Below are 72089 nucleotides of genomic sequence, written 5' to 3'. Positions count from 1 at the left end.
ATAGTAAAGGACTTTAATACTCAACTTTCGTTAGTGGATAGATCATCCAGATGAAAAATCAACAAGGAAACTTCAGCCTTAAAATGACATGTTAGACCAGATGGACTTAAGAAAGAAATACAGAATAGTCCATCCAAAAGCAGTAGAAAACACATTCTTCTCAAGTGCACATGAAACATCTAGGACAGATCATGTGTTAGGCTACAAAACAAATCTTAATAATTTTAAGAAGATTGAAATCTTATCAAGCATCTTTTTCTACCACAATTTATGAAACTAAAAATAAATTACAAGAATAAAACTCAAAAATTTACAAATATGTGGTGATTTAAAAACATACTAATATGGGGCTGGCCCCATGGCCAAGTGGTTAAGTTCACATGCTCCGCTTCGGCGGCCCAGGGTATCCAGTTTGAATCCTGGGTGCAGACATGGCACCGCTCATCAAGCCATGCTGAGGTGGCATCCCACATGCCACAACTAGAAGGACCCACAACTAAAAATACACAACTTTGTACCGGGGGGCTTTGGGGAGAAAAAGAAAAAAATAAAATCTTAAAAAAAAAAAAACATGCTACTGAAAAACCAATAAGTCAATGAATAAATCAAAAAAGAAATAAAAAATACTTCAAGACAAGTAAAAATAGAAATACAACATACCCAAACTTATGGGATGCAACAAAAATAGTTATAAGAAGGAAGTTTATGGCAATAAATGCCTACCTCAAGAAACCAAAAAAGATCTAAAATCAACAACTTAACTGTACATCTCAAAAAACTAGAAATAGAAGGACAAAGCCCACAGTTAGTTGAAGGGAGGAATAACAAAGATCAGAGTGAAAATAAATAAAATAGAGATTTAAAAGGCAATAGAAAAGAACAATAAAACTAAAAGTTGGTTCTTTGAAAAGATAAACAAAATTGACAAACCTTTAGCTAGATTTAAGAAAAAAAGAGAGAGGGATAAAATAAAATCAGAAGTAAAAGAAGAGACATTACAGTTGATACCACAGAAATACAAAGGATCATAAGAGACTAGTATGAACAATTACACAACAACCAATTGGACAATCTAGATGAAATGGATAAATTCCTAGAAAGATACAATCTTCCACGACTGAATTATGAATAAATAGGAAATTTGAATTGGCCATTTACTAGTAAGGAGACTGAATTAGCAACCAAAAACTTCCCAACAAACAAAAGTCCAGGACCAGATGGTTTCACTGGTGAAACCTATCAAATATCCCAAGTAGAATTAATATCAATCCTTCTCAAACTCTTCCAAAAAATAGAAAAGGAAGGAATACTTCCAAAGTTGTTGTATGAGGCCAGCATTACCCTGATACCAAAACCAGACAAGTATACCACAAGAAAAGAAAATTACAGGCCAGTATCCTTGCTGAACATAGATCCAAACATCCTCAACAAAATATTAACAAACCAAATTCAATAATACATTAAAAGGATCATATACAATGATCGAGTGGAATTTATCCCATGAATGAAAGTATGGTTCAATATCCACAAGTTAATCAATGTGATATACCATATTAACAACATGAAGGATGATCATATGGTGATCCCAATAGACACAGAAAAATCTTCTGACAAAATTCAACATCCATTTATAATAAAAACTCTCAAGAAAATGGGTATGGACGGAGTGTACCCCAACATGATAAAGGCCTTAGATGACAAGCACACAGCTAACATCCCACTCAATGGTGAATAGCTGAAAGCTTTTCTGCCATGATTGGACACAACACAAGGATACCCACTCTCACCACTTTTATTCAACATAGGTTGGAAGTCCTAGCCAGGGCAATCAGGTAAGAAAAAGAAATAAAAGTCATCATCCAAATTGGAAAGAAAGAAGTAAATCTCTCACTATTTTCAGATGACATAATATTACATATAGAAAACCTTAAAGACTCCACCAAAAATTGTTACAAGTGACAAACAAATTCATTACATTTTCAGGATATAAAATCAATATACAAAAATGTTACATTTCTATACACTAATAACAAAAGATCAGAAAGACAAATTAATAAAAATATCCCATTTACAAATGGAGCAAAAAGAATAAAATATCTTGCTGATATTTTTTATATCAGCATTTTTTATTTTTATTGATATTTTATTATAAAATTATAAATAAATTTAACCAAGGAGGTAAAAAACCCATACACCGAAAACTGTAACACATTGATGAAAGAAACTGAAGAAGAAATAAATAAATGGAAAGATATTCTGTGCTCATGGATTGGAAGAATTAATATTGGTAAAATGTCACACTTCTTAAAGCAATCTACAGATTCAATGCATTTCCTATTAAAATTCAATGGGATTTTTCACAGAAATAGAACAATCTAAAATATGTATGGAACCATAAAAGACCCTAACAGCCAAAGTAATCTTGAGAAAGAAGAATAAAGCTGAAGGTATCATGCTTCCTGATTTCAAATTGTATTACAAAGCTATAGTAATCAAAATAGTATGATGTTGATATAAAAACAGACACATAGATAAATGGAACAGAATAAAGAGCCCAGAAATAAACCTATGCATATATGGTCAATTAATTCATAACACAGGAGCCAAAAATATACAATACGGAAACGACAGTCTCTTCAATTAATGTGTTGGGAAAACTCGACAGTCATATGCAAAAGGATGAAACTAGACTGCTATTTTACACCATGCACAAAAATTCACTCAAAATGGATTAAAGACTTGACTATAAAATCTGTAAACATAAAACTCCTAGAAGAAACAGAGATGGTCACCTCCCTGACATTGTTCTTGGAAAGACTTTTTGGATCTGACTCCAAAAGCAAAGGCAACAAAAACAAAAACAAACAAGTGTGACTATATCAAACTAAAAAGCTTCTGCATGGCGAGGAAAATCATCAACAAAATGAAAGGCAACCTACTGAATTAGAGAAAATATTTGCCTGCCATATATCTGATACGGGGTTAATATCCAAAATATATAAAGAACTCATACAACTCAATAGCAAAAAAACAAAACAAAAAAACCAAAAACCAATCTGGAAAAAAAAATGGGTAAGATCTCATCAAGATGGTGGCATAAGCAGACTTTGAACTCATCTCCTCCCATGAACACAATCAGGTTACAACAATTTTTGGAAGAATTACCCCAGATTGACATTGAAAACAGGATAAGAAGAACCCCCACAACAAGGGACAGTCCTGATGAAGGCAGAAGAGGCAGAAATTCCTGCTGGAGAGGAAAAAAAGCCACCATTGGGAGCACCTGAGCTTCTCAGCTGGCCAGCCAGGAGCCACCCTAAGGTACGCAGCCCTCCCTGGAGGAGTGAGTTCCAGAGTCGGGGCCCATACTGCTGTAAGCATCCTTCAGACTCAGTCCAACTGAGACAGGGGTCTTATTGTCTGGCTTTGCTGGCTATTAACTGCAACAAGGATACCTCCAGAAAAGCTATCAGCCGAAAGCCGAAAAGACCCAGGTCTTAAAGGGCCCACACACAAACTCACTCATTGCAGCAACCTAAAATCACCAGAGAGAAGGCTGACAGTCCTTTGGTGAAACGAGATTCACCTGGTGGGCTCTGGGGGCATCTTGGAGAGAGGAGGGACCTCTCTGGAGACTGAGACATTGGTGGGGAGCATCATTCTGAGCTGATCAGGCATGCTGACAGGACCCTGGGGAGTGCCATTGAGGTTCATCCCTTGGCCTCTTAGCCCAGGGGTCTGCCATGCCCACTAGAGCACAGATTTAATCCAGTTCAGCCAAGGCAGGCAACCTGCCCTAGGGACTGGCCCCACCTAACAGCAAGCCCTCAGGCTACTTTTCAGCCTGCATTGACTGGGTGCCTTGATCCTCTACAGGCAGGCAAGGGTGTCTGCCTCTGTGGGGCAGGGCCTGTGTGAGGACTAGGTGAACTGTGGGGGGCATTGGTGGGGGGTTGGGGGCCCCTGCAGTGCAGTGTTGGGGTACACTTCAGGGGGTTGAGAAGTGTGCATGGACCAGGACTGTGTTGACAGTGTATGTGGTCCCATGGCAGGTGGGGTGGGAGGTGAGGCTTATCAGCAGCAGAAGACCTGTGCTACACAAAAAGACATAAAAATGATCAGCCCCACCTTCCAAAGCCTGAAACAATTGAGTGCCCTTGTGCCAAGGACCAGCCCCACTCAGCAGCACTCCTAAGAGAACTGACAACAGCCTTGTAGTCCTGAGGCCTATCACAACTATAAGCCCCTGAGCCTAGCAACCAGCTACACTGGGTACCAACCCAGTTAAGAGGAAAACTGCAATAGGAGTGTGCTGATAGACTTTGTAGCCAACAGTGCTAAGGCTCCTCAAACTGGATTTATAAACAGCTGGCCAGGGAAGGAAAGATCAGGCTCCCTGGGTACCGGCAGTGGGAGCAATCCTGCCACAGCAGCAGGATACAAGTCGCCCACAAAGGGGTCACTCCTGGATCTTCTGGACAGGTGACCAGAGGGAAGCACACTGCTGGGCCTCATAAGGCATCTCATACATAAGGACAAAATCAGGAGACAGAACCTACTCACCTAATACATAGAAATAAACACAGAGAAAGAGGCATAATGAGGAGACAAAGGAATACTTTCCAAGCAAGGGAACAGTACAAAACCCCAGAAAAAGGACTAAATGAAACAGAAACAAGCAACCTACTCAACAAAGAGTTCAAACAAAATATCATGAGGATGCTCACAGATGTGGGGAGAAGACCAGATGAACACAGTGGGCACATCAGCAAAGAAATGGATGATATAAAAAAAACAATCAGAAATGAAGAACATAATACTGGAAATGAGAAATTCATTAGAGGGACTCAATAGCAGAGTAGAGGATGCAGAAGAACGGATCAGCAAGCTAGACGAAAGACTAGAGGAAATCACCCAAGCAGAACAGAAAAGAGAAAAAAGAATTAGACAAAATGAGAAGAGTCTAAGGGAACTCTGGGACAATATCAGGCATGCTAACATGCGGATTACAGGTGTCCCAAAAGGAGAAGAGAGAGAGACAAAGGGGGAGAAAATTTGTTTGAAGAAATAATAGATGAAAATTTTCCTAACCTGAGGAAGGAAACAGACATCCAAGTTCAGGAAGCACAGAGAGCTCCAAACAAGATAAGCCCAAAGAGGCCCCCACAAAGACATATTATAATTAAAATGTTCAAAATTAAAGACAAAGAGAGAATCTTAAAAGCAGCAAGAGAGGGGCTGGCCCCGTGGCCGAGTGGTTAAGTTCGCGCACTCTGCTGCAGGCGGCCCAGTGTTTCGTTGGTTCGAATCCTGGGCGCGGACATGGCACTGCTCATTAAACCACGCTGAGGCAGCGTCCCACATGCCACAACTGGAAGGACCCACAACAAAGAATATACAACTATGTACTGGGGGGCTTTGGGGAGAAAAAGGAAAAAATAAAATCTTTAAAAAAAAAAAAAAGCAGCAAGAGAAAGGTCACAAGTGACATACAAAGGGAAGCCCATCAGGCTATCAGCGGACTTCTCAGCTGAGACCCTACAGGGAAGAAGAGAATGGCACGACGTATTTAAAGGGCTAAAAGGAAAAAACCTACAGCCAAGAATACTCTATCCATCAAGGATGTCATTCAGAATGGAAGGAGAGATAAAGAGCTTCCCAGACAAGCAAAAATTAAAGGAGTTCGTCACCATGAAACCAGTTATGCAAGAAATGCTGAAGTGACTTATGTAAGTGGGAAAGGAATGACCACAAACAGAAATTTAAAAAAATTATCAAAAAAACAAAATGACAACAACAAACAAACAGGCAATAAAATCGCTTGTAAAGGTAAAAATAAGGTAAGGTAGCAGATCAACTACCTGTAAAGATAATACAAAGGTTAAAAGACAAATATATTAAAATCACCTATTTCAATGATAAGAGGGTAATGGATAGACACACACTAAATAAGAGACTATATATGATTTGAAAAACATAAAACATGGGAGGAGGGAAGTGAAAAAGTAGAGCTTTTAGAAAGAGGTCAAGCTAAAGAGTCTATCAACTCAATATAGACTGTTATATACACAGAATATTAAACAGGATCCTCATGGTAATTACAAATCAGAAACCAATAACAAGCAAGAAAAAAAGTAAGACAAAAGAAATCAAACATATTACTAAAGATAGCCATCAAACCACAAGGGAAGAGAGCAAGAGAAAAGGAAAACAACAGAGAAGAACTACTAAAACACCCAGAAAAAAGTGACAAAATGGCAATGAATACATATTTATCAATAGCTACTTTAAATATCAATGGACTAAATGCTCCAATCAAATACCATAGGGTAGCCAATTGGATAAAATAACAAGACCCATGTATATGCTGCATACAAGAGACACTCTTCAGACCTAAAGACACTCAGCAACTGAAAGTGAAAGGATGGAAAAAGATATTCCATGCAAATGGCAAAGAAGAGAAAGCGGGGGTAGCAATACTTATATCAGACAAAATAGACTTTAAAACAAAAACTATAATAAGAGACAAAGACGGGCACTATATAATGATAAAGGGAACAATCCAACAAGAAAATATAATAGTTGTAAATATCTATGCTCCCAACATAGGAGCACCTAAATATATAAAGCAATTATTAACAGACATAAAAGGAGAAATAGACAGTAACACAATAATAGTAGGGGACTTTAACACTCCACTTACACCAATGGATAGATCACCCAAACAGAAGATCAATAAGGAAACACTGGCCTTAAAGGACACATTAGACCAGATGGACTTAGTAGATATATACAGAACATTCCATCCAAAACCCACAAAATACAAATTCTTTTCAAATGCCCATGGAACATTCTCCAGGATTGATCACACATTAGGCCACAAAACAAGTCTCAATAAATTTAAGAAGATCGAAATAATACTAGGCATCTTTTCTGACCACAAAGGTATGAAACTAGAAATCAACTACAGGAAGAAAACCAGAAAAGCCACAAAAATGTGGAGATTAAACTAAATGCTACTGAACAACGATTGGGTCAATGAATAAATCAAAGGAGAAATCAAAAAATTCCTGGAGACAAATGAAAATGAAAACACGACATGCCAAAATCTGTGGGATACAGCAAAAGCGGTTCTAAGAGGGAAGTTTATAGCAATTCAGACCTATCTCAACAAAGAAGAAAAATCCCAAATAGACAATCTAAAAGCGCATCTAAAGGTACTGGAAAAAAGAACAACAAACAAAGCCCAAAATCAGCAGAAGGAAGGAAATAATAAAAAATCAGAGCAGAAATAAATGAAATAGAGACTAAAAAAACAATAGAAAAAATTAATGAAACCAAGAGCTGATTCTTTGAAAAGACAAACAAAATCGACAAACCCTTAGGTAGACACACCAAGAAAAAAAGAGAGAAGGCTCAAATAAATAAAATCAGAAAGGAAATAGCAGCGATTACAACGGACACCTCAGAAATACAAAAGATAATAAGAGAATATTATGAAAATCTATACGCCAACAAATTGGATAATCTAGAAGAAACGGATAAATTCTTAGAAATATACGACCTTCCAAAACTGGACCCAGAAGAAGTACAGAATTTGAATAGACCAATCACCAGTACAGAAATTGAAACAGCAATCAAAAACTTCCCAAAAAATAAAAGTCCGGGACCAGATGACTTCCCTGGTGAATTCTACCAAACACCAAAGAAGACTTAATACCTATTCTTCTCAAACTCTTCCAAAAAATTGAAGAGGAGAGGAGGCTCCCTAACTCATTCTGCAAAGCCAACATTATCCTGATACCAAAAGCAGACAAGGACAACACAAAAACAGAAAATTACAGGCCAATATCACTGATGAACATTGATTCAAAAATCCTCAACAAAATACTAGCAAATCGAATACATCAATGCATTAAAAAGATCATACATCATGATCAAGTGGGTTTCATTCCAGGGATGCAGAGATGATTCAACATCTGCAAATCTATCAACGTGATACACCACATTAACAAAATGAAGAATAAAAATCACATGATCATCTCAATAGACGCAGAGAAAGCATTTGACAAGATAAAGCATCCATTTATGATAAAAACTCAAAATAAAATGGGTATAGAAGGAAAATACCTCAACATAATAAAGGCCATATATGACAAACCCACAGCAAATATCATGCTCAATGGAGAAAAACTGAAAGCTATACCTCTAAGAACAGAAACCAGACAAGGATGCCCATTGTCACCACTCTTATTTAACATATTATTGGAAGTCCTAGCCAAAGCAATCAAGCAAGAAAAAGAAATAAAAAGGATACATATTGGAAAAGAAGAAGTGAAACTGTCACTCTTTGCAGATGACATGATTTTATATCTAGAAAACCCTAAAGAATCCACTAAAAAACTTTTAGAAACAATAAAGGAATATAGTCAAGTCACAGGATACAAAATCAATGTACAAAAATCGGTTGCATTTCTATGCACTAACAATGAAGTAGCAGAAAGAGAAATTAAGAATACAATCCCATTTACAACTGCAGCAAAAAGAATAAAATACCTAGGAACAAACTTAACCAAAGAGGTGAAAAATCTGTACACCAAAAACTATAAAACATTGTTGAAAGAAATCAAAGAAGACACAAAGAAATGGAAAGATATTCTGTGCTCTTGGATTGGAAGAATTAACACTGTTAAAATGTCCATACTTCCTAAAGCAATCTATAGATTCAACACAATCCCTATCGAAAAGTTCCAACAACATTTTTCACAGAAATAGAACAAAGAATCCTAAAATTTATATGGAACAACAAAAGACCCCAGATAACCAAAGGATTCCTGAGGAAAAAGAACAAAGCTGGAAGCATCACACTCCCTGACTTCAAAATATACTACGAAGTCATAGTAACCAAAACAGTATGGTACTGGCACAGAAACAGACACACGGATCAGTGGAACAGAATCAAGAGCCCAGAAGTAAACCCACACATTTATGGACAGCTAGTATTCGACAAGGGAGCCAAGAGCATACGATGGAGAAAGGAGAGTCTCGTCAATAAACGGTGTTGAGAAAACTGGACAGCCACGTGCCAAAGAATGAAAGTAGACCATTACCTTACACCATGCACAAAAATCAACTCAAAATGGATTAAAGACTTGAATGTAAGACCCGAATCCATGAAACTTCTAGAAGAAAACATAGGCAGTACACTCTTTGACATCGGTCTTAGCAGCATATTTTCAAGTACCATGTCTGACGGGCTAGGGAATCAAAAGAAAAAATGAACAAATGGGACTACATCAAACTAAAAAGCTTCTGCACAGCAAAGGAAACCATCAAAAAAATGAGAAGACAACCTAACAATTGGGAGAAGATATTTGCAAACCATATATCAGAAAGGGGTTAATATCCAAAATATACAAAGAACTCATACAGCTCAACAACAAAAAAACCAACAATCCAATTGAAAAATGGGCAAAGGATCTGACAGAGATTTCTCCAAAGAAGATATACGGATGGCCAACAGGCATATGAAAAGATGCTCAGCATCATTAGCTATGAGGGAATCGCAAATCAAAACTACAATGAGGTGTCACCTCACTCTGGTCAGAATGGCTATAATTAACAAGACAGGAAACAAATGTTGGAGAGGATGTGGAGAGAAGAGAACACTTGTTCACTGCTGGTGGGAGTGCAAAATGGTGCAGCCACTATGGAAAGCATTATGGAGTATCCTCAGAAAATTAAGAATTGATCTACCACATGATCCAGCTATCCCACTGCTGGGTATTTATCCAGAGAACTTGAAAATGCAAATGCATAAAGATACTTGCACCCCTATGTTCATTGCAGCGTTATACACAATAGCCAAGACTTGGAAGCAACCTAGGTGCCCATCAAGGGACGAATGGATAAAGAAGATATGGTATTTATACATGATGGAATAATATTCAGCCATAAGAAATGATGAAATCCACCCATTTGTGACAACATGGAGGGACCTTGAGGGTATTGTGCTGAGTGAAATAAGTCAGAGGGAGAAAATAAAATTCCATATGATCTCACTCATAAGTAGAAGACAAAAACAATGACAAACAAACACATAGCATTGGAGATTGGATTGGTGATTACCATAGGGGAAGCAGGGAGGAGGGAGGGCAAAAGAAGTGATTAAGCTCACATGTGAGGAGATGGACTATAATTAGTATTTGAGTGGTGAACATTATGTAGTCTACACAGAATTTGAAATATATTATGATGTACATCAGAAATAAATAAATAAATAAATAAAGCAAATGGTCCATTAAAAAAAAATGGGCAGAGGATCGGAATAGACGTTTTTCCTAGGAAGACATACAGTTGGCCAATAGGTACATGAAAAGATTCACAACATCATTAATCATCAGGGAAATGAAAATCAAAATCACAATGAGACATTACCTCATTGCCTATTAGAATAGCTATTATCAAAAGACAAGAAATAATAAGTGTTGGCAAGGATGTAGAGAAATGGCAAACCTTGTGTACTGTTGGTGAGAATACAAATTGGTGCAGCAACAATGGAAAACATCGAAAAATTAAAAATAGAACTATCATATGGTCCAGGAATTATACTTCTGAGTATTTATTCAAAGAAAACAAAAACACTAACTCGAAAAGATACATGCACCCCATGTTCATTGTAGCTTTATTTACAATAGCCAAGATATGAAAACAATGTAAGCACTCATTGACAGATGAATGGATAAAGAAATGTGGTGAATATACACATAATGGAATACTATTCAGCCATAAAAAATAATAAAATATTTCCATTTGCAACAACATGGATGGACACTGATGGTATTATTCTTAGTAAAGTAAGTCAGACAAAGACAAATATTGTGTGATATCACTTATGTGTGGAATATAAAACAAAACTAAACTAAATAAAAACCAACTCATAGATACAGAAAACAGAATGTTGGTTGCCAGAGGCAGGGCATGAGAAGTGGGTGAAATGGATGAAAGAGGTCAAAAGATACACATTTCCAGTTATAAAATAAATAAGTCATGGGGACATAATGTACAGCATGGTGACTATAGTTAATAATACTGTATTGCATATTTAAAAGTTGCTAAGAGAGTACATCTTAAAAGTCCTCATCACAAGAAAAAAATATTTGTAAGTATGTATGTGATGGATGTTAATTAGACTTATTGTGTTGATGTTTTTGCAATGTATATAAATATTGAACCGTTATGTTGTGCATCTAAAACTATTATAATGCTGTATGTTAATTATATCTCAATAGAAAAATAAAATAAAAAATAATTTTAAAAAAATACTAGTTTTCAAATAATGTCACCAAACAAGCTTTGGTGTGGATGTGGAGAGATTAGGACCCTAATGTATTGCTGGTGGGATGGTAAAACGGTGCAGCCATTTTGGAAAACAATTTAACGTTTCTTAAATTCAAAGATATTTACCAAATGACCTAGTAATTATACTTCCAAATAGCTATCTAACAAAAATTAAGACATTTACCCATACAAAGACTTTGATTCAAATGTTCATAGCAGGATTATTCATAACAGTAAAAAATTGGACACAACCCAAATGTCCATCAATTATTGAATGGGTAACCAAAATGCGGTATATCCTTACAATGGAATACTACTTAGCGATAAAAAGGAATGAAGTGTTAATACATGGTACAGCATCGATGAATCTTGAAAACCTTATGCTAAGTGAAAGAATAAAGTCAAAAAACGACAAATACTATATGATTCCACTTATAGGAAATGTCTAGAATAGGCAAATCCATAGATACAGAAAGCGGGTTAGTGTACGAGGGTGGTGGGGATGCAGAGCAACTGCTAATGTGCATGAGGTTTCTTTCTGAGGTGATGAAAATGCTCTAAAATTAGACCACGATGATGGTTGCACCATTCTGTAAATATACTACAAACCGTTGAATTATGCACTTTAACTGGATGAACTGTGTGACATATAATTTATAATTCAATAAATCTTTTAAAAATATGCTGTGTAAGTGTAGATGAAATCTTTCCTGAACGAAAATTGAGGTTCACCTACCAGGCTATCAATTCAGTCGGCAAGCTTCCCCTCTCCTTCCCCATCAGACCTGAATGCAAATGTAAACAATGAGAGACTTGTCCATGTCTCCTTCACCCTAGCATTCTCTGCACCCTGAAAATTAACGAGACTGAGATATGATATGCAGTCTATAGGTTCTGATTCCACTGCTGTGACATATAGTGGATCTCAGATCAACTTACGTATTCATGTATGGGTCTATCAGTCAGAAGGCAATCCTTGATTTTACTAGAGGAGGTGGTAGCCACTTTCTGAGGACTCAGGGGTATGTAAAGTCTTCACACTCCTTCCTGTTCTCTCCCCAAATTCCTTCGTTTCTTTTGGTTAGGCATTGATTCTACTAGTTCCTGTCAAATGTGTACTAACAAAGTGTTTTGAGGATTGGATTTTGATTAACTTGGAGGGAAGATTCCGGTGGCTTGCCACAGGACCATGTTCGTTATCAACATCGCTAAAGACACAGACTCCTTATTCAATTTGTTGATTACTCAAGGATAGGAGGCACAGAAAATATATTAGATAATAGAGTTAAGTTTAAAAAGTATCTCAATAAGCTGGAACAAAGTGCTGAAACAAAAAAATAAAATTGAATAAGAGTAGATAGAAAAGTTCAATGAATCCATTTCACACGAACAGAATGAAGGAGAACTAGCATCACATTCACTAATTTAAAAGAAGCCTGTGAGTTTTACACACCAATAATTTCCATATGAATTGGATATATAGTTTATTTATAACAAGAATATTATGGTCATGGCAGCAGTAACAGAAGAACAGAAGAATTCAGATGACATTGGGAGTACTACACCCACTTCTGAATGTAATATTTTAAGGGGTGTATTATGGAGTAGTCATACAACAATCTTCAATAAATAATTGAGCTGTCATTTCAGAGAATGCTTGGTACTGGGAATACAAGAAAACAAGGTCTTTGTCCTTCTAAAGCTTAGAAGCTATCAGGGAAGGCAGGTCTGAGTCGTCACTACCAGCATGGTGAGTCTTACAGAGGGAGAGGGCAGAGCTCATGAGACCAGGTAGGGTGGACCAAGCCTAGACATCCTTTCAGAGGCAGGTAACCTGGGTGGTGAAGGGTCTGGAAACAATAAAGCACAGAGAGGTGTAGGGATGGATAATCTAGATAAGAGAGAATTGATGGGGTGTGGTTGAAATGTAGTTATGGGGATGAAGAATCAGCCTTATATTTGTTGTTCCAGAGGAAAGAATTAGGACAAATAGGGAGAAATTACAAGCAGGCAGACTATCTGTGTGAATATTTGGGAGAATATATGACAACAGAATAGGTGGCTTCATTAAGTAGGCAGCTTGCCAACACAAAAAGTATTTAATCTGATGACCTTTGTGTTGGACTAGATCAGAAGTTGGAAATCAATTTTTGTAAAGGGCTAGAGAGTAAACATTTTAGGCTTTGTGGTCCACACAGTCTCGTTGCCACTACTCAACTCTGCCATTGTATCAAGAAGAAAGCCACAGATAACAAATAAACAAATGAACAGGGATGCATTCCAATAATACTGCATTTAGGTGCCTTGAAATTTGAATTTCATATAATTTTCACAGGTCATGAAATGTAATAATATTCTTTTGATTTTTTTCCCCAACAATTCTTAGCTTACGGTTTATAAAAATATAGACAGTGGGCCAGATTTAGCCCATAGGATGTAGTTTGCCAATCTGTGGACAAGATGATGTTGGAGTTTGCTTGCAGTTCTGTGGCTTCGTGTTGGGGTAAAATCTGAGGGACATGATGTGTCCTTTTGAAATCATCACCTGTTTGCCAATAATTAAAACTATAGGTGGTGTTAATTGAGATTGAAGCATAGAGAATGTTTCACAGCAACAAGCGCTGAACTGGGATTTGAGCCCAGGCAGCCTAGCCCCAGAACCATTTTTCTGATATTCTTTTAGTTAATCCATGGAACAAACCTAGAAGGTGGGCACTCTGGTTGTGCTAGGCTGGAAGTGAGGAAACTGGTGCAGAGACGTTAAGTGATCTGCCCACACTCATGAGAGGGCAAGTGCTGGGAGGAGAGTCCAATCTGACCTGGAGGCCACACTTCACCACACCCTCTGCCTGCTGTCAAGTCAGTGTAGCAGATAGGGTGAACATTGTGCAGCACATTGACTGGCAAGTCTGGGAAATGGTTGTGGGCAGAGTATCCTGTCAAATGAAGGACCATATTAATATTCACCAGTCTCACCCAAGGGTGTTGAGCAAATTAATGCCAATAAAATGCTTGAAGTCTTCAGAGGGGAACAAAAAAGTCAAGAACAAATACAATGGGGTAGTTGATTTGTATTTATTGTTGCATTTATTAAATTGTCACTTTTCTGGTCTTTGTGAGGCTTTCCGAATAAACAACAGTTTAATAGTTCAATAGTATAATAATAGTTCAATATATAAACAATAGCTTAATAGTTAATAGTAAACAATAGTTCTCAGAACTATTCATATCATCCTGAAAAACCAAGTCTAAATTCCAGGAGATGACGGTCACTGAGACTGAGAAGGTTTAGAAAGGCAAAGAATTACAACCTTTGAAATCTCTTTCCTTGCTCTATCAACTTATAATTCTGTTGTAGGAATTAGAGGACCAATTTAACCATCTCTGTTGCTTTATTTCTAAGTATTTGGAGCACAAACTCCCTGCATTTAGGAGTTCTTTTGCATTAAGGTAGGCTTCGGTCCCTTAGCAGGTACCATGTTGTAGAAAGGAGAGGACCGGACAGATGAAACAGGAGAGCTGGTTGGACTGAGACCCCAGCCCAGAATTTAAGTAGTACACTGATTTTTGGTCCACTCTTCCAGGAGGCCTTCCCTGATTTCCAGGCTTAGTTGGATGTCTCTCCTCTGCACCTCCAAAGCACCAAACCCACCCTTATTATACTACATACGCCCTTTTGAAATTGTTGATTTTCTCATCTGGTAAACTGGACATTCCTTGAGGACAAGACTTTTTTTCACAGTCTTGTATGCCACTACTACAAAGCTGGGCAGACTGTGGGCTCCCAATAAACACTAAATAACAATAAATAATAAACTGTCCTTGGTTTGCTCATCAAGAAAACAAGAGAACAGATCAGACGTCTCTTCTGGCCTTGAGATTTGGAGAAAGATCACTCTTGTAGTTCCCAAGTAGACTCTCATACAGGTGGTTATTCTCTGGCTTGGGGGGAAAAAAAGGAGAAAGTCCCAAAGGAGAAAGAAATTTACATGACTAGATCCCTCTCTTCTTATAAAATGGGCATTCTTTTCTCAACTCAGCATCTAGAGGAATCCATTTTCAAACAACAAAGCTCTTATCTCATTCCTGCTCATGACCCTCCAGTTGATTCCCCATCTTGCCCAGAGTAAAAGCCACAATATTCCTCATGACCTAGAGACACTGTACCAGCTGGCTTTTTCTCCACTCACCTCTCTGATCTCTATCTCTGGCTCATTCCAGTCCCGCCACACAAGTCCTCTTACCACTCCTCTAATTTACCATGTCACTTCCATCCTCAAGGTCTGTACTCTTGTAGTTCCCTGCTCCTGGAAATTTTCCCCTAGATATCCTGATGGATTGCTCTCTCACCTTCCTTCACATCTGCTCAAAGTCAAGTTCACAGGCAAACCTATTCTAACCACCTTATGGATAATTCACAGTCTCTCTTTCAGCATTCCCTGTCCCCTCTGCTGATTTATTTTTCTCCATAGTGCTTGCTACCTTTCATTATACCATAGAAGTACTTTTATTTTATAGGCTCTTGGAGTTGAAGCATTTGTCTGTCTTGATCACTGCTGTGCCCCAGCACCTAGCAGATTGCCAGGCATGCAGCGTGGGGCTCAACGAATGTTTGTTGGATAAATGAACACAACTAAGGCAGCACAATGAGATGGGAATGAGGCTCAGCTGCTGAGCCTCAAGTCTCGCGGCTGCTCCTGGTTGGTCTTTGGGCTGTTGCTCTCATTTCATGTTCATGGCCTCTTCCAGAGCCCACATTTGCTCTGCTCTTCCAGGGCTCTTTCCCTTTTCAACCTCTGTCAACTGGTTATTCCTTTCCATAACAGTGGGAGCTCCATCCGAAGGAAAATTAAGCAGGAAGTAAAATAAAAGAAAGGGAAAATACCTTAGTGTCCTAATAGAAGGCAAATCTATTACCAATGGGGGAGGTGTGTGGATGACCATTGACTTTACGCCCTGATGTGAAAAAAGGAGGCGAACATCAATTTTTCAATCCCAAACTCACCAAATCTATAGGTGAGCCAATGACAGGTAGTAAAGCAACTTTACAAATAAAACTTGAATAAGTAAGTTCAGCACCATCTCTTAGGCATAACTAGTGTTCATGGAGGCTGTCCAAACCTTGAAGTCCTTATGTCCAATGATATAACTCATCATAATAAGAAGAAAGAGGCAACAGGGTGAATAAAAAGATCCAGGCTTTGAATATAGGTGCTTGTATTTCTTCAGATGATGAAACAAAATCATAATATCTACCTTATGAATTTACTTTGGAATGAAATGTAATATTGTAAGAGTAGGATATTGTATATATGATTATCCAGTCCATAATGGATGTTCTATGGATGTCAGAAATATCCCCACCAGCGTTATAATAATCATTATTGTTATTATTATTATTTGGAATAATTGATCTACCTAGGAGGCAGTAAAGACAGAAGAGTATCATCAGGCTGAGAGACATAGGGAAGGGAGTGTTCTATAGATTAAAAGATGAATGTGAGCCAAAGACCCCAGGGTTTCCCAACCTCAACACAATTGATGTTTGAGGCTGCGCAATTCTTAGCTGTGGGGGCTGTCCTGTGCACTGTAGGATGTTTAGCAGCATCTGCGGCTCTACCTGCTAGATGCCAACAGCACCACTACTTGTGATGCCCAAAGGTGTCTCCAGACATTGCCAAATGTCCCTTGGGGGGCAAAGTTGCCCAGTGGTGAGAACTGCTGATACCTGACCAGGATATATAAGACGGAATATGGGAAAGAACAGATTTCACTTAAACTCAGCATCCATAAAGGGCAGTATATTGTTTTAGTTTAGAGCAGTGTCAGGAAACCATAGTCCTTGGGCAAAATCAGCCTATCACTTGTTTTTGTGAATAAATTTTTGTGGAAACATTAGCCATTATCATCATTTATGTATTGTCTATGGCTGTTTTCACACTACAGTGGCAGAATTGAGTAGTTTTGGCAGAGACTGTGTGGTCCGTAAAAACAAAAATAGCTATTATCTAACCATCTCAAGGAACAGTCTGCCAACTGTTGGTTTACAGCATAGAATCTGGAACCAGACTGCCTGTTTTTAAATTCTAGTTCTGCTGCTTGTCACCAACATAATTTGTGACAAGGTCTTGAAACTCCTGGTACCTCAGCTTCCTCATCTCTCAAAGGGGCTAATGACAATGGTGCCAAACTCATAGAGTCGTTGTGAGGGTTGAATGCGTAAAGACACATGATGTGCTCACAACAGCCCCTGAAATGTCGTAAGCACAATATATGTTTCTCATTAAAATATTCTTCCAGAAGAGGCAAAGAAAACATGATAATCTTATCTTTCAAGGGACTGATTTATATATCTATAAAATCTGCCCAGAAAAGAATACAATTTCTTATGTCCAATAAACTCATTAGTTTCTCTCCTTAAATCTTCTCTCATTAATATATGACGTGCTAATTTCAAAGACAGAAGCAGAGAGTAAAGAATAACATGCCTTTGAAAATATGAGTTTCAGTATCCAGTGGAAAACCCAAGAGGAAAAATAAAAACTATAGCAAAATTGACATGTGCTTTATGTATTTTTCTAGCCCTTGCAGATCAAGAAATGTTGCGTTTCCTTTTTTTTGCTGTCTCTTTCCTTGTCTTACTTTTAAACTCCTTTAAAGGAAGAACTTTCGGGTAATAACATACACTTACATGGGCCTGGATGTGCATGTATATCCCTATCACAAGTCCCGCACGCTGACTAGACTTGGAGCCTCACTGTACAGGAGCAAAGGAAGTTCTTACCTGCCCTCTAGCTGTTTCTGTTTCTCCAATTACTATCTATTCCCCAAGAATCAGCATAAGCACTGTTTATTTCCTGTGACCCTTGTTATATTCTGCAGAGTACCTCTTCAAATTCCAGTAGTGACCAGAGGACTTCACCTCTCAACAAGGCACTTCCTCCCACGCTCACTGTAGCTGTTACTCAGCTGATGCTCACGTAGCTGCCTGGTTTCCCAACCAAATTTTAAATGACTTGTGGCAAGGACCTTAACTGATGTGTATCTCCTGTTGCACAATATTCAGTGAGAGAGTTCCTAGTAGACACAAACACACTAAGTAAAAATGATATTGGGTGACATAATGCATATATTTGATAAGGGACTCAAATCTAGCATATATTATAACCTAAACAAACCAATGAAAAAGTAATCCAATAGATAAATGGGTAAAAGATTTGAACACTGGCTCCACAAAGAGTTTATCCAAATGGCTAACAAACATACTCAGCCACATTAGTTATCAGGTAAATGCAAATTAAAACCTGATGTTGATATTATCACACACTCAGCAGAATGGTTAAAATAAAGAAAATAGCACAAGTACAGCAACTCTCACAAATGACTGATAGGACCACAACTTGTTACAGTAGGTTTGGAAAACCATTTGGCAGTTACCTACAAAAGCTCTGTATAAACACACCCTATGACTCAGCAATTCCACTTTTCTGTTTATTCTCCACAGAAATGCACACATACGTTAATTAAAAGGCAGATACTAGAATATTCATGGTAACTCCATTTAATAGCCAAAAGCTGGAAATCAAATAAATGTTAACCGACAGTAGAATGAATAAAGTCGCATCTATATTCTTCTAGTAAAATATGGCACGGCAATGACAGTGTGCAATACGTTCATCAATGTGGATAAATTTCACAGATATAATTTTGAAAATGGGTACAATGGACAGACAGAAAAGGGTGCTTAGTGTGCCTACCATTCACATGCAGTATGAGATCTTCTGAAACAAGCCTGTGCTGTCGGAAGTTAAGCAAGCAGCGATTCCTGGAGAAGGGGCTGTGAGGCGTCTTCTAGGGGAAGACTGCTGATGTTCTGTGTTTTTATCTAAGTGTTGATTCCACGGGTGTGTTGAATTTGTGAAAAATCATCCAAAAGTGCAATTACAACGTCTCATTTTCTATATGTAGACTATTCTCTAATGTAAAGTTAAAATTATTTTGATTGATTTAAATAGGAGTAAATTAGCAATATTCTTCTTTACTTCCAGGTAGTGTTTTCTGTTTTGTACATAGTATTTAGGTAACAAAATTCACCATTTCCTGGAGAGAGCAACCTATAATGTAAGTACAGTTGTTCTGTTCACACTGTCACAAAAACCCTTCCAAACTCCAGCACCAGTTCACCACCTCCGGCCTTTTGCTGAGCATACTGGAGTGTGCCATTCTTTACACAGAGTTCAGCACTTGAGAACTGGAAAGAACTTTATTTTACAGGCAATAAAACTGACTCTAAAACTGAGTCATTGGTAAGTTGCTGATCTGAGATCATGCAGTCAATTTACAGTTGAGGCAGGAATGTGGTTCCAGAACTCCTGCCTCCCAGCTGCACTCCTGCCTCCTCTCTTTGGTAGGAATTAGCAAAGCTCCCATGGGATAGGTCCACAGTTTATCCCTCCTGGGGCAGCTGATCATCCTTGGAGCACAAAAAAACATGTCATGACCTCCCTACCTTGCTCCAACTTTGAAAGAAAGATGCTCACATCACCCTCTTTCCTCAGACATCTAAACTCTCTTATTTCTCCAGAGCCTTAAAGAGAATGCTTCTTAATCTCTGATAGATTAGTTAATAAACATTAATATCCTCAATATATATTCATTCTAGAGACATAAGCATTTTAATAGAAAAATCTCAGTATTTTTCAAGATATGTTCTCTCAAGATGTGTTATTAGTTATTACAGAAAAAAAATTTCCGTAGTTGGATATATTTGGGAAATGATGAATAAAGCAACGCTAAACATGTTCCTTAATTGCAGGCCTGTTTTGTGCCAGTTTCAGCTTATCAGTGATGATGCTCTTGGCTAGGAATGCCTGAGGCACTCACCTGAGCCTGGACTAGTGGCAAGCCCCCACAGACACTTCCTTGAGAGGGGCCCGGATGGTTCTCATTAAAATTGCAGGCCACACCTCAGCAACAACATCAGGGAACTTTGATAAAACAAGGTTTATTACTCCAAGATCCTGGAGGAGACATGGAACACCAGGGGCCACACAGTGAGGCTGCAGATAGAGAGAGCTCATAGACCTGGCATTCTGCCTTCACTGTGGTCTGAGGGAGCGTGCCAAGGGTTCTGAGGGTTCACTTTTTATTGCTGGATTTAAAACACAACAGCTGGAATTAAAGTGTAGGAAAGGAAACATAGGGTCACTCAAGCAGTCAGTTATCTAGGTAGCCCAGGACTTTCTGCAAGGGGCTCTTCATGGGTAGGGCCCGGCTCTTCATTGAGTTGTGTAGCTGGCAATACGTTTGTTTGAGATGGATGTCTTTGAAGTAGATGCTTCGGGAATCAAAAGCTTACTGTCAGGCTTTTATGTTACAATCAAAAAAGCTAGTTGTCAAGCACCTAGACTACAAGGACATTTAAATCATTTGATATGCTGAAAAAGTTTGTGCATCCTAAGAGGAAGATAAAGTTTGCTGCATCTCCATAATGTATTTAACAACAGAGTCATTTTTACCACTTCTTGTATGTCTATATGTGTACGTGAATCTCACCAAATACATCCCAAAAACATGTTATGAAATGTTCCTTTAACCCAAATAATTTTAAAAAGAGAATTTTATGTAATGGATAAATAATTGGGCATATTTTCAGGGGCAAATGTGTTTTTGAGAATTGCTTCTCAAATTATATGCAGAAGATTTCTATTCTACTTAAGATGAGTCTGCTTTAAAGAGGGTTATAAAGTTAAAAGTAAACACATTAAGAGCTCATAAACTTTACAATGTGCATATCAAGTATCCCGTAGAATACCAGCTCCTCAGCTCATCTGCTGAGCAAGCCATCCTAACATCGCCTACATGCTGAACATCCTTCTGTATCATTGACGAGCTGGAAACTTTATTTGGGATGATGCTTGCATTTTAGGACTATGGCTCACAGTTTTTAATTTCATGGATCAGTAAACATTCAAGAAAAATTAAAGCAAACAACATAGGGTTTTCAAAGTTTTTATTTAGCCAAGTAAGGATATTCCAACTATAATATCAATTATATGCTGTATCTGTCATTTTATAAAAGAAAAGACATTTTGACCACAAAAGAAGATATAGAATTGAAATACAAAAATAATAAATGTTTATTGCAACAAGTCAAATAATACAAAGAGGTATATATAGAAAAGCATTCCCTTCACCAGCCGCTCTCCGTATTTTACCAGTTAACCACCTTTGTCTATGCACCTAAGAATAGACAGACATATACACATGTATATAGGATCTGCCTATTTATTTTCCAACAAAATGGATCATGCTATTCTCATGTTTCCAACGTTTCCTACTCCCAAGCCTCATTTAAAGTACTCTGGAGACTTTTCTACGTCCTACCAAATATTGCTGTTTTGCAATTACATTTAGACTCTGACATTTTATTTTCTAAACAATTTATACATTTTTTATACTTTTCCTCTCTTCCTGGGAAGTGTATGGGAGTGACTGTCCCCAGTGAATGTATCTAGTGTTCAATAATATTTTCTTTTTAATGCTGTCAATCTGATGGGGAAATTTAGCAATACTACTACAAATATGATATTAGGTCACTTTTATCATATAAGCTTACTTTACGCAATACACTTCGAAGCACTTTATATGTGTTCTTTGACCCAGTTCTCACAATAATTGCACAAGGTAGATAACATCATGTTCCTACGTTGGAGAGAGGAAAGCCATGGGTGAAGGGACTTGCACCAGGTTGTACAGATCCTATGTGTTGGTGCATGACACAGACAATTCTTAAACATACTTGTTGCTTTCATTTGCATTTCCCTACTATTGAGACCAAATAATATTCAATGTTTCTGGTTAATATTTATGTCCTTCTGTGAATAGGCAATTTAGTTTTGTTTGTCTTCTTTACAATGTCAAATAGTAGCAGTTATTCCTATAGTAGGATTATTAAATTTTTAACACTTTTACTGCAAACATGGTGACTTGTTAAATTAATGAATTAATTATTTATTTACTTATTTATTCATTTTTAAGATTTTATTTTTCCTTTTTCTCCCCAAAGCCCCCCAGTATATAATTGTGTATTTTTAGATGTGGGTCCTTCTAGTTGTGGCATGTGGGATGCCACCTCATCATGGCTTGATGAGTGGTGCCACATCTGTGCCCAGGATTCCAACCGGCGAAACCCTGGGCCGCCAAAGCCAGCACGGGAACTTAACCACTCGGCCATGGGGCTGGCCCCTTAAATGAATTATTTAATTGTCCTTTTTTTCTTATTTTGCTATGGATGAGTATACAATTTGTGATGGACTTCAGTGGTCCAAAAACCGAGTTTGGGAACCACAACTGTAAGTTACATGGAGGAGAGCAAAGAAGAATATGATCAAGACACTGAAAAGTTGTGATGAGCTCACTTGCCAAAAGGACTATAAATGAGGAGAAGGGCAGTGAAATATTTAGCAGAAGTGAAGAAGACAGAAGAATTTAGAAGAATGTCACTCCTTCACTTCCATTTAACCTGGAAAGAACTTGTTTTCAATGAAAATTTTACAAACATACATCAATCATAACCCAAATATATGTATACATATGCACCTTTATGTGTGCACAATAACTGGAAAATAGGTCAGTATGCTAACAGTATGGATAGTGCAAGTATGGCTGATTTTAAGTATGTTTTTTATATGTAACAGTATAAGCTAGGCTTATAATAAGGCTCAAAAGTCAGGCAGAAAAAATTACTATTAATAGAAAGAAGGAAAATAGTGAAAAACTAGTTTAAAAAAAGAAAATGTGCTTTGTAAATTGACATTTGGGAAAAAGTATAAATTAGATAGCAACAAAAGAAATATTACTTAAAATAATAAGTGGGATATGGACTTTTTGATAATACTGTCACCTCAAGTAACCCATAATCAATCTATAAATCAAAATTGGGGTGAGTTTATTATGAGCCAGCTCTGAGGACTATAGCCTGGGGGGGGGTGTTCCTTATCCAAAGAAGGAAGCACACCAAAGAAGTGGGGTCTACAGAGTGGCTATATGCTATCTTGGAACAAAGATCATACATCACATATGACAGGAATATCTCTTTTACTACTTTTATCATGAGATGCTCAGCTGGCACAGCAGGTCAGTGGTCACAAGGTGAGAAAAGCAGGTCAGTGGTCACAAGATGAACATAGCAGGTTGGTAATTAATCCTTAGTTTCTAGGAAGAGATGCTTATCCTTAAGGAAATGCTGATCTGCGTGGGAGGTACATCTCTGTCTTTAAGGGCATCATTCTTGTCTTTGGGACATGGTAAATGTTTAAAGCAGATGTACAATACATGCTCAACAAGTTAGGTACTTTTGGGAAAACAAGGTCAGGCCAAATTAGTTTTAAACCAAATGGCTTCCTCACATCTCCCAATATATCCTATTGCTTTTCATTTATTTATCAATACTTAATGCTATAAACTCTTGGAACCATAATGCCACTTCTAAAAATTTGTTCTAAGGAAATTACTCCAAAACAAAGGAAAAATACTATATGGATAAAAATACTTAAGGTAATAACATGCATAATGGCAGGAAATAAGAAACAACTCAAATATATAACAACATGTTTCCTAGATGGAATTCTGGGAAGACTACGTAGCTAATGCAAAGATGCTGTTTACGTATTGTTCTGAATGTGCTCAACACGCCGGCAACAAGAGCAAAATGTGCGTGTATGAAAATGATTGGAAGATATTTAAATATAATGATATCCATAAATGACAGTAGTTATATCAGAATAATGGGCTTTAAGATGTTTTCTCCTCTAAAATTTTGTTTGAAAATAATTTTTTAAATGTTAAAATATTAGAGAGAATAGCCATAATGTATCTATGCAACCCTAGACATTATTTTAAAAATTCATCCAGGGTGATTATTCATATATAGTCTGATCAATTAATTCTTTGCAGTATTCAAAAGGTACCCAGAGAGTCTATAAAATATGAACACCTCAAACATTTAAACTATGTTGTTATTTTTAAAAATTGAAATACAGAACTTTTGTGCAATGATTATCACATGGCAGATCCACAAGAAGACTGTTTAATTGAACTCTTTGAAATTTACTGGGTAAAATTTACTACCTGGTGGTATATTTACCATTAAGGCCATTAGTAAATACCATTTTCTGAGTTAACTATTAATTGAGATTAGTATCTCATGATTTCTTTTATCCTCAGAATGGAGTTTTAAATAGAAACTATGAGCAACTTATCCTACTCAAATCCACGTGCCATTGAGTCCTCCACCCACAAGGGATCTCACACAAGTCATTGGTCTTTCTGAAGCCTCCACTTGATGTGGCTTCTCTCTTCTGGCAGTTTTCTGTGCCATAAGAATATTCTTTTGAGTATCTATTATACCATTCTGCTTTGGCCCACAGTGGAGAGGCCAGACATTTCAAAATCCATTGTTTATTTGTTTTTCTGATATGTTAAAAAATTGTACATTATTTTAGATATGGATGACCAAAATGTTTAGCTCTCTTTTGACTATAAAAATAAGACTCTTAATACTAACACCATTGATTCCTGATTGCTCTTTCAGAGCACCAAATTTATCTGAATATTTCATCTATTTACTCCTTGTGAAATAAGCCTTTTACAAGAAGGATGCCTCAGAACGCACACACACACACACACACACACACAAGCATACATATAAAACCGCATATAAATATGATTAGGTGTCCTAAAGAAACAATAATAATAAACAAAGAATGATTCTTATATCAGTTAAAGTGTCATTTAAATAATTCACTTTAATTTCAATTAAATTTAAATTTAATTTTAATTTCATTAAAATTTTAACAATTAATTGATTTTCTATAGAAAATTATTTGTCCTTGATTCCTGGAAGGAGAAGCTACAAGTATTATGAATTGGCTACATCAGGTAATTTGAAAAGTATAGCTCACCAACTGTCTGAATAATGTCACAGTGAGAGGAAAGAACATTTATGGCCATTTCTTCTTTGCATTATACTTTTCATAGGAACAGAGAAATTCATTTCCTACACAGTAGTGAATATTGATGAAATTTTCAAAGGTAGGAGCTATCACTACTTGTGATATTAGGAAATTTCAAACACAATAAAAAATGAGAAGCACACTCCTAGAAGAATCCACAATTACATATTTTTCCCTCTCCATTAGAATATAAAATTATACTAGAAGAATTAAATAGAAGAAACTGATATACTAAAAGCAGAAGCCCAAGTGTTTTCAGGTGAAGGAAAGGTGTGGGGCAGCTTTGCTGGTCCTTCTCAGTCTATTACTAGATCTATGAGCTTCCCTCCTCTCTGCTAATTACCTGGAGTATATAAGATAATGGTCAAACTCATGGCTGAGAAAGAGGTTTGGGAAAAGAGAAATCACAAGTAACGATAAGTTCACCACTCATAAAACCATGACCTGAAGACTCTCTGATGAAGACTACTCTGCTTAAATTAAAATTGTAAGTAAATAGGGGCTGGACTGGTGGTGCAGTGGTTAAGTTCACAACACTCTGCATCAGCAGCCCAGGATTTGCCAGTTCAGATCCCGGGTGCAGACCTATGCACCGCTTATCAAGCCATGCTGTGGCAGGCATCCCACATATAGAGTAGAGGAAGATGGGCATGGATGTTAGCTCAGGGCCAATCTTCCACAGCAAAAACAAACAAAAGAAAGAAAGAAAGGAAGGAAAGCAAAAAGAGGAGGACTGGTGGCAGATGTTAGGTCAGGGCTAATCTTCCTCAAAGAAAATAAATAAAAAATAAAAAAAAACACTGTAGGTAAATATATTTTCTATCTTCTTACAGTGTACCTTCAGGGAAAATCATAGTTGAAAAAAGAAAGATATCGTTAGCCTAGAGGGAAAGAAAACTCTGTCAGTATTAACCTCAACCCAGTTACAACACACAGGTTGTATCTACAAGCAAGATAAAACTAAGTGTAACAAGGGAAAGCTGATTCTCATTCTCTTAAAATTCTTAAGGATTTAAATGTCACTCTGCAAATACTCAGCTGTGTGACCTAGGAAAGTCACTTTGCCTCTCTGCGCCTCAGCTTCCCCATACGTAAAATGCAGATAACAATGAAACCTCAGGGAGTTTTTAGTTAGGAATGAGTTATCTGCATAAAGCTCTAGAATAGTGTCTGGCACATAGAAAGTGCTTAATGGATGTTAACTATTTCTGAGAAACCAGACACCCAGATTTTTATGTGGAATATTTAGCTTTTAAAGCACTGGCAACAAATTAAAAAGAAAAAAATAAAAAGAAAAAACACTGTGTGGACTAAAAACCCCGAACACACAGGTAGGCTGAACTTGCCTGCGGGTGCCAGTCTGCAGCTTCTGGTCTGGATGGCACTGGGCTCCTCCTGCCCTCTCAACAAGCAGGATTCTCTGATGTTCCCTGGTTTTCTTGGGAATGAGTCAGGCTCCCCTGATTCGAGTCTGGCAAGCTGCAACACAAATCATGTTCTCTCCCTCCACACCCCCACGGGGTGGCCCATGGTGCTGGGCACGACCTTCTGAGACATCTGCCCCTTCTGGACTCTAACAGGGCAAAACCAGTGGGGCCAACTATGGGGTCGTATAAGGCTGGGTTTCCGTGCTGAGGGCTGCTGGGGACTAAAGGGGGCAGTTGTGAGAGGAAGTGTTTGCATGACACCCTCTGTGGGGGGGGCATGCAAGGGATTGACGATGGAGAGGTGGCCTCAGGGGTCTTACTGAGGCTGCCCAGTGCAGTGAGGAGAGCTCTCAGCTGCGAGTCTCATGGCCTGGGCTCCTGTCCTGCTTCTATCTGCTCCTTCCTCTCGTGGAGCCTCAGTTTTCTCATCTATACAATGGGGCTGAGCCTCCCCCACTTCACAGGGACAAGCAGAGAAATGGCCTGACAAGGTACTGTTCAGGGGTAAGGAGCCGTGGGTTCTGTCTTTAGAGCTGAGTTTTGTGGGGGAGGGGATGGCATGCCCTGGGGGCTGTGGAACAGTAGGTGGACACTCCTGACACTGGGACGTGCCAGCAGGCCCTCTCAAGAGGCTGAGACAGTTGTGCCAGCCCAGAGGAATGGTGCAGACCTTCTTAATTTTCTTGATGTCACTGTCTTCGTCGTTGGGGGTGACAGTCTGTGTGGACTGGATGCACTCATTGTCCTTGAGCAGGGATGGGATCTGCAACAGAGACACAGGTCAGCTGCTGAGAGGGCTACCAGCTGGAAGAAGCCTCACCCTCTGGCCAGCCAACAGGCATGGCGTGATGAGCGAGCACCCTGCCACTTCCTCCCTGAGGGCCAGTGGAAGAGCAGCTCACGTCCCGTGCTCTGTGAGGTCATTGAGCCATCCAGCTACGAGTGAGTATTGGACTGGGAACTCGTCCACCTGGGTTTTGGGCAATTGGGCTCTGACTCCAGGTGACCTTGGTCAAAGTCCTTCCACTCTGGGCTCTCTGGACAGCAGGTATCCTACCTGTAATCTGGGAGCTTTGGTTAAATCTATGATTCTCCTCCCTACTCCCCAAAGCATCAGTCCCTTTATTTCTGAATTTTTATTGTAAAATATATGTAACGTTAAATTTACCATTTTAACACGTTTTAAGTGTACACTTTAGTGGCATTGAGTACATTCACATGGTTGTGCCACCATCACCACCAACCACCATGCATCTCCAGAACTTTCTCATCTTCCCAAATGGAAACTCTGTCCCCATTAAACAATAACACCCAACTCTCTCCCTCCCCAGCCCCTGACAACCACCCTTTTCCTGTCTGTCTCTGTGAATCTGACTACTCTAGCTACCTTATCTAAGCAGAATCATACAGGATTTCTCCTTTTGTGACTGGCTTACTTCACTGGCATAATCATCCAGGCTGCAGCATGTGTCAGAATTTCCTTCCTTTTTCAGGCTGAGTTATATTCTACTGTATGTATATACCGTATTTTGCTATCTGTCCATCAATGGGCAATGGACTTGGGCAGTCCCTTTATTTTTTCAAACAAAACCATGCTGGAACTCCAGTACGTAAACTGACAAAAGCAGGTGGCTGGGGCAAAGTCCAAACCTTTCAGAAAGGCTGGTCCATCCAACAGCCTGTGTCCGGGGCCTGGGGACCGAAGGAGCCACAGCTGGGTGTCATTAGGGCTTTCGCGGATACTCTGGTTCTCCTCCTGGGACGTGGCAGGGCTGTACTTCTCAGTCCCCTGAAGTCGGGCATGGTCACGTGACTTGCTTTGTCCAAAGAAATGTGAGGAGAGGTGTCACATGTCATTTGCCGAGTTCCCTCCCCTGCCATGGGACTGGCGAATTTCCTGATGGTGGGAGCCCCGTCAGCCTGTGTCCCTGACTCTGAGTGAGAACACTGTGGAGCAGAAGCCACAAGGGACGCACAGTGTGAGTGAGAAAGCAATTTTTGTTGTTTTAAGCCGCTAAGATTTGGGGGTATTTGTAACCGCAGTGTAACCTAGCTCGTCCTGACAGATACATACAGTGACCACCAGGGGGCAAAGAGCAGTAAAGACTGAGTAAAGACAGCTGCTGTGGGAAGCAAGGCAATGTCAGGAGAGCAGAATTTGGAAGCCAGATGTGGCCAGGAGAATGGAAGCCCTTGGAAATCCTCAGGAATATGTGGAATGCAGCCTGAGGCATTTTATTTGGCTATCAGAAGAAAGATGGACCACGAGAGCTTGAGGCCATCCAGGCGACACAGTGGTGCCGGAACATGCTATCAGGCCTGTCTCCTGAGCAGGGAAAGAGTAAGCTGTGGGGCAGGCACAGGCCAAGGATGTGCAGCCAGGAGATCCAAGGTTGAGCCTGGACTCCAGCAGTGGAAGTGACCTTGGAGTGACCTTGGATCAGTCCTTTCCTCTTCTATGGACCTCAGCGTCTTTAGATCCCTCCTAGCCCTGACATTCTAAGACCCTCTGTCTTTGTCAGGGAGGTCACTCATCATTTACTCGGCTCTTCAGTGCCTCCCACCTACCGGGTGGCCTACTTCCTGGGAAATGGGCTGTGTTTCACCTTCCTGGAGCCCATGCAGAGCGAACAGGTGCCCTCTGCCCTGCAGGATGTGTATGTGTTGGGGGGAGAGAGAGAGAGAAAGAGACCACAGCCAGAAAGCTTTACCAAGCTGATCCTTCTCTCAAAGTTGTCTTTAAAAAAAATTCATTTGGTGGGGCTGGCCCGGTGGCACAGTGGTTAAGTGTGCACATTCGGCTTCTCGGGGGCCAGGGGTTCGCTGGTTAAGATCTCAGGTGTGGACGTGGCACCACGTGGCAAGCTGGGCACTATAGGTAGGCATCCCACCTATAAAGCAGAGGAAGATAGGCACTGATGTTAGCTCAGGGCCAGCCTTCCTCAGCAAAAAGAGAAGGATTGGCAGCAGATGTTAGCTCAGGGCTAATCCTCCTTGGGGGGCGGGAAAAATCGTTTGGGGGGCCAGCCCAGTGACGCAGCAGTTAAGTTCGCACGTTCTGCTTTGGCAGCCTGGGGTTCACAGGTTCGGATCCCGGGTGCGGACCTACACACCACTTGTCAAGCCATGCTGTGGCAGACATCCCACATATAAAGTAGAGGAAGATGGGCACAGATGTTAGCTCAGGGCCAGTCTTCCTCACCAAAAAGAGGAGGATTAGTGGCAGATGTTAGCTCAGGGCTAATCTTCCTCAAAAAAAAAAAAAAAAATTGTTCACCCTGGAGAGTAATGCACTCATTTGGAATCACTGGGGCCTCTGCTACCACTCTGACACTGACACACACACACACACACACACACTTTCACTCACAAATGACCAGCTCTGTGCTCCCCAGCACCTGAGGGGGCTCTGCTCTTTGCACCCATCCCTTCTCTGGCCTACCAACCCCTGAAGCCTTTTAAGGCCACATGCAACACGAGCCCATACCCTCTTAGGCCATAAAATGACTCATTTTCGACCTGGGTTCACACTACAAGCTCCATTATAGCACCGATTGTACTCTATGACAATCAGACCCTCAAGTTTGAAACGTCCATGTCTTTACTGCCTACCACAGAGCCTGATGTCCATCCATTCATCAAGCCCTTACTGAGTACCTATTATGTGCGAGGCAGAAGGGAGAGAGTGATAAAGGACAGCCCTGCCTTCAAGAAGTTCCCAGCAGGCCGGGTTGGGAGAGACACCCAGGGAGCAGGATCTGACATGCCATGTGGAGGGAAAGCCGTGGGAGCAGGGGGCAGGGAGCACACTCTGGGATGAGAGTCCCCAGGAGGAGGCATTTGAGCTTGGTAGGATTCCACAGGCAGGGAAGTGGGAGGGTCACAGGGGCATTCCAAACAGAAGCCCCAGCATGCTCAAAGGCCAAGAGTGCACATCTCATGGCCATGGGGCTCTGGCTGGAGCTCCTAGTGGGAGGCGAACAGGAGCCTGGGTAAGAGGATGAGGTAGTGGTCAACTGATCTTAGGCAGTTAGTGAATGGGTGAGTCAATGAATGAATGACACCCGGACACCCTTGATCAGGAAGCCACTAACCTGGAACTGGGGCCAGGCCTCTTCCCTGGTCCCTAACAGGGGCTCAGCTTGGTTTCAGGGATGTGTACAGGGCTAGGATAGATCCCAGAATGAACCAGATGGTTTAGACACAGGACAAACCCCCATCCCGGGAGCCACGTGGGAAGACACTACAAGTAGAGTGGGAAGACTGGCAAGCAGACAAGCAGACCTGGGTTCCAGTCCTGGCTCTGCCACCTCCCAGCTGTGTGAGCTTGGGCAGGTGACTTGAGCAATCTGAACCTGCTTCCATGAGGATGGTTATGTGGACTGACTAAGGAAGTTTATCTGAAGGTACCTGGTGTGGGGCCAGAGGACGTGTGTGGAATCTGAAATTTTTGTTGAACCTCAAGTTCCAAGTTGACATGACCATTAGTTCAGAGCTTGGCAACGGCACCACAAGGTGGAACTGGCAACTTCACATCTTTGAACACTCCAGGCACAGCTGGCATCCAGGGTGTGTGATGGGCCTTATGCTCAGAAGGCCTCATGCTCAGGGCTTCGTTCTGCAGTTCCATCTTGAAGTTCTCAATCATTTCTTGCTGAATCTCTGTTTCCTAAGTGATATCTGATGGAACAATGGAGCACACCCCAGGGGCTTGGACCCCCAGCTCACACACGTTCCTCCCTCCTGCTGCCTCCCCTGGATGGGTTCTCAGCTGCTCACTCCCCACACACTGGCACCCCACGACCCATGATCTCCTCTACCCTCTGTCTGGGTGCAAATGGATGAGTCAGCCAGGAAGATTCACATCCCACTCTAAGTCACCCTCCACCCTCTGCAGGGGCCTGGGTGTGGGTGCAGAGAAGGTGGGTCCAGTGCACACCCCGTGGTGTCTCAGAGCAGGTGACGAGACAGTGCCAGAGCACTAGGTGGGTGACTCGGCAGGGGACTCGTGCCCACCCCTCATCTAAGTACTGAGTGTATCATGGCACGGAGGTTAGAGGAGGCTGGAGGTTGAAGATGGGGGTCACCTGTCTGCCATGGGTGGGTGGTGGGCTGTGGTAAGGGGAGATCGACTTCCCCGATTGCCCCCAGGCCTTGCATTTTCTCCTTGCTTCAGGCCCTACAAATTATGTAGCCAACCCTGGTACTAAGAATCTATGTTTCCATTTTCCTCTTCTCAGCCCAGACTGCCTGGTCCTTGTGTGATGTGGCCAGATGGTTCTGAGCACTGTGGAGAGGTAAGGGGGTGAGGGGCACTCCGATCATTCCGTGGTCAGGTGGACAGCTGCTGAGGGGCGTCTAAGGGACTGAGAGCCAGCGCCTCCCAAGTTTTAACGTAAATGGAATCACCTGGGAAGTTGGGAAAGTGCAGATTCTCATTTCAGAGGTCTAGGTGGGGCCTGAGATTCTGCTTTTCTAACATGCTTTTGCTTCATGGACCACACTTTGAGTAGTGAAGTTCTAGAAGGCTTAACCTAGCAACAGCATGGCCTCCTGACCGATGCCCAGTGAGCCCCTGTAGGAGCTCTCATGACAGGCAGAGGGAGGGGGTGCTGGGAGCTGAGCCAGAAGCCCACACTCTAATGATCTACCAGGGATCCTGTGGCGCTGGAGTGTTAGCTGATAATGTGGGAACAGTCAATGTGGTCATGAGTATAACTAAAACCTTGCCCATAAATCTTCTCACTGAATCCTCAAAACCTTGTCAGACAAGTATAAAGGGCCTGTTTTATAGATGAAGGAACGGAGGCACAGAGATTGGGGGACGTACTCCAGGTTGTAACTGTTAAGCAGCAGAGGTAGGATTTGAACTCAGATCTGACTACAGGAACTTCCCACTCTGCCGGCATCACTAAATTTAAGTTTGGAGGCTGGCATAGCTGTGGCTGGAAGCTGGTCCCCCCCTGCCCGTCAGGTGACCCCCTGATCCTGCAGGAGCCTGAGGTGTGAGGTCCGGCCCTGGGTCCCGGGTACCCAGCCAGCCTCCTCTGCACCCCTGGCCGGTAGTCACTCTGCCTTCAGCCGCTCAATATCAATCTCCCCATCCTTGATCTGCTGCTACAGCTGCTTGGCCACTGTCTTCTCCAGCTCCACAATCTGCAGCAGGTGCAGGTGCTTCTGCATCAGTGCTTTGTGCTCCCTGGCAAGGGTCTGGTAGCTGTGGACAGACATGGGGGGTAAGACACTGCCTCCTTGTCCCCCAGAGATCCAACCAGAAGTGGGGCTCCCCCACTGACTGCACTTAGAACGTCCTGCCTCCCAGACATAGTGCACGCATGGGGCCTTGACCTGGCTGCTCTGGCCCCCGGAACCAACTCCTGTCTCACACTCTGACCTCTAGTTCCTCTAACTGGTCCTGTTCTCTCCCCGCCCCACCCCCCCCCCCACCCCAGGCCTTTGCACAGGTTGACTCACTTGTTAGGGGCTAATGCAGCTGGTGACTTTAAGTTGAAGCCAGTGCTCATTTACCATTCTGAAAATCCTAGAGCCCTTAAGAATTAGAATTAAATTTACTCTGCCTGTGCTCTATAAATGCAACAAAGCCTAAATGACAGCACATCTGTTTACAACATGGTTTACGGAATATTTTAAGCCCACTGTTGAGACCTACTGCTCAGAAAAAAAGATTCCTTTCAAAATATTACTGCTCACTGGCAAGCGCTGTGGTTCCCATGTTGAGAATGAGGATAGTGTGCATCACCTCCCCCCATACCCGCCCCCACCAGACACAGAGGGTAGGGAAAGTCTTATGACTCACATAATAGAGGACTCCGGGGAGGGCAGGGCCAGCATCTCAAGCAGCTCTGAAATGACTTGGGAGAGCAAGGAAAGGATTCTGGCTTGGGGTTTTATTGTGGTTGGGGGTTTTAAAGAAAAAATATTCAAGGACACTTGGCAAAGATGTAAGGCATATTTTATTCAAGACCATTGCAATAGGTAGAGACCACTTGATGGGATTTACAGTGGAGGAGAAATGAGATTGGACTCAACTCTGAATGCAGCATGGGCAAGTGAGAATTCACAGCCAGACAGCATGGTGGCGGTCAGGGGACGGAAAATTACTAAGAGAAATATCAAGTGTTTGGGGGGTTCTGGCTAATCTGACCTAACAGGATTCTTCCTAAAGACAGATCTGAGTGATCAGACATCACTTGAGGGATGGTGGAGGAGGAGGAGCCCGAGCAGATCTCCAGGGGCATCAGAATGGGGATGGCAAGTTCCGGATAAACTAGTTAGCAAGGTTCTTGCTAAAACCGGAGTTTACAAGGAAGTACACAGACAGGCCTAGCAGAGGGTTCAGGACCCTGACTAAAGTTTGGTCAAAGCAAAAAATCTTTGCCAGGGGTGGGGCCAGGGCAAGAGTTCTGCACACAGACAGGGGCTTGTGTGGTTGGATGCGAAGCCAATGCCAGAGCAGGGAGCCTCCGGACTTCCTCCTCAGCAGGTCCGGGCATGGACACGAGGGACAAGGGGGAGGGAGGCGTAAGCTGTCAACACACACCAAAAAGCAAGGGGTCTGACTGCTCCTTACAAGGACAAATGTGGGTAAGAAAAATATGCATTTGCAATGGATGTCTTTATATAAAGAAACACCAACAGGAAGCTCAAGAATGATCAAAACTGTGTATTGAGGGTGGCTAGAGTAACCGTGCTGGAGGGGACCCGGAAATGTTGGCAGTGAGTCTTCTGAAGTTAGGCTTTTCTATCTCACAGACTTATTTAAAATAAACAGAAAATTTTATATACATCATGTGTATATATAAACTATTTAATAGTTTTTCTTTAATTTTAACTTTTGTACATAGGAAACCATTCTAACATGTAATTCCTTTACCACACTAACAGTTACAAAAGAGTAAATCATACAAAAGGAAAATTTCAAATCTCTTGCTAACTAAAAGGACAAGTTGCATCCTAGTTTGTCCTTCCACTATATCTCACACAGCGGGTATTTTCAGGAATGAGTAACATATTATAATCCAATAGGGGTTTGGGGTTAGCTTCTTAAATGTAGTAGGATTTTCAAGACTTAGATAAACTTGGATTAGTTTTCTCCACATCAATTAAAATAAAAATTCCATTGTTCTTTTAAATTTTAATTTTCTCTAGGGACATGCACAAACACTGACGTAAAAATGAAAAATGTACCTGAAAACTTAAACACATTCATCTCACATCTTGAGATTCTGTTGCCTCAAAGGAACAAAAATTCTATTTAGTTCCACAGTTTTCTTGCCTAACTGACATTATATCTCTCCATCAATTTACAATTTTAAGCCCAAGAAACTCAAAATGCTATTTCTCACACAGGGAATAAAATGACAAAGTGCTAAGGGAAACTGGAGCCACAGGGCTGCACTGTCCAGTCGATACACGAATCCAAAGGAAAGAAACACAAACACTGGAGTCAGCACAGATACGCAGCCTGCTTCCCACAGGACCGCAGGAAGAGCTCATTCAGAGAGTCAGACACATCCTGGACTCTCCCGGTGCAGAAAGAAGACCCGGAGTGGGTCAGTCAGTCCCTGGTGCAGGAGGCCTGGGGGACAGCTGAGCAGCCACAGGAAAGAACTCTGGGAGCTCACACGCGGTCCTCTGCCAGAGGAGTAAGAGAAGGGCTCCCCCCTCACCAGTGAGGAAGCTCTCAGCAGGATTCAGGTGAAGGCTGTAACCCAAATGAACCCCAAATGCATAAACCCTAACCCAGACACAGAACTGGCCTTCGCCGACTTTCTCAATGTGCACAAATTACACTCTGAGGGCACCTACACTGAGATGCAAAACCGCAACCAATGTCTACACACAGGCCCAGGGGAAGCACAGGGACCACCTCAGAGAGGGCAGCAGCCCGCCCCTGTGCCTGTGCCTCCCCGCTTCCCAGGGCTCTGCAGCTTCTCTCAGTGTAAAGGCTCCTTCTATGCTGGTGTGAGCACGGAGGACACCGACAGGCGGAGGCTCCCCAGGAAGCATGAGTGGGCCTTGAAGCCCTTCCCTGTGCAGGCTCCAGGGCGCATTACCTTAGAGACCCCGACCCCAGGCCTCTGCTCCCAATCACACGGCTTTGGACCACAGTGATCTTGTAAGTGACACAACCCAGCGTTTGAACAATCCAGCAAATTCACACAAACCACGGTTTACGTGGAAAGGAGGGAAGAAAATTGTAAAGCATTTTTCCAGTTCAATAAGAAAATTCACATATATTTATTACTTTCAGAATATAATGATATTAGTTAATTATGATTTCCATGGCAAGAAATTGTTTTACAATTAATCGTACTTAACACTTCTGTTAGAGTCTAAGCCCTGGAATTCCATTTGCAAATACCCATCCCAGAGAAAAGCACAGACCTCAGAATATCATTACACATGCGCGGGGGAGAGCAGGAAAACAAGGATTTTTAACACATTCAATGTAATACTAGAATATTCTCTTTTTCACCTATTTCCTACCTCTTTGGAAATATTTTATACTGTCTTTCAAGCTCTATTGATTGCGTAAATTTTTATTTTTTAAAAAGCTGAGGTTCAACTAAGTGAGTAAATCTTTTCAAGGTGACAAAGCCAGGGAGGGGCGGTGCCAACAGGGTGGAACATTCAAGAAGGTTTGCAGAGAGGAACCTCCACCCAGAGGACTTCCCGTGGGATGTCTGCGCCCAGGAAGAGCCCGGTAGGGGGGCACAGGGATTTCATACAACGTATTGCAGGTGCTCATTGTCTGCTTTCCTTAGACAAAAAGTAAATCTCACAGCCAACTTAGAGAAACCAAACTCCCAACAGCTCCCCACCAAGCAGGACCTCCGCAAGTCTTCCCCAGCTGAGTTTCTGAGCTCAGGCCAGAGCCTCAGCACTGTCTCCCACCCCTCCCTCCCAACCCCACCCCTCACCACCTCCAATTCGTACCCAGTCCTCCTGTCTCGACCTTCAAACACACCCAGAATTCAACCTCCTCTCCGCACCCTGACCTAAGCTTCCGAGGCCTCTGGCCCGGCGTATTACAGCAGCCTCCTAACTGGGCTCCTGGCCTCTGCCCTGGCTCCTCTGCAGTATATTCTCAACAGAGCAGCCAGAGCGAGTCTGCTAAACATATGTCTGGTCACGTTACTCCTCCTCTCAAAACCTTCCAAAGGATCACCGTCTCATTCAGAACACATAAATGCCCAAGTCCTCACTATGACCAACAAGGCCCCACGATTGGGCCTAAGTCACCACTCTGCCTTCAGCTCCTGCTGCCCTCACCCCAACCCACTGTACCCTGGCCACATTGCACTTCTTGCCGCTCCCAAAGCAGGCTGCTGGCCTTCCTCCTGCACTGCTTTTGGGCCTTGTTCAAAACTTACCTCTGCGGTGAGGCTTTTCCTGGCCACAATTCCAGCCCCCTCAGCTGGGCCCACATCACTCTCCACAGGAGCCACACCACTGGTGTCACATCTAGAAGGTCAGCCAGGGCAGACCTTCTTTGTCTGTTTTGTTCACTTCTCTAGCCCTGGCGTCTAGAACAACGTCTCTTTATCTCCTCCTTTTTGTCTGTTTTGTTCACTTCTCTAGCCGTAGCGTCTAGAACAACGCCCGACAAAACCTTGCGCTCAATAAGAAATGTACTTTAATGAATGGATGACTATAAAAACAACCAGTAACTGCCCAACACTCCGGCAACGAAGGTCAAATCTATAAGAACTCCAGGGATCAGGGGAGGCTGGTCCATTAGTCATCCCTAAAAGGACGTACAGCATCACGTCAGAAAGAAAACTCCCCACCACGTCCTGCAAATACCATAGATATTTTCATCAGCATCGACAGAGGCCTTCAAATACAAACACTTTTTCTACTTTAAAGCAGCCTTCAGCATCCCATTACAGATCATCACGTGGCTACATCTAACTTTAACATGATGACTTTCACATCTAAGGTAATACGACCGACATTAAACCGTGTCTTCTACCTTGATCAAGTCTCTTCTATGAATAGTCGTAGGCATGAGAGCAGGAATAACTTAAAAAGAAATGGATAATAATTTTATTCCTTCCCCCACCCAGTGTACCCAGCAAACAGTACAACACTGACTCTTTTCCTGTTTTCCTTCGCAAAAAATACATCTGCTTAAAATGGGAGTCAGGGCTACTGTTTCCTCCAGCCATGTAACACATTTAAGTGACGAGACGCCACAAATCATTGAAATATTGGCCATACATGTCTACCTTACAGTTCCCAAAGTGAGACTCCAGTGAACTTATGTTACAGCTGCCCCGAAAAGAAAAAGGAAGCAAAAACAAGGTCATCCAGGATGACAGGCGGAATTAAAGCAGATGAAAGCCTTGCGTTACAGACGCGGGGATAGTGGAGGGCAAGTCACTCCTTACCAGAATGAAAGAACTAAAATTGCTCTGGAAGAAAGAGCCCGGGTACAAAGGCTTTCAGGGCTACTTGCACAGATCCAAAACATCTTGCCAGAAAAATATCAAGGAACTGTCCCCTTTGGAGCAGAAGCAAGACAGGACTGGCCAAGGCACCAACACCTGCCCCCCTCCCCCCCACACACTTTGTATTAGGACCCCAAGAAATTAAGACACGACGAGATGGATTCAGTTTCCATTTTCAGTCACAGAAAAAGGAGCTGGAACGATCTACTGGTCCCTGAAATAATAACAATAAAAACACGCGTGCACTGTGAGTGTTGGAGTACGCTTCTCCTCTCCACCCAGAATGTAACTTCCTAAGAGAGGGAGCGCTTCCACCCAGCGGGGCAGGAAACAGCGGTTTCCGGGCCCGCCGCCCCCGGCGCCCCTCGCCCGTCGCAGCGGCCTCGGGCGTGTCGGGCCGGCCGCCGAGCGCCGCGCGCGGACTGGAAGAGCGCCAGGCGCGCAGACGCGGGACCGACACAAGCGCGCTGGCCTCCCCACGGACGCCGCCCGCTGCCCTGCTGGAGACTCCGCTCCGCCCCGCGCCCACGCCACGGCAGGCGACGCGCGGGGACCCAGGGCCCAGGCGAGCGCACGCTCCGGGACGACCCCAAGCCCCTGCCAGCCGTCACCCGCGTCCACGTTCCCGCTCCGCCCGCGACTGAGCGCAGCGTCGCGCGGAAGGTTCATCCTACCGAGCAAACGCGGGCGGGGCCGGAAGTGCGAGCAGAAGTGCGTCGGCCGCCCTCTTGGCGCACGGTGGGGCCCAGCGCGGAGGGCCGGGACTGGTGTCGGCTACCCGTCCTGCGTCGTTCCCTCCGAGGACGGCGGCAGCGACCTGTCTGGGCAGCGGAAGCAGACGCGGTTGGGCGCCCGGACTCGGGACAGGGCGCGTCAGCCCGCCTTGTGCCCGGCCCGCGGGCGCGGCCATCTTGCCGTGCGGCCGGGCTCGGCGCTCCTTGCTGCGCGACGCCGGGCGCGCTGAGGACAGAGGGATCGGCTCCCGCGTCCTGTAGGCGTGTCGCCGTGAGCCCTACTCTAGGGCGGCCGCGAACCGCTCCCAACGGCCGGGCCGCGCGGAGGAGCCGCCGTGTTCTGCCACGGGTAACCGCCGCCCGGTCAGCCCCCGCGTGGGGCCTCGCGGCCGCTCCAGCGGCACAGCCGGCGCCCGGCGGGAGGGGCAGGGTCCGCGCCGCCGGCTCTGGGGCGGGCGCCTCGGGCCACCGCGGCAACGCCGGGCCGCCGGCCCCGGCTTACGACCCGCCCCGCCTTCTCACTCCCGACCCGCGGCCCCAGCTCTGCGTTGGGTCGGGTTGGGGCCGACGACGTCCAGGAACAGGTCATTCTGGGGACGCTCTTCCCTGCCTCAGTTGGCCTCTTGCGTTTCACTTGCTGTGACGTTTTGGTTCTTTTGATGGCGGGGAGCCTGCCTCGAGCTCTGGCATCAGCGGTGAGGCTGAGCGAATGCAGCTTCTTCCTCCTGGATGGCCTCGCCCCACAGGCGCTCTTTGTAGAGGGGTCCCGGCAGTCCGGGAAAAGGCGGCTCTGCGCCCGCAGGTGAGTCCCGGTGCCGCGTGTGAGAGGTCCCGGGGGGAGCGGGCGCCCTCCTCCCGGGGCCGCCCCCGCGGGCTGCGGGACGGGGCTCCCTGGCCGCTTCTTCGCGGGGCTCCCGCCCCGCATGAGGGCTGTGTCTTCCCCGCGGCCTGGCTCCCTTCGTGAGGGCTCCTGGAATTGAGCTGTTTGAGCGAGTCCTTCTCGGCGGCCTTGCCCGCCTCCTGGACGCCCCAGAACGGTGAACGGAAGAGACTGCTGGCAGGTCCTTCTCCTTCGTGCTGCAGGCTGTGATCGCAGTGAAAGTCCTGAATGGCGCTTGTTACCCGTACTCTTATGGGAAGTTTACAGGGATTTGTTCTAAGTCTTAAGTTGCTTAAGCTCTCGAGGAGCTAGTAATATGAGCTTATTCCAGGCGTCAGCCACCGAGCTTTCTTGACAGTTCCCTTCAGAGCCTGCGTCCCCAAAGTTTTGTTACTGCTTTTGAGAATGAGGCACAGCGCTGCCAAGAAAGCTGCTCTTGGTATGCGTCATGGCCAACGCGCTGTGTGTGTTAGGGAGGTTGGCTCTTTGGGTAACGTGTTCACAGCATTTTGAGTTTGGAAATCACGTTGCTTAGAACTTCCTGAAGAGGTAGGATCCACCCTGGGCCTGGTCCACAGCAGCCTCAAGGTGCTAGGTGCCCTCCGGTGGAGCAGAAAGCCCTCGGGGAGTCCGCCGCACCCTCCCCGCGAGCACAGTTGGGTGTATGTAGAGATTTTACCTTAATGAGAAGAAGGGATCATTAAGTATCTTGGTCAGTATTTTCTCCGGGCCAGTTGCTTTTTTAAAGCGAGCAGCTTTCCTCCTGGTAGTGCAGAAACACAGAACAGCTTCTGAGTCTCACTTCGTCTTGGAGGTGGTCTTGCATCCTCAGCTGTGTGAGCCACAGCTGGGGCCAGCACCCTGCTGACTGTCTGGGATGCTCTGCTGGCTGACATCTGGCCTGGCTTCGCAGTAGGGGCCCAACCCTCCCCATTTTAGCACCCAAAGTCCTGCCCTGCATCCCAGGCACAGCAGGAGGATTGGTCAGCCGTGAGCTTCTAGGAACTATTCCTGCGGCTTCCTGGAACCTTTCCTGTTGTCTTGATGCCATCCTGTGCTATGTGCCTGAGCATCTGTACCCCTCAGGGCGTTTACCACAGCCTGGGAGGAGTTCCCCACCTTCCTTCCTTCCTCTGCGCTACAGACTGTAAGCTCCTTGAGGTAGACAGGGGGTCTTTCATCTTTCTGTTCCAGTAATAACTTGCAAGTTAAGGTGTTCCTTAAATCTGTACTAAATATTTAAATGGAGAAAGTTGCTACAGGTGTAGGTGTTCGCAAAAACACTTGTTTTGCTTTTATAGTTGATCCTTTAATTCTTTCGTTCTAACTACTTTGTCATTTATCCTGCAGGCTCCCCGTAAAGGACTGAAAACACCTGATCCGGTGGTTAAAAGCTGTTCACAGGGATAACTGGACCCCCACTAAGTATTCTTTCCTCTGTAGTGAACATTTCCCCACGGGGGCCCTGAGAGAACATGGGAGTGAAGCAGATGGGAAAGTCGCTGCCAGTTCATTGCCGTCCTTGAGTGAAAACCTGAGGGCCAAGCCGCTCTGCAGGGTGAGACTGCACCCAGGGCCTCCCAGGAAGCCGCCGGTCAGGAGTGGGTGCAGCAATCTCTGGAAGGAACTCTAGGAGACAGTGTGGCCGCCACAATGTCAGGTAGCCAGGCAGAAATAAACACGTCTGCTGTAGATGCTGGTGGTGAGACTGCACTTCCCCCACCGGGGGCTTGCTAGGTAAGAGTGGCATTTCTGTGGGGGACTTTGGCCCCCAGGATTGGGGCGTGCAGATTTATCGGCTCGCTTCTTTCTTACAGGTTCTTCTCCAAGCACACTCGAGAGAGGCCATCTGTCCCCCCAGCGCTTGTCGAGCGAAGGAGGCTGTAGAGAGACATGGAGCCCACCCGTCTGGGGCCTGACAAAGGCTTGGCCCAGAGCCCCCAAGTTCTCATTCACAGCAATGCCTCAGAAGCCCTCCCAGAGCTCCTCTGCCCCTCCAACAGTTGTCACCCCAAAGCCAGCTGTGGAAGCTGTGCAGAGTGAGCACAGTGACACCAGCCCCATGTCCCTCAACGGGGTCATCCTGTCAGCGTCGGGGGCCTGAGGTCTCCTCGACCTGCTGCTTCTCCTGGCAGAACAAGAGCAGGGGTGCTGCCTGCGGGAGCAGGTGGAGAAGAAGAACGGCGAGCTGTTCTACCATGTGGCAGAGGGGCGGTGCCCTGACAGCCAAGTGCACATGCTGCAGAAGCTGGACAAGCTGAGGAGAGTGGGCTTCCCCTTCTTGAGCAGGCTGCTGTCCCCCAGCTGAGGTCAGTACTAGGCCCTCAGGCTCCCCCACTGCCTGCTCATCATCCTGGGGCGAGGGGTGTCCTGCTCCACAGCGGATGGCCCCTGAGCACTTGTGTGTGCAGCATGCCCCCTGCCACATCAGGAGAAGGCTCTGCCAGTAGCTGTCCCTTGTGGACAGGGAGCCCAGGTTGGAAAGCTTACTCTGCTCGCTCCAGGGTGCTCGAGAGGTATCTGTGGCTGTAGGTTTTCAGCCGGTGGGAAAGGAGCCAGTTCGGCAGCTGGGAAAGCCGGAACTGCTCAGTGGTCGGTGCCTGGATGGTTGGTTTTCCACCTGCATGGGGGAAGTTAGCTTTTAATGCATCCCTCACACAAACGTAAATCCCAAGTCAAAATCTAAATGTAAAATAAAATCAACATTGTAAACTATTAGAAAAGTTATAGGAGACTCTTATTAAAGTCATGGGGAGGTTCTTTCCATTCATGCTTTAATGCATGTCCTTGAACTGAAGTCATTTTGAACATTTTAATAATTTCTTTAAAATTTTAAACATCTGTTTGAGTAGAATACATTCTCTTTTGTAAAACTAAAACATTATTATAGGAACATATAAGCCAAGAAGTGGTGAAAATTTCCATTTCTCACCTGCCTCGCAACTTTCATTCCTTGTTGTTAGTAAAATTTGGTATGTAATCTCCTAGACTGTTTTTGTGCTTTACATAAGTATTTCTCTCCCCATATGAGTAAGTTGAATATATTTTTTCTGTGTTTGTTGGCTAGGTTTTTGCTTTTCCCTTTCTTTTACGGTTTAGTACTTGTAAACATTGGTTTCTTGATGTTTTTTCCATACTGAAGATAGTATCTTTTACTATACAGGGAAAACATTTTCCTACTACATTGATCATTTAGTCTGCATCAATGTGTGTCCTCCGGGATGTAAGTAACACTTCAGGTGGGAAACGGCTCTTGTGTGAAAGACGGTTCAGGACCTCCTTGACCCCCACGGCAACAACCATTAGTGCAACCCAAAACAAGAAACAAAACCCATGCTGCGTGTTTCCAAATGCATCCTAGTCCTGGTCAAGGTTATCTACTCTGTTCTCCTGTCACGTCAAAGCTATTTCTATAGTTTCTCATTCCTGATGGTACTGTTTGGTGCCATTGTCTTAATCAGACTGCCCAAGGTTTGTCACTGTCACAGGTCTTTCCAAACAACCAGCCCATGGCTCCATTGATCAGGTCAACACCATTGTTTCTGCCTCATGAATCTTCACTTCTTTCCACTGTCTTTGGTTTTATTGTGTCGTTGTTCTGGCTACTGGAGGGAAGTGCTCAGCTTCTTTGTGTACAGTTGATATTTCCTAGTACCTGTGGTGGAGGCTGTGTCCCTTCCTCTGTCCCTTTGTCCTCACACATAGATTTGCCTCATGTTGCTCTCGTTGCTGTTCATTTCTAAAGAGTGTGTCCTTTCAGTCTGGATTCTCTCTTTAACGCAAGGTATTTAGAAGGTTGTGGACAGTTTTTCAAGTGGATAGACTGGGGGAGGGGAGCCAGTTTGTTTGTAATTCTTGTTTAATTTTATTTCCTTAAGGTCCAGTAATATGGTCACTTGTAGACATCTGCATTTTGGGTTCTTTAGAGATTTCATCGTGGCTTAGCACACAGTCCATTGTGGTGGTTTGAGAAGAGTGCGTCCTCTCCACTAGTTGCTTACATTGTTCTCCCTCAGCTGCAGCTGGATCTAGCTTTTTGTGTTCATCAGCAGATCTCTTTCCTAACTTGCTGTATCACCTGACTGGATTTCTAGAAGAGGGAAGGTCAGTCTCCCTGTGATTCTGGAGCTGCCTGTGCCTTCTTGTCTGTCCAGTTTTGCTTTATGTTTCAAGACCATGTTGTTAGGTGCATAAGTGTTCCTGACTGTTATCAACACAGAAAACCCCTTTTTGTCCCTTTAGAAGTCATCTTTATCTCCTTATTTTCAATCTTTTCGTATCCCTTTATTTAATAGGTATATTTTAACTCAGTCTGAGAGCCTTCATCTTTTAATAGAGTGATTTAAACCATTTACGATTGTGATTATTGATAAGTTGAAATTTGGGCCTGCCATTTTATTTAATTTTTAATTTTATAGGCTTTCGTATTGTTTCTGTTTCTATTCTTCTTGTGAATATCTTTCAGCTTTTAAGAACAACCGTTTCCGCCTTTCTTTCTGTAAATGCTTAGAGTTAATCAGTTCCTGTTTCCTACACTCCCAGCTCCTCACCTTCCACTCCCCAGCTCAAGACTCTTCTTAGTTCTATAATGTTATTTTCCCCATCAAGCAACTGTGATTGGATATAAGTATACAGTTTATGGGTTCCTTTATTCACTGCTATTTATTGTATCCAGATTTCTCCTCCTTTTTGGAAATACGTAATACTTTCTTTGGAACTCATACAACTGTAAAATTTTGAGAGGAATCGAGTTTGAGATACTCCTTAGATGCTGATGCTGGGGAGCTGGTACCTGCCTCTTAAAGCTGCATCTGTGTGTTTGCAGTGTCCGAGTGAGATCAGAGGTGTTTAAAACCGTGGAATTGAGTGAGGTTTCCTGGAGAAACTGTGTAGCTGTAGAAGAGCCCAGGCCCAGCCTAGGAGCAGGCAGTGTTTGTAGAGGTGCAGCTGAAGACGGTCCAGGAAAGGAGACTGAAATGATAGAGCATGGAGTCCTGGGAGCCAGGAAGGGAAAGGGGTATGGCAGAAAGAAGGGGTTCTCAGCTGGGTCAGATAACAGCTCTGGGCAGAATGGAGAAGAGATGGCTGGACTCGGCCACATGAGATCACTGGTGACTGCAGTCTTCTTGGAGTGGTGAGAATGGAGCTGGGTCTGGAGTGGGTGAAGGAGGGCAGTGGAGGGCAATAGGGGCAAGGCACTTTGCTTAAGAGGTTTGGCCATGAAGGGGAGTCAGGAAAGTGGACAGTAGCCAAAAGGGAGCCTGGGTCCGAGGGAGAGTTTTGTTTGTAAGGTGGAGAAGAGCTATCAGGTGTCTGTGCTCCAGTTGGGACTGGATGGAGAGGAGGAGCTTTGAGGGCCAGGGAGGAGCAAGCTGGGCCCTGAGGAGATGCAGGGCTGGGCTCTGCCGCCCAGGATGGGGCAGAGAGCAAGGGGACAGATGCTTCGCTGGTGGAAATGGCGCCTCTGCTCCTTGTTCCTGGAGTGTGAGGGGCTGGGAGTGGAGGAGGGATGCAGGAGGCATTAGGTGAGCGGCAGGGGGAGGGTGGGAGGAAGAGAGGGCACCCTGGCTTGGTCTCCAATGCCCACCCAGAGCCCTCCAGGGATCCCAGGTCACCAGCTGCTGTCTCTCTTTGATGTCTTCCTCAAAATGTCTGCTCTCTTGGTGATTCCCAGGGCTGTTATGAATTTGTTCATCAAAGAAGGAATCTTTGGGTCATTTTTTAGGGATTTTCATGTCAAAGGGGACATAAAACGTATATTATTCAGTCCATCATCTTTTGTTTTTGGATGGATTCCCTGTAACAGAGCAGCTGGACCAGGGGCCTGATGGTTCTAGGATTCAGGAGGTTTGCTCTGCGGAAAGCTGGAGCTCAGTGGCATTCTCACAGGACACGGTGCTCCGTTTCTGAGCCCACTCTAACTGTAGGTGTCTCGACATTGTAAAACCTGGGACAATTCTCTCAGGGCCTATTGTTGGCATTTCTGTGACCAGTGAGGGCCAGCATTTTTCCAGGTTCACTATCTGTCACTTGCCTACTGTGCCGTTGCCCACCTTGCTCCCTGAGCTCTGAACCTTCCCAAGGAGATGAGGACATTCACGCTCTATCTGGTGTGATTGCACCTTCTCTCAGTGTGCCCCTTGAGTACTTGCTGCAAAAATGTCTGTTTTCTTCACATTCCTTGATTCCTTGTACGTATAATCAAGATTTAATCTGGAGTTTTAAAAGCGTTTTATTGTGGACAACTTTGAACATACATAAATTAAACAGAAAAATGTAATAGACCCTCTGGTCCCTATCCCATCGCTTCAACATTTATCAGTATTCTGATACTCTTGTTTCATCCATATTTCTATCCACTGCCTACCTTCCATTGATTATTTTTTAATTAACAGATTTTTTTTTAGGAAAGTTCTAGATAGAGAAATTCAAATAGTGCAGAGCATTTCTCCCTCCTCCCCCACATTTTCCCCTGTTGTTAATATCTTGCATGCCACTGGTTAGTGTGGTTCATTCCTTACAAGTGATGAACTGACATTGACACAGTGTTAGTAACTAAGTCCATAGATTACGTTAAGGTTCACTGTCTTGTACTTGGATTTTGACAAATGCATGATCTCCTGTATCCACCCTGACATTACCCTACAGAGGAGTTGGATTACCTTAAAAAGCCCTGTGCTCTGCTTTTTCATCCCTTGCCTCCCAACCCCTGGCAACCACTGATCTTTATACTGTTTCTATGGTTTTGCCTTTTCTAGAGTGTCATATAATTGGAATATGTGAAATCTATGGAATAGAGTATGTAGCTTTTTCCAGTTGGCTTCTTAGCAATATGTATTTAAGGGTCTTCTATGTCTTTTTGTGGCTTGATAGCTCATTTCTTTTTTTTTTTTATATTGAATTAAAATCCATATAACAAAAAATATAAATGTACCATCTTAACCATTTTTAAGTGAACACTTCAGTGACATTAAATACATTCATGTTGTTGGGCTCCATCACCACCATTCAGCCCTATAACTGTTGTAAATCTGAAACTCTATGCCTATTAACCACAACTCTCCCTTCTCCCCTCTGCCCTTGGCAGCCACCATTCCACTTTCCATCTCTATGATTTTGATTCCTCTAAGTTGCTCATGTAAGTGGAATCACACAGTGTTTATCTTTTTGTGACTGGCTTATTTCACTTAGCATAATGTCCTCATGGTTCATCCATGTTGTAGCATATTGCAGAATTGGCTTCCTTTTCAGGGCTGAATAATATTCCATTGTATGTATATGCTACATTTTGTGTATCCATTCATGTGTCAGTGGACACTTGGATTGTTCCCACCTTTTAGCTATTGGGAACGATGCTGCTATGAACATGGGTGTACAAATATCTCTTTGAGATCCTGCTTTCAGTTCTTTTGGGTATATACCCAGAAGTGGAATTGCTGAGTCATATGGTAGTTCTGTGTTCAATTTTTTTGGGAACTTTCATACAGTTTTCCATAGCAGCTGTACCATTTTACATTCTTATCAACAGTGTACAAGGATTTCAATTTCTCAACATCCTTGCCAACATTCACGTTCTCTTTTTCTGATATGAGCCGTCTTTAATGGGTGTGAGGTGGTATCTCATTGTAATTTTGATTTGCCTTTCCCCAGTGATTAGTGGTGTTGAGCATCTTTTCATGTGCTTATAGGCCATTTCTAAGTCTTTGGAGAAATGTCTCTTCAAGTCCTTTGCCTGTTTTTGAATTGGCTTCTTTCCTTGTTTACTTTTAGGAGTTCTCTGTATATTCTGGATATCAGTCTCTTGTCAGAAATATGATTTGCAAATATTTTCTTTTCTTTGACTCTGTGGGTTGCCTTTTTACTTTATGGATAGTGCCTTTTAGTGTACCAATTTTTTAAATATTCGTTAAGTCTAATTTGTCTATTTGTTTTTCTTTTGTTACCTGTGCCTTTGGTGTCATATCCAAGAAATCATTGCCAAGTCCTCTGTTGGGAAGATTTTGTCCTATGTTTTCTTCTAAGAGTTTTATTGTTTTAGGTCTTAGATGTAGGTCCTTGATCCATTTTGAGCTAGTTTTTGTGTATGGTGTTACATGAGGGTCCAATTTGATTCTTTTGCGTGTTGATATCCAGTTTTCCCAGCACTATTTGGTGAAAAGACTGTCATTTGTTCCTTGAATGGTCTTGACGCCTTTGTCAAAAATCATTTGACCATGTATGTGAGGGTTTATTTCTGGGCTTTCTCTTCTATCTCTGCCATTGGTCTCTATGTCTGTCCTTATGTCAATACCACACTGTGTTGATTACTGTAGGTTTGTAGTAAGTTATGAAATCAGGAAGTGTGAGTCCTTCAGTTTTGTTGTTCTTTTTCAGAATTGTTTTGGCTGTTTTGAGTCTTTTGAGATTCCATATGAATTTTAGGATGGGTTTTTCCTATTTCTACAAAAGCATCGTTAGAACTTTGATAGGGATTCCATTGAATCTGTAGATTGCTTAAGGAAGAATGGACATTTTAATTATGTTAATTCTTGCAGTCCATGAGCACAGAATATCTTTCCATTTCTTTGTGTCTTCTTCAAAGTTGTCTTAATTGTTTTAAGTCTTGTTTTGTGACCTAACATATGATCTATTCTGGAAAATATTCTCTGTGCCCTTGAGAAGAATGTGGATTCTGCTGCTGTTCACTGAAAGGTTCTGTATATGTCTGATAGATCCATTTAGTATTTAATGTTGTTCATGTCCGCTGTTTCCTATTTTTCTGTCTGGATATTCTATCGATTGTTGAAAGTGGCTTATGGAAGTTTCCTGCTATTTTTAACTTACATAATTGATAAGGATCTAATATTGAGAATATATAAAGATCTCTTAGAACTCAATAATACAAAACAAAGAAGTCAATGAAAATGGGCAAACAGTTGGAATAGACATTTCTCCAGGAGATACATAGATGGCCAATAAGCACAAGATAGATGCTCAGTGTCATTAATTATTAGGGAAATGCAAATTCAAACTACAATGTGATACTATTTCACACTCGACATGAAGGCCATATTCAACATAATGGAAAAATCCCAAGTGTTGGTAAAGATGTGGAACAGGGGAAACCGTCATCACTTACTAGTGGGAATGTAAAATGATGCAGCCACTGCAGAAAATAGCTTGGCATTTCTTAAAATCTTAAACCTAGAATTACCTTTGACCTGGGTAGTCCATGTTAGGTATGTGCAAAAGAGCATTGGAAACATATGTTCAAAGAAAAACTCACTCACGGACATTCAAAGCAACATTATTCACCATGGTCCAAAAGTGGAACAGAACCAAATTTCTATAAAATTATGACTGCATAAACCAAATGTGGCATATTCATAGTATAGGATATTATACAGCCATAAAAAGGAATAAAGTACTACTACATACTAGGCCACGGATGAACCTTAAAAAACGTCTGCTAATTGAAGCCATCCATGAAGGCCACAGATGGTATGATGCCATTTGAATGAAATGTCCAGAATAGGCGAATCCATAGAGAGAGAAAACAGGTGAGTTGTTTCCATTGGCTTCGGTTAGGAGAAAATAGAGTGTGACTGAGTGTAGATTTCTTTTGGAGATGTTGAAAATGTTCTGGAATTATATAGTAGTGATAGCCACATAACATTATCATTGTACCAAAAGCCACTGAATTGTATACATTAAAATACTTAAAACAATGTATTTTATGTTAAGCAGGTTTTCTTCCATAAAAATTTTGAAAATTTTAAATCTATTAGGTTATTAATTAACCTTATTTAATTAACTTTAAATTAATAGAGTGATTAATGGAGTTATTAGGGATAGGGCACATTGTAGCCAAGAGAGCAAACATCTGATTAGGGATATAGTAACAAATCCTGTAATTATACCAGCAGCAGTCTAAAATCCAATTGGTAGCCATTGTCCCTGACTTGGAGAGACCAGCCATGAAAATAGTTTCAGTGATCCTGGGGGCCTTGTGCATCTGTTCAAAGATTTGGGTAATATTATGCAATATTTTAAGCTCTTGTGCTATCTGGTGGCAGCAGGTTTGAACTTTTGATTGTTGATGTACGTGCACCCAGTGGTCCTTGGGAGGGCACAACACCCTCCTTCCTTGGCCAGTATAGATAGTCCAGGGCCAGGCCGTTTCCTAAAACCATTTAGGCACGAGACTCATGAGATTTGCACAAGGGCTAGGATAGGGTCTTACGCAGTTGTTGTCCACATTGGGTTAAGGTTGTCGATACTTCTTGGTTGGCCTCATTTACCTGATTTTGTGTGGGTAGGGCCACTGTACCTGTGCCCAGTCCAGTCAATCCCAGTAGAACTGAAACACCCAATACTAAAGGACTGGCAGTATCTCTGGGTTATCACCCAGATAACCAGTCAGGGCAGGAAACTCAGGGCACCTGCAACCTGAGGGCTATACCTCTAGAAGCAGGCCAAGAGAGACAATGATGCATTGCAGAATATAGCCTGGGGAAAGCTAGTAAGAGGGCTTGGGAAGAGAGGACCGCTCTGGGTGAGAGCCTTGTGATATCAGGCCACAGTAAAAGCCAAAAGTAGATGTTCTTAGTGTAAAATATTCGTTAGAGCTCTTGGAGGTAAAACCAGTAATTTGTGCCCATTCACTGGCTACCTGTGCCAGATGATTCCAGGTGGTACAATTAAAGATAGGTGGGCCAGGAGCTTTTGTGCATGGGCACAAAATCACCAGGGTGGCTCAAAGCCTACTCCAAAATGACCCCTCAAAAGACAGTTGGGAGAGAAATGAGTGGAGAGTTTGAAGGAAGCTTGGGGCAAAGATGTAATGTTTGATGGAGTTGGCTATAGTTGAGTCTATCAGCAGGGTAAGCACTTAAGCTGGGGGGCAGGTGATTGGGGGGCAAGGGACAGGCCCTGCAACTTCTGAGTCTCACTGCATGGGCAGCCCCCTCAGCCCATTGGACGTAAATGGTGGTGGTGGTGGTGAAGCAGCTTGCTGTCACTGTGGAAAGTAGAGGGGAGGTGTGGTCGAAGAAGTCATGGTAGTGTCGGGAGTAGTTGTGTTGTGGGATTACGGTGTTGAAGGGGAAGAACTGGAGGCAGGTACAGTGGATATGCGAACTGGGGAAAGCAGGGGACCAGCAGAAGTCTCGTGTGTTAAGACAGCAGGCCCAAATGGAGCCACTTAGGCTAAGCTCAACATCAACAAACCGAGACTTAATTAAACTTTTGGCCCTCCCAGGAATGGAATCTTAACACCAGTCCATCGGGAATCGCCTGATGAGCACTGGGTAGTCATCTGCCTGAGAGACCCCTGCCATCCCCTAAAGGAAGGTAACCAACCTTGCAGTAACCAGCCTGCTTTCTTGTCTAGTGTAACTTCCTTGTTCCTGCTCCCTTCTGCCTATAAAGGTCTTAGATTTTACAGCCCCTCAGAGCTCCTTTCTCCCTGCTAGATTGGATTGGATTGGATTGTTGAATAAAGCCAATAACATGTTTAAAATTGACTCAGTTGAATTTTGTTTTGTAACAGTTTGGTGGCAGCAGTGGGGTCCAAAGGAGGCATCTGATGGTTTCAGGGATGAGAAACAAGGCATTGGTACCCACAAAACCTTTGAGTCCTCCATCTTGTTCGCTGTTTCCGAGGACCATGGGTAAGTTCCTCTTGGATCTGAGAGGCGCTGTTTTTGTGTTGAGCTCCCGATCTAACTGGCTTCCCAGTCCAGGGTTAATGGGTCGGTCTAGACTGACAGGATGCTGTAACAAGAGCATGAGTCTTAACCCTCGTTAGTCTGCAGTGCCAGATAAAGGCTTAGTGGCTCAGCTTGAGCTGGCAGATGGTTCTACCAGGAGCCTGAGTCTCTGGCCCTTGGTTAGTCTACAGTCCCCATGTGTTAGGATCTGCTGGTTCAGTCTGTAGTTCTTGGCAGTGGAGAGGAGTGGGAGAAATGTGTGCTCCCTCCACACCCAGTCCTTGAAAACTTCCCACGTGCATTTTACATGTGTTCCCCTCTGTTGACTATCGATGAGTTCTAAGGAAATGGTGAAGGCACCACGTGGAGGAATTGTGGGTTTCTGCATGACTGCATGTAAGATTGCTGCCCCCTCAACCTGAACACCCAGCCAGCACTACTAGAAATGAAAGATGCCCCATCACCATGGATTGGAAGACTCCTTATTGTGAAGGTGTCAGCATTATCCAAAGAGATCAACAAATGCAGTGCAGTCCTTATGAAAATCCCAAGGACAGTTTGCGCTGAAATAAAAAAAAAACATCTTAAAATTCTTATGGAGTCTCAAGTAAGCCAGGTACCCAAAACAGTCTTGAAAGGAGGTACTAAGTTGGAGGACTCATTCTTCCTGATTTAAAACGTACTACAAATCTACAGTATTAAAACAGCATTATAATAACATAAAGACAGACATATGGACCAATGAAACAGAATTGAGAGCCCAGAAATAAACCCTCAAGTGATGTTTGACAAGGGTGCCAAGATTATTCAGTGGGGAAAAGACAGTCTTTTCAACAAGTTGTGCTGGAAAAGTAAATATCTACATACAAAGAATCAGCTTGGGCCTTTACCTAACACCATATACAAAACTTAATTCCCAGTGGATCAAAGACATTTACAGTAAGGGCTAAAATATAATACTCTTAGAAGAAAACATAAGACAAAACTTTGCAAAGTAGGGTTTGGCAGTGATTTCACGGATATGAAACCCAAGGAGCAGGTAATAAATTAAGAAAATACACTGGACTTTATGTACAATAAAAACTTTTGTGTCTCTGAAGGTATTACCAGTAGAGTAAAACACAGTCTACAGAGTGGGAGACCATATTTGCAAACCATGTATCTGACAAGGCCTTAATATTAAGAATAGACAGAGAACTCCTAAACTCAACAACAGAAAACAAACAGCCCAAGTCAAAAATGAACAAAATACCTGAATAGACATTTCTTCAAAGAAGATATGCAAATGACCAGTAAGCATATCAAAATATGCTCAACATCACTAATCGTTAGGGAAATGCAAGTCAAACACAGTGAGATACCACCTCACATTCATTAGGAATGGCATCTATCAAAAAGAGATAAGAAAACATGTTGGCAAAGATGTGGAGAAATTGGAATCCTTGTGCACTGTGGTGGGAATGTAAAATGGTTTAGTTGCTATGGAAATCAGTATGTCAGTTCCTCAAAAAAATTAAAAATAGAATTACCGTAGGACCCAGCAATTCTGCTTCTGGGTATATACCCCCCAAAGAATGGAAAGCATGTTCTCAAAGACATATCTACATACCCATGTTCATGGCATCCTTATTCATAACAGGTAAAACATGGAAGCAACCCAAGTGTCTGTCCAGGGAAGAGTAGATAAGCCAAATGTGGTATATATGTACAATGGTATATTATTCATCCTTAAAAAGGAACGACATTCTGAGACATGGTACACCATGGATGAACCTTCAGAATATTATGCTAACTAAAATAAGCCACAAAAATACAACCTTGTGTGATTGCACTTAAATGAGGTACCTGAAATAGCCAGATTCAGAGAGACAGAAAGTAGAATGGTGTTTGCCAGGGGTTGGGAGGAGGTGGGAATGGGAGGTTACTGATGAATGGGTATAGAGTTTCAGTTTTGCAAGATGAAAAGTGTTTTGAAGGTGGATTGTGGTGATGGTTGCACAGCCATATTGTGTTTAATACCCTTAAAATGCACTTAATGAACTTAATGTTCTTAATGACACATAAACGCAAAAATGGTAAAGATGGTAAATTTTATGTGTATTTTACCTCAATAAAGATATATTTTACTCAGAAAGGCCAAATGCAAAGAAATGAGCAGGGGACACTTTAGTCTTGCAATGTGTACTCTTTTTGACCCTGATATTTTGTCCCAGCCGTTTTACCTGAGACAACTTTGATCAGGCCAAATGTTTTAATTCTGTGCCTAATAAAACCTTGAAATCAGAATTATACAAAACATGTAAAAGTTTGTGTTGAAATGTTTTTTGTTTTTTTTGCTGAGGAAGATTGGCCCTGAGTTAACATCTGTTGTCAGTCTTCCTCTTTTTCTGCTTGGGGAAGATTAGCCCTGAGCTAACATCTGTGTAAATCTCCCTCTATATTTTTGTATGTGGATCGCCACCACAACATGACTGATGAGTGGTGTGGGTCTGTGCCCAGGATCCAAACACACACGCAAACCCAGGCTGCCAAAGCAGAGCACACCAAACTTAACCACTCTACCACAGGGCCAGTCCTGAAATGTATTTTTCAGAGCAAACTTAATAGGACTTTTAAAAATTATTTTAATCTTATTTTTTTGTGTTAGTTTCAGGTGTACAACGTAATGATTTGATATTTTTATATATTGTAAAATGATCACCACAAAAATCCCAGTTCACAGCTATGTTCATACGTAGTTACAAATGTTTTTTCTTGCGATGAGAACTTTTAAGATTGATTCTCTTATCAACTTTGCAGTATGCAATACAGTATGAATTCCTTGATCGATTTCTTTAAAATATAGCCCTGTAAAGCAATTCTAATATATGCACTTTTATTTTTAATTCACTGAAATTATTTTTTATCAGGATCAATTATTTTTTTTTTTACATTTTTTTTTAAAGATTTTATTTTTTTCCTTTTTCTCCCCAAAGGCCCCCAGTACATAGTTTTATATTCTTCGTTGTGGGTCCTTCTAGTTGTGGCATGTGGGATGCTGCCTCAGCATGGTTTGATGAGCAGTGCCATGTCCACGCCCAGGATTCGAACCAACGAAACACTGGGCCGCCTGCAGCGGAGCGCGCGAACTTAACCACTCGGCCACGGGGCCAGCCCCAGGATCAATTATTTTTCATGCAAGTGGCTGGATTTTTTTATCCACATCACAATGTACTGACTACAAATTCTACTATTTTAAATTTTGTTGTAGGTGTCGTTATTTCTATCAAGTCAACTTTCCCAACTCAATATACATATCAAAATGCTTTCAGATGTATTTCTTGTTCCATTGATATTTAGGCAATGATAAATTTCACCATGTGCCATTTTGGCCATTATCACTTTCATGTGGATTAACTTAGCTGGTGATATTCACCTTGTAGCTTCTAAGTCTTTGGGGAGTATAATGGGGGGGAGGTTAGAGCGTTGCACTTATTTCATTTGCGGAGATTCCATTTTGACTCAGCTCTTAAGGAACATGCTGTTTCCTAAGAGGTCCTACAACCTCAGACCCAGACAACTCCATTTATGAAATAGAAAGGATTTGCTCAGATCTGCTTCCCAGGCACAGGCAGCTGGCGCCTGCACAGTGCTTCTGATCACCCTGCTGGGAACAGAAGGCAGGGACCCCATTCATATTTACTAGTTGGGAAGCAAGCCTTTCTGTTCTGTGTGTGAGTGAATGAACTACCTGAAGAGAGGGCCTGTGGTAGATGAACAGATGCCATTTGTGTGACAGTGACCTCATCTCCTCTTCAGCTAGAAGGGTAGTGTAGGAGGGAGCACTGGTCGTTTCTACTGTTTCCCTCTCCCTTCCCCTTTAGAACAGAGAACCGGCTTTCCTTCAGACAGCTGTTGAACAAACACATGAGCTGTCCTCGGGCCAGCACTTGGCCCCTTTTGTTTGCAAGAATTGGACCTGAGGCCTGGTGGACTGGCAGGTTGTCCCCCAGTGTTTCTGTGGTAGGGAGCATTATGTCTCTGCTCACCAGAGCAGCAGCCTACACTGACACCTCATCCAGTGTGGATGCGGCCTAACAACCTGCCCTGGCTGAGCACAAGCTTGGGCTGTTGCACATCTTACTCCTCACTGTACAGTTGGGAAACTGGTCTGGGCCCACAGGAGGTGGTCAGAGTCCAGAAGTTGAGAGAGAGCTCCAGCTTTCTTGACTGAGGCTCTGCCCCTTCCCTACAGGTTCCCTTTGGAATGGGAAGCCTTCAGATCCTAGAGGATTCCTGCCCGCTCTTCTCCATGTGGGGCCATTTTCCTTTCCACATTTTCACATGTGCACAGGCACACCCACTCACTGACTTCTCATGGGGACCGTGGAGGGGCAGTCAAGAAAGCAGGCACCAGGGAAGTGACAAGAGGCAGGAGAGAGGGAGGTTGGAGGAAGCTCTCCCATGGGGTAGTAGCATCCGTTCTAGCTACATACCCGGGGAAGAGGGATCCCTAACATTCCTAGATCTCTATGGGTTCCAGAGCCATCCCAGGCCTGGCCTGGTGAGGATAGGACTGGAGTCCTGCAGCCCACCTCTGTGGGCACCAGGAAGTGTGATGAGGCCGCCCTCCCCTTGTGTAGACCTTGGGTACAGGAGAGAAGCCCTCAGTGAGTGTCCTCCTGTATAAAGTGGAGTACACCCAGCAGGTGACTCTGAGGGTTCCATGCCTCACAGCATGTCTGTTGGTCTGGGTTCTCCATCGATGACCCACTGTGCTCTGAGAGCCTGAGAATATGCTTTCCACCCCCTAGAGATCCTTTAGAACCGAAGAGGCTTGGGGGCTTGAGTGGATGAGTACTTGGGATAAGGCAGAAGATGCCAGAGCACTGGACACCAATTCCAGAGTCCAGGGAGGAGACTAGTCCTTGTTGGACCCTCGGGGTCCTCATTAGGAGGTAGGGAGTCATCATTGTCCTGGCTGAGGTTAGGATTCTTCAAGAGTGAAGAGGGTGCCCTGGTGGGGGACAGAAGGAAGGGGGAAAAGGTAGGCTCCAGAGATTCCTCCTGCTCCCTGGAAGCCTACAGGTCCTGCTCCTTTGCCCCTGGGACACTGGAGAGCCTCTGCCTTGAGGACACCCAAAGAAAGGTTCCTTTCTGCTTGGCAGAGTTCCTGCCTGGGCTGCTGTGCTAGTGGTGGCCACCAGGGGGCAGGCAGCCTCTTGCGTCACTGTCGCCCAGTGAGTTCTTGCTTACATCTTTTTTCGGTTGTCCAAGAAAAAAATTTTATTTGGTGATGGATGTTCACTAAACTTACTGTGGTAATCATTATATAGTATATGTATATCAAGTCATTATGCCATACACCTGAAATTTCCATGGTGCTCTCTGAGCTTTGCTTGTGCTCCTAGAGCAGCGAAGAGTCATGTTGCGGTCTTTCTGGCTGCTCCCCTGCCTCAGAAACAACTTGCACTTCTGATTACTAGTGTTCATCTCCACGATCAAAGTGGGTCAGAAGCAGGAGGAGGGGTGCAAGATCTCCCTATTGCTTCAGCCTCTGTGTGCCAAGCACATCACCTGTGCCAGGCGCCCGGGTGGCCTCAGTGTGGGCTGAAAATGACCAAGTGGTCCCTGCCTGCCAGGAGCTTACAGTCTGGAACAGAGATGGGCAACAGCCAAGACATGAGAAAGAAAAGGACAGATGCTGTAGTAAACACAGCAGGGGCCTTGCAGGAGGGCTGGGGGTCAACTGGGCAGAATGGTCTGAAAGGCCTCACTGGGGTGATATTTGCTGGGACAGGAATGAAAAGAGGGAGCCAGCCCCACACCAATCTGGAGCATTGTGTCAGGGAGAAGGCACCACTGGTGCAGAGACTCACTGGCAAAAGTGAGTTTGGCCAGAGGAGGTTAGACAGGTGATGATGTGGCTGGAGGGAACCTGGGAGGAGAGAACGGGAGATGAGGTGAAAGGTAGGGCCAGGGCCTGGGGCCTGGTAGACTGTGTTAGTTATCTTTTCCCCCTCTGACTTCATTGCCCCTAAACTTTGTGTTTTAACACTATAAATGTTTACTATCTCACAATTTTTGTGGACCAGCAATTAGGCGTGGTTTATCTGGGTGCTTCTACCTCAGTGAGTTTCCCAGGCCTCAGCTGAGGCTGGACTCAGGGAGGGTTTGCTCCAAGTTCACTCTCAGCTTTCTGGATTCAGTTTGGACTGAGAACCTAAGTTCCTTTCTGTCTGTTGGCCTGGGCTCTCCCGTTTCTCCTCTATGGGCCTCCACACTGGGTAGCCCCAAACACTGGTGCTTGATTCCCAGTTCCTGGGATATGACACAGAGAGAGATGGAACACGAGAGAGGGAGTAAGAGGGAAGTGACAGACCTTTTGTAATTAAAATTTGAATGAGACATCCCATCACTCTGGCTGTTCTGTTCAGAAGCTAGTTGGTTTCTAACCTAGTGGTTACACAGAGATGTGTATACAATGGGTGGGGGTTACTGGATGCCATCGTCAAGGCTTTCCACCCGGTAGGCCAAGATGAGGCTCTTGGGTCTCATTCTAAATATACAGGAAACAATTGAATGGTTTTATGCCACAGGATGACAATATCTGAATTTCCATTCATTTCAACCCCCTCATGACACTGACCTGAAAATGAGGCCAAGTTGGACGTGACTGTTCCAATATCACGTTGCTGGAACCCAGGCCTGCTTTGAGTGGTGTTCTGTGCTATATCATTCTTTCTTGTAATTCTTACATCTCTAAGTTTGTGACTTAACACTCGTGGCACCAGGCCACAGGGGTTATAGAAGATATTATCTTATGTATATCGATGATATCCCTAGGAAGGAGATTCCAACCTGATCCCCATTGTGGAGGTTTGGAGACTGGGGAAGACCTGAGGCACAATGACTTTCCCAGGACACAGAACTGGTAAGGAAAAGGAGGTCTGCATTTATGTGTCTCCTCAAAGCTAGGACCCTGGTTAGATTTCTAGGGAGCCGTGGCTAGGGCTGTGCTGGCTCATTGGGTACCATTCAGGAGATGACCTGGGGGAGGAGGGTGAGCAACCCCAGGGGCCAGGACAGCTCTAGGCAAGTCCGATTGAAGGAAGGGGCCCAGGTAATGGAATCTTGAAAAATGACCTCACTTCCTTGGTCATAGACCTCAGCAGATGTTAGAGCTCTGGTAACCAGGCACCCACAGCCCCCTATCCAGCTCACTTGACCGGAGGCAGTCAACAGACAAAGGTGTTTTGTTCTTGTATCCTGACTTTCACAGGATCTGGGTTCAGAAGAGCCCACAAAGGGAGGCTTTTGCATTGTAGACATGGCTCACTTATCCCCAACGCCTCTGGCCCTTTGGCAGGAGGCACCCAAAGGTAAGGTGGAGCAGCCCAGGAAAGGCTAGTGCAGGCAGGACACAACTATGATCCCACCTGATCAGCCAGCCCCACATCCCTTGCCCCTCATTGTGTGTGTGTGTCTGTGTGAGTGTGAAGGAAGAAGGCAGGGGATAGAGGCAGGTCATTCCTGGGCAGGAGCTGGTTGTTAGGGTTGGAAGTCGGGTGGGTCTGTCATTCTCTTACCCCAGGTCATGAATGGCAGCATGAGAACGTGAGCTCCTCCACTCCTGGTTACGGAGCCCTCGAGGTTTCATCTCCTTCCCTCCCTGACTAGAGTTCTTTGCAGATGCCTCTCTGTGCCTGAACTGAGGAACAGAATTTCTCTTTGGAGTTGGCCCCAGTGACAATGTGCAGGCAGCCCCTAATTCCTCCTGGCCCAGCTCCTGGGCACTGTCTTTGCAGAACTCCACTCAGGAGAGTGTCAAGAAGCCAGCGGTGGGTTCAATTCCTCCAACTCGCTAGACAAGGGGCAGGTGCACCAGGCCACCAACACCCTCCACTGCTGGTCTGAGGTGAGAGCAGAAGCAGAGGATCTCCACAGTGAGGACCTCAAAATGTCTAGGGCAGGACCAGTACACAGACTCAAATGTGGGGACTCCCCTGGGCCATGTAGGGCTTTCCCACATGAGCGTCCCACAGGCCCGATCCCAAAGAAATCTAGACCCCCACACATGAGTCACCCGCCATGTGGTAGAGTAGAAATACACTCTTTGCATATTTGTTGGAATGGTGGGGAAGGAATTTTATGTTGTCTTTGCATTTTGCTAATCTTGATTATTTTAACATCCCTGCCCCGGGAATTCCGTGGAGCAGTCAGCTCCACTGTCCTTACAGACCTTCTCAGAGCCTTATAAATCATCACACCTGATAGAGTGGTTTGTACCAAAAATGGGAGTGGGAGTAAGGTATTGTGTACATTTCTCTGCAACTTGTCATCTCACAGAACCCATCAAATCACTGTAGGCCCACCAGGTCAGGAACTGTGGCCTTACTCATCTTCAAAATATCCCATTAAAGAGGTCATTTGCCACAGCCATTCAGCCTTTTGATGCTGTTGGACCTTGACAGGATTCAATTCTGTTGTCATTTCAGCAGTGCTGCAGGGAATATGTTGAGTGTGTCCTCACAAACTGTTAGTTGGCTGGGTCTGCCATAACGTAGGACCACAGACTGGGTGGAAGGCCCTTGATACCTGCTGGCCTGGTACCAAGCTCTGTCTTTGTAGAGCTCCACCCAGGACATCCTCCAGGAGCTGGTGAAGGGGTTCAAATACTCTTATCTCCCTGGACAAGGAGCAGGTGCATCAGGCCCCCAACAACAGCCAGCACTGGTCTGGGGTAAGTATGGGCACGGGGGGGTCTCCACACTCAGGACCCCAAGATGACTGGGGTAGACCCAGAACCCAGACTGGATCTGGCTACGCCCCTAGGGCCTTCCCGGGAATGTGGTTTCCCCAGAGCCTTCCCTTCCACGTCAGGAGCAGACTAAGCCTCAGGTGGTTGAGAGGGAATGTATTGCAGCCCATGCTGTGTTCAGTTCTCGGTTCTGACCTGCGTGATCTTGAGTAGCCACTCAAATTAGTAACCGTTTGTTTACCAGCGTCTACAGTGGGCAAGTTTGTTGATGACTCACTGGGATAATGCTCTTAACACAGGCCATTAACACAGGGAGGAGACATTGTTTCTCAGCTGACAGAATGCCTTGAAGGTGCCAGTTGTTTATTGTTCCTCCCCAGTTCAAATTACACTTTTAAAGCCTAGAATGTTTTCCTGCATGGGCACTTATGTTCCTCATCTTCCATCAGTTCCTGAGGCGATAGGACTTTCTGGTCTGAGCTCCAGGCCCTGATCCTCCTGGTGGCTCACGGCGATGCTGCCAACTATATGTCCCTCTTTGTCCAGTCAGTGTGAAAAGGATTCAACCCTGTCCCCTGATCAGGCCCATGTGATGCTGACCCCAAGGCAGGCACAATGGAGAACATGGCAGAGTCCCTGGACTAGCCTCCCCAGGGAGAAGCTTGTGCACTGCTACCTTCCTGTGCACCCACCAGGCCTTCGGCACCGCCCAGCAGGTTTTAGACCAGCTGTCCCACAGGTGAGAGCTGCCCCCTCCACAGTGCACTGCTGAGTCTCCCACCTGTTGGCTGTGTGTCTGGAGAATGTCAGCATACCTCTCTGAGCTTCACTTTACTCTTCTGAAAGTGGGGTGGTCAGAAGATGAACCTCACAAGGTTGTTGTAGGAAATCGTGGGATCAGCCACAGCAGATGCTTCCCTCGTGCCTGGCTCTGCAGAAGGGCTGCAGGGTGTCCTGGACATTCTCATGTTTATCAGTTCTCTGTCCCCCATGTCATAGGGTTATTCTAGGAAGTCGTGGGATAAGCCATGGCAGGTGCTTCCCTGGTTCCTAGCTCTGCAGAAAGGGCTGTGGGTTGTCTGGACATTCTCATGTTTGTCAGTTCTCTCTCCCCCTTGGAGAAGCTCTCTGCCTCACTCCAAACTGTGCTTTGGCTTTCCTGAGTTTGGAAAAGCACATGGAAAGCAACCAGTTTCCCCATTTGTAAAGGAGTTTTGAAATTCCATTCAACTGGTCTTGGGCCTTGTCCTTAGGGTAGCCAAATTAAGGATCTCTGGGCCAGCAGAGAAGCCGCAGGCCTACTCAGATATCTGAGAAGGTTCTGGTTGAGTTCATCTTTTCAACAATCTCTATTAAACACCTACTCCATGCAGACACTTTCCTAGACACTAAGGTTATTCAGTGAATGGAGCAGACTCAATCCTTGGGCCTCAATTCCAGTCTGAGGGTGGGGCAGTCACACTAAACATAAGCAGTCATGTCCACAGTACATTAGATGTGACACCTCCATGGCTTCTTCTAGATATGGTTGCATCTTGCCATATTCCGTCCAGGGTGACCAACCACAGGACCATCTAAGAATGTGAGTGGTCTTTTGGTGCAGAAAGAGGACCTCTTGTCTCCACAGAAGAGCCTGGGAGACTCTGTGGGCTGTGGCTGGGGAGGGACTGACCGGCAGAACCCTGGATCTCACACAGGTTTTGATTCCCATGGGAGGGATGAGGTCTGGGGGCTTGCCCTCCATGAGGACATGAGTCAAAGAGAGTTTTGGGTGGGGTCTCAGTCTCCCTGGAAGCAGAGAGGAGGTGGACTGAGTGGGCCTTGAGAGACCCATCCCTTCCATAGTCCCATGTCACTCTGTGCCCTCTCCACATCCACCTCTCCTACCCACCACCACCGGGGCTCTGGATAGTAGATGTGGTGAGCTGCCTGCTCACAGATCTGCCTCCAACCTCAGTTCTGATGCTCATGTGCATGGGTGATGGGGTAGGCTCTGGCCAGGCCCTCAGGAGAAGAGTGTTGGGCAGCAAATGAGATGCACACAGGCTCTGTTAGACCTGGTCGATGACCAGGCCTTCCACTGCAAGGACAGCCACAGGGTGGTTGGGTGTGGGCTGGGCCATCCTCAGGGTCCTCCACCCAGAGAAGGATGCTGTGGGAGCACAGTGTGGAAGGAAAGGCCAGGCCTCTGACTTTGCTCCACACAACTCTCCCCAGTGCCCTCTCTTTCATCCTGGGCACCTAGCTAGAACAGTACCTGCAGAATTCCTGGCGGCCCCTGCACTGTCCCTTCTTCAAGCTAAAGGGGCTGTACGTGCAGGTCACCTTTACTGACTCAGACGTGGATTGCCATCACCCTCTTCTGGTGGTCCACTTGGAGCTTCCAGAGGCCACTGAGGCAGAGCCGCAGGGTAAGGGGGACTGCAAACTGTGGGTGGGGTTCACAGGCAGTGGGATCTTTCCTGTTTGGGGAAAGACGTGTAAAGTCAGTTATGTGAGTGAACCCTTCTCTTTGTCCTGCTCCAGTGCCAGCTCCAGGTCTCCAGGCAACTGCAGAACCAGAACAGTGGCCAGTTATGGAGGTAGAGCCAGCTCCAGCTCCATTGATTTGACTGCTTCTGGCACTGGAGCCAGCATCCCCTCCATCAGCAGTGTTGGGGCTGGAGCAGGGACCAGCATCACCTCGAGCAGGGGTGGCAGCTCCTGAGCTGGAGTCACCTAGACCACCAGTTCTACTGGGAATTCCATCTCCACCTCCAAAAATAGAGACAGAGCCAGCTCCAGCCCCAGAGCCTTCCTGCCCCAGGCCTGTGGCCAGTAAGAACCTGCCAAGTGAGGAGAAGCCTAACCTCACAGCCTTCCCTCTCACGCTGGTGGCAGAGCAGTAGATCGTGATGGATGCTGTGAGCATCAGAGCTCTCAGGGCAGGGTGGGGCAGGCCTTCCCTCTGCCATCATGGCCCCAGATCTGGTCCAGACTCCTATGATCTGGGCCCAAATCCCAGCTCCACCCGTGACCAACTGTATGATGTGGGCAACTTTTAACCCTCAAGCCTTTGCTGTCCACCTGCAGACTGTAGAGGTGGACACTAACAGGACCTGCTGCACAGAGTGGCGTGCTGTCAATGAGGTAGAAGAGGTGGAAAGCTGGGTGGGTCCTGGCCCATTCTGTGGGGGAGGGGAACTCAATGTGTGCATCCAGGTCCCTGGGTGGCCCAACCATCTGCTCAAGAGGCTCAGCACTTATTAGACACCTGATGTGTACGTAACTACAAAGGAGACATACAAAGCCCCTGGCTGTAGCTGCCATGGGGGAATGTGCATCAGAATGGGGAGAGGGACCAGCGGGCAATCAGGATGGTGGAAGATGCCCCCTTGAGATGAGCTGGGTTGAGCCACCGTCTGGAGCTTGGAGTTAGCCAGGATGGGCTGGGTGCAAATGCCCTCTGCCTTCCCTGCCAGTGTTGGGTCCTGGGTCATCCTGTGCTGGGTGCCCTCAGTGGACAGAGAATACCGTCCAGGGACTCCCACAGGGCTCAGGCCACATCTTCAGCTTCCTAGCTCCAGCTCTGAACATCCTGTCTGGGACTTTGGGGGCTGTAGACACAGAGCTGGGGTGTGGCAGGGCCAGGTGACACTCCCCCTGTTCCCCAGGAGCTCTTCAGGAAGGTGGTGCCCTCTCAGTGCCTGAGCTCCTCCTGGTGCAAGAGGATCAAGCCCAGGAATGAGCACCTGGCACCCACCATCCAGGCCACTGTTGACCATTTCCAGAGGGTGGTCAACTTCATCACAACCACCTGCCTCAGGGACCCGAGCAGAACAGCCCGGGACAGGGCCAGGTTGGTGGAGCACTGGATCCAGGTGGCACAGGTATGCACAGGCCCAGTGCAGTCCCTCTCTGGGGCCTTGGGAACTGCCTCTTCTTTATCAGTTCTCAGGATTGAAGTGTGTGGTCCAAGCCCTTGCACAGTCCCCAGGCCTTTCCTGCCAGGGGCACCCTGACCTGGACTCCAGGTCCCAGCCTTAGGATGCTCTCTTCCTGCCTGGCTCCTTCCCTGCGTTGAGCTAAAGTCCTCCTCCCTGTGAGTGTTCCTCCTTGGGTCCTAAATGTGCCCTTCTGGGCCTCCCTGAGCACGTGTCTCATCCAGGAGGGGAGATTTAAATTGAAGGCGACTGAAGCCAGAGCAAGCGGGGCCCCAGAGCCCCACTGACAGCTCATTCTCCTCCCTTTCCCAGGAGTGCAACATCCTAATGAACTTCTCACTACACACTGTCATCTCTGCTCTGCAGAAAACCTCCATAAGTCGCCTGGAGAACACATGGGACGAAGTTTCCCGGTGGGTAGGCCTCTCTCCCTAGGGGGATCAGGGTGGGTGAGGGACCTCCCATATGTCTGCCATTGCCCCCTCAGTCACCTGGGAACTCCCAGGAGGCAACAGACCCTGGGGACAGGGCCGGGCCTCGGGGGTGGGGGACCCTGTCTCTAAGCCTCCTGGGCTCCTTAGTGCACCAGCTCTGCTTCAGGAATCGGTTTCCTTAAATGACAGGTACTGGGTTGAGCTAAATTGGAGGTTTTCAAGTGATTACAGCAACAGAACTCTACACCCAGCTGAAACTCAAACTGGTCAAAACACAGCTGCTCAATAGAAATGGAACGGAGGCCCCAGGTGGCCCAGAGGAGAGCCCCTCCCCCGTCCCACGGAGACCGAGTGCTCACAGGAGCCCACTGAGAACACTCATCCAGGCTGTTTGAATCTCTCTGGTTTTCAGAGAAAAGGGGTTTGAACTCAGACCCCGCCCCCTGCACATTATTCCTAAATTTATCCTTCCTTCTTTCCCTCCCCTCAGGGAGAGCTCCGAAAACTTCAAGGAACTGTATAGAAAAGACAAGTCCTTGAGCAGAGAACTGATGACCAAGGTAGAGTGGAGGCTGGAGTCTGGAAAGAGGAGGGTGAGGTGGGAAGGGGGACTGGGCAGGGTGTCGTTTTGATAGCTTCTCACTTAAACTTTCTCTGAAAATTCCAGTCTGTCTTGTCCAGATTAACAAGGGGAGGGATCCTTTTGGTCCACGGGCAGGTGAGCTGAAGTTTGTGGGAAGGAGGCCCTGGTCTTGGGACATTGTGGTGCTGGCTGGGCTGGCACAATCAGCAGGTCTCCGGCTTCCATGCAGGTCCATCCTGTTAGACATAGCTTCTTCCTGAGTGGTTGGCGTGGGTTTAGCCCTCAGCCTAAACCTGTCCTCAGGAAGCCAGGCCCTTGTTGCTCCCTCTGTCTTCACCTCATCTCCAAGGGGAGGACACCCTGCCTGCCCCAGGGATGGGCGTGGCAGGGGATTCCCACGGCCCAGGTGGACAAACAGGCTCCTCAGCCTTGGGTCCAAATGGCTGGACCAGGGACAGATCCGTGTGTATTCTGGGACTCCCCACTGGGTCCCTCAAGCAGTCACGGCCAGTCCATCATAGGAGTCCCACCTGAGTGCCTAGTTGGCAATGACATATGTCCCAAGTGGCTTAGGAGAAGTGTCTGGGGACATGATGGATTTTCAGTGGATCCTTCCTGATCGGATGTCAGAGGCTTCATGTAAACGAGGGAGCAAAGCATCTTGTCACCCCCTTGCCTGCTGATCAGAGGTGGTACCTTGGGGTCCACATCCTGAGTGGACGAAGAGAGTTCTGTTCAGGGGAATGTCCTGAGGGGTTCTTTAGGGAAGCGAAGGCTTTGACATGGCCTCGGTTCCAGCCTGGGGGCCAGACATTCCAGGGGCCTGGGCTAGGTAGGAGCCACTCAACCAGGTTCCCAGGACACCCTATCCCTCTCCATCCATGCCTTGACTGAGGATGCACCTCGACAGCTCAGGGCACAGGGCTCTGGTCAGTGGTGGGGCTGGGGGTTAGGTGAGGACATTGGAAGAGGGCCTCTGGCTGGGAGGGGCAAGCGGCCTCTCCTCTGTGGCCCCTGAGCAGCTTGCTACCCCTGTTGGGCCTCTGTCTCCTCATTGGGGAGATGCAGGGATGATGGTCTTGTGGTGCAGGCCTCACAGGAGGGCGATGGGATAAAAGAGAGGAAAGGAGCATGCGGAGCTTTCTGCCCCGCTCCCCCTGGAGGGGTGAGGGGAGGGCAGTGATGACAGTCATGGCAGGAGTCCTCAGGAGACCCTGTGAGGGAGGGGGAGGATCACCCTTTCCAGATGAGGAAACAGGCTCAGGGAGACCAGCCCACAGGCCCAAGCTCACACTCCAAGTGAGAGTTGGAGCTGGGCCTGTTCTAGAATCAGAACACCCTGGAGGATGGACTAGCCTTGGTGCCAGTTGACTTGGGTCAGATGTCCAAGATAGGAGGCCGGTGGAGCTGGAGAGAAGTGGGATGTGGCCTCACTGACCCTGTCCTCGACCCTGGCAGGAGGGGCCCTCCACATTTGCCATGCCAGAGATACACCCCCAGAGAGTCCAGGAGCAGCAGCAGCAGCAACAGTGGGTGAGGGTGCCTGGGGGGAGGAGCTCCAGGGTCAGAGGAGAGGGGCTCTGCCCTCCCAGCTGGAGGCCTCAGACCCAGAGAGCAGGGCCCTGGCTCCTGCAGCCCTGCCTCCTGATGCCACAGTGCCTGAGTCCCAGTAGAAGGGACCAGATCAGGAGGGCCTGGAAGAGCTGGTGCAGGATGGATTTGTGGTGGGGAGGGACAGGGACCACATTCCCTGTCACTTGCTGGAATCCAGCCCTGGGATCTAATGAGGAGGAGTGCGGTGTTCTTGGGATGTGAAGGGAGGGGAGTTGAGGGGAGGCTGCTAAGTGTCCTTGGCAGCTCAACGTGGGAGCTCTGGGGTGGGCCAGGAGGCTGAGGGGAGGACTTTTCAGGGGAGGGTCTGTGGGAGACTTGAGAGCAAGGGCTCATTCCCACCCCGACGTCACAGGGTGTCATCCCCTGTCTTGGCACTTTTCTCCATGACCTGGTAATGCTGCATCTGGCAATGGGTGCTTATCTTGAGGTGGGTGAGCCTGGGGACCAGGCAAGGGGACCAGGATCCTGAGGCTTGGGGCTCAGGAGCCCCAGAACTGAGCCCTGAGCTCCCAGCACCAGGCACATCTCCTCTCAGGAGAGCCTCCAGCCACCCCGGGAGCCAGGGCGTCAGGCCCATCTCAGGGATGGGTGAACAGAGGCTCCGTGTGAGACCCCATTCCATCCCCAAGGCTGATGAGGCAGCAGAGTCGCCTGAGCGCACAGCTGCGAGAGGTATGTGAGCTGGACTCAGCCTCTCCCTCCCACGGTGCCCATGCAGGAACAGAGAAGTCGGGCCCCTCCAGTTGGGCAGCACATGAGTGGCTGAGCTGTCCCTTTTGCCTGAGGCCGCAGCCTCCAAGTCTGTCATCTGAGAGAGTTGGGCTACGAGGTCCCTCAGCCGCATGTCCTCCTCCTCTGGAGCCCAGAGCCCGGCCCAGGTCCAAGTCCTGCTTTCTCTGCATGCCCAGCCCCTCTGGGGACCGGGCGGTAGTGCAACGTGAGAAGGGGTGGGCATAGGGGCTGGTCATGCAGGGACTCTCTCTGATGGACTTGGCTGTCTGCCTTCCAGGGGAAGGAGATCAACCTTGAGAAAAGGACTGAGGTGAGCAGCTGGGGCACTTCCTGCAGGGGAGAGGAGGGAAATGGCAATCAGAGACCCTCAGGGCAGAACACTCCCTGGCCCCACCGCCTGCATCTTAGCCTGCATCTTACTTCGTGGGGAGAGTTTGATAACAGAGAAGTGGGAGACACATCCAATTGGCGGGTGGGTTGAGGGCGGATGGCATCAAGGAATACTTCCTGGAGGCAGGGCTGATTATCCCATTCTGAGAACAGGTGGAGCCTGGATGGAACTGGAGGGAAGGAGGGTTCCCAGGCCTGGTCCCCTGCCCCACTCCTCAGCCCCCACAAGGCCGCTGCAGCATCCCCCCTTAGACCCCGTCTGCATCCTCTCCTTCCATCTCGTCCCAGGACTGCAGAGCCATGAGGGAGACCCTGCTGTTCCGGGTGGCTGCAAACAATTACAGGCTAGAGCCCGAGGAAACATTTGGGGCCTAGTTCCGGGACAGGGAGCTGCTCAGTGATAATGAGAGCTGAGGCCAGCTGGAGTCAGGGAAGGACTCTCCCTGGTGGCCAGTCCAGAGAGCCTGTGCCCATGGCCCCGGTCAGCCCCAAGCCTTGTTGCGTGGTGAACTCTGGGACACCCAGACTCGAGCTGCTGGCAGGCAGTGGGGGTACACCTGAAGTGTGGCTCCTGGCTGGCTCACAGTCCCTCTCTGTCCTGTTGCTGCAGCCAGTCTTGCCGGCTGGAGCCCCCATCATGGTTGGCCAGCAGAATACTCAAGGCCGAGAAGAAAGAGTTATCATCAAGTTCAGGCATAAGTGTCTGGGCTGATGGTGACTGAATCCTAGGGGTTTAGTAAAGCTTCAGGCTAAGCGTGGTCTTGGGGAGTCAGACAGCTGGTGCTGGGATCCCAGCCCCACCACTGACCAGTCCTGTGACTGGGGAGATTCCCTTCAGCTTCCTGAGACTCAGTTTACTCCTCTGTGAAATAGGTGGTGGCAGATGAATGTGGCAGGGACGAATAGGATACTATTGGCTGACTGAACACAGGGCCTGGAGCACAGAGTGTGGTAGGGGTGGGGAGGGGGGCCATGATTCTGGGGGAGGCACCTCAAGATAACCTGACTCTTCTGTTCAGCCGCCAGGCCCCAACAGTGAGCCCTGTACCATTGGCAGATCACGGCCCCATCCTCAGCAGTGGGGACTCGGCTCGGGTGCTTGGCATGCACTGGGCCAGCTCCTCCTACCTGATGGGAAGGGGAGCATTGTAAGCTGATTCCTAGGGTCCCCTGAGGCCCAAGTGAGAGAGGACAACCCTGCCCCATCTGCCTGACATCTCTACCCCAGCACCTATTTACCTATTGAGAAGGGACAAGATTCATGTTTGTAAATAGTAAGTGTTACATATGAACATTATAATAAAATCCTGTCTCTTTCACAGCCTGGGAGTGGTGGTGTGGTTCTTTCACTTTCTGTGCTCATGTAAATCAGATACAGAATCTCACATTCCACCTTGAATTCAGAAACCTTGCAGAGTCATCAGCTTATTGTATGTGGGAGAAGGGAGAAGGGCCAGCCCGTCCCTGGCTAGTGAGGACACTCCCAAATCCCCCTCACTCAGAGGACAAGTTCATCTAAGTATCATTCACCTGCTCCAGTAGCAGAGACAGCCCCCCAGATCTCCCGGACTTTAGAAGCAGAGCAACAGCCACTGAAATTGGGGTGTCTTTAAAAATAGCCTGAGCCAGGACCAGCTTGTGCCCCAGAACACTGGCTGCCTTTCTGCCCTCTGGAGGAAGAGGAAGCATTTTTTACTTGACCTGTTGAGTTTTCTTTTTACCAAATATTAGGAAATGGTAGTTTTCCAGTTCAATCTCTGAAATTGCATCAGCTCTAAGTGGGGAAAATACTGTAAAAAGCTCAAAATGTGCACATGGAGAGGATGAGGCTAGAGGAAGGTCCTGTGCAGATGGACTAAGGGCAGGCAGGACTCTCCCTCCTCAGGCCCCTCTAGAGGCTCCCTGTTCACCCTTGACCTAGACTTGATCCTCCTGAGATTCTGGTCTGTGACTCTGAATTCCTTTTCCTGCTTGTTTTCTATCCAAGGGGAAACATTTGTGATGCAGCTTTTAGGGCCATAGCCAGGTCTCCCTCCATAAACCTGGTGCTTCCTGTGAACTAGGATTTTCAGCATCCCTGCACTTCTCATACAGTTCTTAGGGCAGAAATTCACTAGATGCCCCCAGCCTTTCTGTCATGTATGTCACGGCTACTCCTCCCAGGCTGGGCCTGATTGATCCCAGGTGAGCTCTGGTTTGCCAGGATAACAGACTATCATCCTGACCGGGAATGACCCCACAGTCTCCCTTGCTGCCCAAGGTGACTTCTGGGCCCATGTTGTAGTGAGGTCCATGGTCTCAGATAATCACCAGTTTAAACACACTAGTGTGTTTTTACTGACTTTTCCTAAAGTGGCACCTGGGCCTGAGCCCATAAAGCATGTAGCCCCTGGAGTGGCCGTGTTTTTTTACACAGACTTGTGCTATGGTTCTGTCGTGGGGATGTGAGCCTTTCCTGTTGGGAGCTTTGAAAGATGAGACATAAGGGTATGAGTTGGGGGTCTTGCAGGAGATGCCACCAATCTGGTGATCCATGGATGTGCGTGGATGCAGCCTTACCAAGTAAAATACTGAAATGGTTCCCGTCTGGGTGGTTAATAGACACTCCTCTGAGCTCAACCCAAAAGCCTACCCCATAACCAGGAGCTAAAGTGTTACCACCCAGCCTTTGGAACCTTGTCCCTTGGAAACACCCTGAAAGACAAGGGCCAGATGAGTTGTTTGGCACTTGAGAGTTATCTCCCCCTTCGTGGTGGCTGCAAGTGTCACTCAGACACAGAGAAGGCTGGACTCTGCCAGGGAGGCCTTCTCAGGACAGCCGGAAGCTGAGGGTAAATCCTGATTCCCAGCAGCCTAGGCCCTTCTTGACATGGCACAGCCATCCAGGAAGGAGACTTGCCAAAGGAAGATTGAGAAGGCTGTATCTTCCCTCCAAGCAGAAAGAGAAGTGGTAGGTCCCAGGGCTAGTCCAGGGCCGGGATGAAGGCGCGGGTGTTTGAAGAATGTCTCCTGCAATACTGTGATGCTCCCGAGAGCTGGCACAGCAGGCAGCAACATTTGATAAGTCTGGTGAGTACAGCTGTGGCAGAGGAGGGACAGTTTAGTGCATTTTTGAGCTTCCAGTGACCAAAAGTGCAGATAACCACCCAGAAGAGATCCATGTTTTCAGTGAAGGTCACAGATGAATGTTTTGTTTTTTATACTCCCCAAAATTAGTTTTCTTGTAGTTGCTATGTTTCCTTGTCTTTGAACTTTTCATTTTGTGCTTGTCTTCATTTTATTAAATTATTCAGCTTTTCTGGACTGCTTTTGAATGATTATTTTGATCCCTTCTTCTACAGCACACCAAGGACATTCCATTTTATCTTGTATTCTCCACACTTTGGTCCACCTTAGAGCCAATCAACTGATCAGACTGTTAGAGCTCCTTGTGCCCCCTCAAGACACCACACTGAATAGAGAACTTCTGCTAGTGGCCAAATCAATTCATTCCACCGAATCAATTGTGTGTTCCTTCCTCCATTATCCCAACTGTCTAATAGCCCACTTCTTCACAGTTGTCCTAGGTTTCTGTTGTGTGAACTGGGAAAAGGATGCAGTAATTTTGAAGTGTTGCACAACTCTCCATGGGGCCCCTTTTATACCTCATACTTTGGGACCTGCTGAGCATCAAGTTCACCTCGATTGAGTCTTGGTCTAGAAGCCATAAGGCTGGTAAGTGTAGGTCCTGAGGAGGATCAGCAGTGTCCTTCCAGGAAATGACCTCAGGGGAGACCATGACAGGGTCTTCAGGAAAAGCAGTTAACCTCCTCAGACAGGAGGAGGAGGAGGGCTGCTTCTGTCAATGAGGCTGAGTCTGTGCAACGTGGGAGTTAAATGTTCCAGCTTAGTCAAGAACTGTTTGTACATCCCCACTTCAATTTTCAGGACTCCATTCCTTCTAAATCAATGCCATCACTTTCACTGCTGTGTGGATGGAAATTCAGTTTGTGTTGTAATTCAGCCATTTGCAGGAAGATACTGGGTTAGGTTTTCAGAAATCTCAGCTCTGAAGCTGCAGGAAATAAGAGTTTATTTCTGAGAAGATATAGAAACTTCAGGTCAGTTATG

The 72089-nt window shown here is 45.3% G+C and overlaps 1 protein-coding gene across 26 annotated transcripts; it reads left to right on the top strand.

The window, feature by feature from the left end:
- Positions 1–39657: 39657 nt before the first annotated feature.
- Positions 39658–69300, top strand: LOC124231489 (ral guanine nucleotide dissociation stimulator-like 1). 26 transcript variants are annotated; one of them, XR_006886558.1, is made up of 17 exons: positions 39658–39795; positions 41224–41610; positions 41691–42182; positions 51113–51204; positions 51404–51524; positions 58389–58476; positions 60174–60285; positions 60850–61042; positions 62549–62714; positions 62830–62885; positions 63957–64172; positions 64539–64639; positions 65152–65220; positions 65328–65378; positions 67576–67735; positions 67867–67899; positions 68268–68986. XR_006886558.1 is itself a non-coding variant. In XM_046648297.1 (14 exons), the coding sequence occupies exons 6-13, from the start codon at positions 58452–58454 to the stop codon at positions 65198–65200; spliced, it is 918 nt and encodes a 305-aa protein (XP_046504253.1). In that variant the 5' UTR covers positions 39658–39795; positions 41224–41610; positions 41691–42182; positions 51113–51204; positions 51404–51524; positions 58389–58451; the 3' UTR covers positions 65201–65220; positions 67867–68986. The 26 variants fall into 26 exon arrangements, 1 of the variants encoding a protein (XP_046504253.1); XR_006886552.1 differs by having other exon boundaries at positions 66702–67735; XR_006886568.1 differs by lacking the exon at positions 65328–65378 and having other exon boundaries at positions 62624–62714; positions 65152–65253; positions 66702–67735.
- Positions 69301–72089: the final 2789 nt, after the last annotated feature.

Source organism: Equus quagga, chromosome 21 (genome assembly GCF_021613505.1).
Source record: "Equus quagga isolate Etosha38 chromosome 21, UCLA_HA_Equagga_1.0, whole genome shotgun sequence".
Classification (NCBI taxonomy): domain Eukaryota; kingdom Metazoa; phylum Chordata; class Mammalia; order Perissodactyla; family Equidae; genus Equus; species Equus quagga.
This window is presented reverse-complemented; position numbering and strand designations above follow the sequence as displayed.

Coding starts and splice junctions, on each gene's coding strand:
- LOC124231489 (XM_046648297.1), top strand. CDS start 58,452: ATGACTTTCCCAGGACACAGAACTG. Junction 58,477..60,173: donor TTTCCCAGGACACAGAACTG/GTAAGGAAAAGG, acceptor CTGTCTTTGTAG/AGCTCCACCCAGGACATCCT. Junction 62,715..62,829: donor CACTGAGGCAGAGCCGCAGG/GTAAGGGGGACT, acceptor GTCCTGCTCCAG/TGCCAGCTCCAGGTCTCCAG.